The following is a 72,089-nucleotide window of genomic DNA, read 5'->3' on the forward strand; positions in this document are numbered from 1 at the left end:
TCGTTTTCTCTCACAGTGCGGTGTTCTCCTTGGTGGATGTTCCCAGCTGTCAGGAGGGGTGATGGCTTCAGGAAAGCATGTTCTCTGTACTGCTGCTGCCTACACACCGAAGGACCTGGCTAGACACACTCTGCCCCAGAGACAGGCTGCCATTTCCACAAGCCTGAGCACAGAAACAAAAAATTCCCATGAACGCACACCAACATATTGATGCAGTGTGGTAGGCTCTAAAGCCTAATTTATACTCTGTGGCAGACGGTGTCACACGTTGAGAAGTAGTATCTGGTATTTTCGGCAAGCTGCGCTCTTGTACAACGAAGTGTGAATCAAGCATAAGACCGTATATGTGATTATGCGATCACCCGCGGCAGGACCTTGGAGCATTGCGGAGGGTTTGATTTTCATCCGTGGCGGGACCAGAGCATCGCGGCAGGTTAGATATTCACCCGCGTTAGTTTTACTGAGGTTAGGGTTAGGGTTAAGGTTTGGTACTGTACCTCCCGGCGCTCCGTATCGTCGGCAGGTTAACATTTCACCTGCGTCACTTGAGGGGCCCCCCTCCATGGGGTCGCGGGGCGGGCCGGGGCCGTTTGAAGAAGCCGCTGTCCCTCTGTGCAGGCTTTGATGACGGGAGGTTAGCATTCAGGTTAACAGTCTACATGGAGAGTAAGGTCAGGAGAATATATCGTCATCTGAGGCTATACTGTAGTTTATTCGTTTGTTGTTCTGTATCTAAAAGGGGGGGATAAAATGGTAATTTCGTGCAAATCAGTCTAAAAGTGCCACATTTTGCACACATGTAGCCCAGGGCATGCTCTAATGATTTAGCTAGGCCAGCCGAGTCGACCCTATACTACAGGAAGAAAATACCCAGAAAATAAATCTTCTTTAAGTAGGATGTGAGGGGTCTAACTAATCTAACTGTGCATTTTTGCACAAAAAAACTTTCCTTGGGCTAAAAATTGCCCCACAAAATGATGGTTTAGTGATTTTTTATCCCCCTAAGGTCCCAGACTAAGAACATTTTCTCAAAATGTGTGCACGTCCAGATGTCCTGACTCTCTGGACTATAGTTCAGTAAGCATTTCCGAACCGGGAGATTTTCTGAGTATGTATTACATTGTCGTCAGATTGTGAGATTGTTGTACTATACAACGCACAGGCAAGCACACAAGTGCAAACACAGACGTGCGCACGCACGCACGCACAAACAAACAAAAACATTGTGATATACTGCCTTTATTTCACCATCATAGACCACATGAGACTGTCACAGTATGTTCATATATGGGCATAATATTGATTTCATCAGAGATCTCCATATATGGCCACTAATTTATTAGTGAATTCATTTTCCCCATTGACTTGGATGGGGAAATTCAAATGGTAAGACACAATTCATTTGCAAGTGTGACTCGCGTCACGGCAACCACACTTACAATTTCCATTGCATCTTTCTAGTTTTCCAGTTGGAATATTATGACAAACTTTGACTATGAAAATCCAAGTAAAACTAGGTTAGATCACTGTTGGATTACACTGCGCTATTGCACGTTTGCTCTCCGTCTTGATGAATAATACAACACCACCACCCTTACAAGTTGAGATGGATTCTTAGACTTTCTTGGACTTTTGGGTGATTGATATTGGACCTCAAATGAAAACCATGCTGGAGAAAACGAGTGAGCTTTTCATACTTCACCAGAGGTGCTGTAGAGGATTAGGAGAGAGAGAATATATCGCTGTTGTCGAACAGAAACCTCTTATCTCCATATTTAAACTTTTAGTTTTTTCCTTAACCAAATGTATGCTCTACTTCAGTGTTTCTCAAAGATGATTCCAGGGACTGTGGGTTTCTTTATGGGGGTCTAAATTGACCCATACAAGTCTGTTACTCTGTCAGTAACAGACTTCCCCTCTGTCAGACTTAACTCTGACTCTGTCAGAGTTAAGGGGAAACCTTGAAATGTAAACGTTTGAGAAACACTGATCTACTTGATCATATTACAGCGTCACACAAAGGTTTCAAAAGTAGCAGATTTACAAGCTTGCAGCGCGGCGCAAAGCGACACGTCTAGAGCTCGTAGATCAGCTACTTTTGATATTTCTGAATTTGAACGCTGAAAAGGCAACAGTTTTGGACATGTGAGGTTTCCTCCTGACGGAGACAGAATGTAATAGAGAGTGGGAGCAAGGAGAATGTCAAAGATGGAGAAGAGATTGTGAGAAAGAAATGAAGAGCATGTCTGTCAACAGGAGAGAATCTTGTAGGTTGGTAATGTGTAACACAAAGGAATCAGATTGACTTTTATGCTGATAATTGGATTCCACTCTCAGCAACTGTGTGTGTTTCAAAGCGAGCACAGAGTGCAGGCAAACCCACCGTTGTCTGACTGTGGAATTCTTCATTATTTTTAAAGGATCGGCGCAGACAGGTCTGATCTCTGTGTCTCCTTTTTGCTAACTGATCATTCACGGCGTCAAAACGGCACTGATCTCATCGTTATCGGGGCGACCTCCTTTTTTAGGGCACCATGAACATGAACGTGCAGTAGGCTACCGCTTTTTTCTGTCCATCAGTGTGGGACCATCAACCTGTCCTCAACCTCATGAAAAAGCACAGGTTGACTAGTCCTTTTTCTACTACCTGTAGCCCATGTAACGCTATAGCTAGGCTATATTTGTGGCAGGTAGCCTATATGCAGTACATGGCTTTTGTCATCCCACTGGTAGGCCTATGCCCTATATTCTTTATTCATATTTTTTACTTTAATATCTATCCACAACTTTCCAACGTTCAATTGTGCATTGCGCAGAAGGTGTACGTGCGGCAGCTTCCGGCGCCACAGCCGAGTGTGATCTACAAGCTCACAACGGTTGCATCTGCGACGCGACGTGAGCTTGTATGTCAGCTGTTCTCCGGAAGTGTCCCACAGATAATGCTACTGTAAATTCTTGCGGAAACAGGTGGATAATATACTTTTTTGTAAGTAACTATTTAAAACTATTAGATTATACTTTTTCTCGTATCTGCTTTGTAATATGATGTGCACAGTGTACATTTTATCCTTCTTCGTGCTTGACAGCAATGCAGCAAATCACATTCCTTGTGTGAACTTAACTTGGTCAATGAACTGAATCTCATTCCGTTTTCTTTTTTTTTTGGAAGTGCCTGTAATATAATTCGCCATACACAAGTTAATCCCCCTCCCCTTGTTTTCTTGCGTCGTCTTTAGCCTTCAGTTAACCATCTGTTGGGAGAGGGGGTGCAAGGCACAAGATGTGTTAATGATTTTATGGTTATATAATCCAGACCTGCGGTAGAGAGAGAGAGAGAGAGAGAGAGAGAGAGAGAGAGAGAGAGAGAGAGAGAGAGAGAGAGAGAGAGAGAGAGAGAGAGAGAGAGAGAGAGAGAGGGGTTGGGAGGTGCTCCAGATGCTCTGAAAGCTCTACTAGTATAGAGGAAACATTTGTTGTGTCACCAGTGCCCCCAAGTGGCTTGTGGGTGCATCTCCCATCTTTTCATCACCTCCCAGAAATGACATGAGAGCGCCTGCTACTCTCTCTCTCTCTCTCTCTCTCTCTCTCTCTCTCTCTCTCTCTCTCTCTCTCTCTCTCTCTCTCTCCCTTTTTCTGTGTGTGTGTGTGTGTGTATAAAACAAAAACACAGAGGACAGAAACGGACACATTGCATGCAGCAACCTGATTTATCGGGCGCGTTTAGTTTAGCCGACCGGGCCGCAATTACACAAGCTGACTGCTGACACAGTATAAACTTTGCGGCGAGGACGGGTTGCAGATCACACCAGCTCTACTGAAACCGACCCCCCCCCCACCACCACAACCTCCACCACAAACACAACCACAACCACCTTCCTCGTCCTAAAATGGCCTACCTGTCTGTGGCCAGCAGCCATCCCCTCCCCCCTTATGAATCAAACACATGGGGGGGAGAGACTGAGAGAGAGACAGAAAGAGGGAGGACTTATGAGCGCTTGACTCCGCCACCCCATTTTCTCTCTGTCTCATCCTGCTGCCTCTCTTTCTCAATCCATCTTGGCTGGGGTGATAAATTCTCACATGTGGGTCTAGCTGGGATGAAGCCACCCCTATAATTCACAATCACCTACTGTATACACAGTCCTGCACACAAACATCAGTGGCGTCAGTTCAGAAAAGGCTAAGGTATGGCAACATGACTGGTGTCTTGTACGCGCGCCTCCACGCGCGTGCAAGACACCAGTCATGTTGCCATACCTTAGCAACAGGCATGATAGATTTATTTTAAGAAGTACATTCTATTTTTCTCCCCCGTTTCTACGGTTTCTTGGGCTGTATATGGCATGGCAGCCTGGAATGGTTGTTCAAGTGCAACTAAACTTGGCATGTTAGTAAACGTGCCACAATTAACAATAATGAATTGCACCTGTGCAGCTGACCTGCGGAACCTGGGAATATACCAAGAAGAATAAATTAAAGTGACCATTTTGTTAAATTTTGCATTTGTAGTTATTTTACTGTGATTTAATAACATAATAACCAGCACAGATAGACACAGAGACATTCATGGATTTATATTTAAAAGCAACTTTTATTTGCCCCCTAACATTCTCCTCCTCTCTCTCTCTCTCTCTCTCTCTCTCTCTCTCTCTCTCTCTCTCCCCATCTCACACATTCCTCTCTTCATCTCTTGCCATCTGCCTACAAATAACCCAACTAATAAACGGGGACCGGGGGGGGGGGGGGGGGCGGGGGCAAGCGGTGTGGCGCTGGGCGGTCCAGCCCTCCCAGCCTGCGCTCCAGCGGACCGGAACACAACCACTCCAGTGGACCTGCCGCTGTTCACCTGAAAGTGGTCTTTATAAAACTCACTTTGATGGATTCACTCCTCTGGCCACTCCCAAGCCCCCCCCCCCCCCCCCCCCCCCCCCACCCGCTGTGATCCATCACCCGTCCCGCCCGTGGAGGTCGTAATAAACCTGTTTAGTGGCACTGTCGTCCCATACAACCACTGTGTGTGTGTGTGTGTGTGTGTGTGTGTGTGTGTGTGTGTGTGTGTGTGTGTGTGTAGGCAGGCATTTGTGTGTGTCTGGGTTTGTGGGGGGCATACCTACATGCTTGCGTGTGTGTGTGTGTGTGTGTGTGTGTGTGTGTGTGTGTGTGTGTGTGTGTGTGTGTGTGTGTGTGTGTGTGTGTGTGTGTGTGTGTGTGTGTGTGTGTGTGTGTGTGTGTGTGTGTGTGTGTGTGTGTGTGCGCGTGTGTGTGTGCGCGCGCTATGGAGGTATGGCACCTCCATACCTCCAAAGGGTGATCGACCCATACAACCCCACCCCGCTGTGGTCTGTACACTCAACTCTTCAGACTCCACCTCAGCCCATAGCACTAGTACCGTAGCCTACCCTCAATGACCATACATGCAAGTTAGATAGATTTTTTTGTTTTTTATAGAACGTTTTTTTTTTACTGAATAGGTACTTGGTCTATCGACATTATGTTTCTTTAATACAAATTTTGTGGATTTGATGTATTGATGTTGATGTATTGATGTATTACCTTGCTTATTGTAAGTCGCTCTGGATTAAGAGCGTCTGATAAATGCCTAAATATTGTGTGTGTGTGTGTGTGTGTGTGTGTGTGTGTGTGTGTGTGTGTGTGTGTGTGTGTGTGTGTGTGTGTGTGTGTGTGTGTGTGTGTAGGTGGGCACATGTGCCCATTTGTGCGTCTTGAGTTTGTGGGGGCATGCCTACAGTACAGTCATGCGTGCGTGTGTGTGTGTGTGTGTGTGTGTGTGTGTGTGTGTGTGTGTGTGTGTGTGTGTGTGTGTGTGTGTGTGTGTGTGTGTGTGTGTGTGTGTGTGTGTGTGCGCGTGCATGTATATATATGTATGTATGTATGTATAATTATTTGTAGTATGTGCTTTCCTGCATGATGAGGTTAAGAGCAGCATCTTCATTAGCCGTGGGCCTCTATGGTTGAACATATCCACAGCTCTGACTGGCCACGGATCAGGTATTGATGATCAGTGCAGTTTCCTCACAAATTCCACTGTGATTGCGTCGTATATTTATACATGAACATTTAATGGAGGTGTGAGATACGGCCAGGCAAGGTAACAGCGGTGTTATCTCTCTGAGTAGTTTTATTGTCTCAAGCAGCCCCTGCATATTCCCTAATAGAGTAGTAAATCACGGCCATATAGAGGAGGGAGGGAGAGCCGTTAGTGCTTTAGCAGTTCCAATGAAACCGTATACATAAAAAGACATTTTGTTTACAGAAATGACAGAAATGTGTCTGTTGTTATTTGAGTGTAAAAGTTTTATGGTTTAACCCAGTAGAGCAGTGGATTTGTTTTATTTTTTTACTCTCCCGTTGTGTAAAACAAGACAAGACCGATCAGCATGAAATCATCTAACACCGGTTTCCAACACAGTTTATGTTGATGTGAGTCATCGTTGAGCATCGCATGAGACAGCCCTAACGAGTGGAAGCATTTTGTCAAAAGCTGGAATGAGTCACCACAATAATTTGCAGACACTAAAGCTTTAGCCAGCTATTTGCATTTTATCTAAATTTACTGCGGCGGCTGCTGCACAGTGAAATGCTTAGGTAATTTACAAGTGTCGGTGGGACAAGTGGAATCAAACGGACCCTTTCGGGCCACTTACACTCTCAGAGCTAAATGAACACTAAGATTTTTACGCTGTGGTGTTTCCAGTGCATGGGGGCTTCCGTGCTCTAATGAGTACCATAGGGAACATTGCTATGGGATGATTCATCAAACTGATGGTACTAGACGCAGCTTCCATCTGACAGGTCTTGCCTTTGTTTTACCTTGTTGTGTATTGAACTAGGGATGGGACCATACGCGATTATCGTGATAAAAAAACACTCACGATAATCGTATCGTGTAGATTTAATTTATTGTGATATCGCCCTCTGTCATGCACTGGGATCAATTCACCTTTGATTTGCCAAGCTGCATATCTGGTTCTGGTACCACTTAAACCCTCTATGGTAAAAGGAACTTATAATAAATGTACTTGATACAGTCTTTTTTTCACTCTCTATAAAATGTCTTTGCCAAAAAATAGCCGATCTACAAGCTCACAACGCGTCGCAACGCGACGCGTTGTGAGCTTGTAGATCGGCAATTTTTTTGGCAAATGTTCCGCCCCAGGACAATGGATTTTGATTATCGCGATAATATCGTAAATCGCAATTTCTTTTGTCACAATAATCGTGATATGAAATCTTCATATCGTCCCATCCCTATATTGAACCTGCATGCAGAGAGTATCCAAACACCCCAATGCTTTTATTGCTTTTCCGAACCACAAACAAACAAAAAAAACTGGATTTCCCCAGCTGTTCCTTTTTTTTTGTGCGTTTCTGATTCCATTACAAATATTGCATTTTGGAGAGTAAATAAACTCGTTGAAAAGACAATTGTGAAAAATGCTGGAAGCACTTTTGTAAAATTGATCTCATACTCATTAAACTTTATTAAAGGTGCGGCTGCAAAGATTCCGGGAGGTTTTATAGAAGATTTCCTCCTAACACTTTAAAAGACGGAATGATCAATAATAGCACTAATTTGTCTGCCGTTGATGGTGTTATGGTTTCAGTAACGGTGGCAAACTTCAGACTGATTATTGTACAGTTTGCTGTTCATATACTGTACATGTGTACATAAAATAAAAGCCTAAATGTGTCTACACGTGTACTGTAGGTCTATTTACAGAAATAATTTTCACTGATAATAATCAAAACATTCTTCATTCATTCATCATTTACAAATAGCCAAAATCACATAAGATACAGGTCTCAGAAGTCTACAGTATGTAAAACAAATATCTTTGTAAACAAAAGATCTATGAAAACAAACACACTGGAAAACAAATAGAAGAGTAAACATAACCTTTTTCTTACTTCAATGCATGTGTGTTTACCACCTCATGAGTTATTTTATTTTTTTATTTTCATGAAGACTTTTTCATGAATAATGTTGTCCATATACTGCAGCGGAATTAATAGCAACATTAATTCCACCCAGCATCTCATCTGAAAAAAATATTCATATTAAAACTTAGTTCTAACTCTTTCTGAAGCATGGGAGTTTTACCAACTTTCAAGAAAACCCACAGTCGTTTTCTCAGACGAGTGTGTGCATTTGGCCCCTAGACATTATTAAAGCAACTTCATGAGAAAATATCCAGTAGCTGAAACCTTCCAAAGTTTGGTTTGAATCTTCCCTCAAGGCTTTCCGCTTATACATCAGTCATGAGGTGAGAGCCTACTCCACTCTGCCATGTGACATCATCAGCATGCCAGCCAATCAGGGACGTGCTGGCCATTGGGAAAAGTGGGACAACTCCCGAACGGCCGGTTCATTCCCGGCCGGTCCAGGCCGGCCATTAGGAAAAAATTCAAAATAAAATGTCGGCCTTCGTTCCTTTTTGGGGGCTGTGTGGCCAACAAAGTAAATCATCACTGTCGGGCAGAAACCTCGTTCCTCCAAGTTTCAAATGTATACATTTTTTCGCAAAGCAAAGCCCTGCTTCATCATACAAGGCCGTTGCACAAAAGTAGTGAAAACAGCAGATCTACAGTGTGCTTGTAGATCGGCTGTTTTCACTAGTTTAAATCATTTTTAAAATGATATATACAAAACAAACGGTTTTGAACATATAAGGTTTCCACCCGACAGCGACGAAATATAAAAAATGGAAAAAACAAGGGCCTCTCCAACTCTTTTTCCCGGGCTGAATCAGGGGCCCAGCACGTCCCTGCAGCCAATCAAAAACTCGCAGGGCGCACCATCATCGTTGCCACAGTAGCCATCAGACTCGGTCCCTTCCAGTAGTACCACTTGATGCCGTTGTAGCGAACCACGTTGGAAGAGGCAGGATAATACATGCCATTCAAATTGGACGGCCCGCAAGCTTCGAACCACCACCCTGGAGGTCAGGCACACAAAAAAAAGAAAACGGCTGTAACTCGGTAAAAGGAGACATTTACAAGGCTGAGGAAAAGAATATATAGCAGGGGTCTTCAACAGGTGGTCCGGGACCCCTAAGGGGTCCTCAGAGTTACTACAGGGGGGCCGCCAAATCTTTGTGTGATAGGATCATGTTTTTTTTACATTAACCACTTGAACCCTAGCATCCCTATTCTGAGTGAAACATTAGCCAAACATAGCAGATCTACAAGCTTACAATGCCTCACGCTGCGAGGCGTTGTAAGCTTGTAGATCGGCTATTTTTGGCAAAGAGGTTTGCAAAGTATTTGACGGTTCAAGTGGTTAAATGTCTGAAAATACACATTACTCCAACATGATGACAGTGCTGTCAAACAAGTCTAAGCTGTCTAAGAAATCTATGAACATTTCTAATCTGAGACACAATTTTTTACAATATGTAGTGGGGGTCCCTTCATCTCGCTCTCAACTAAGGGGTCCTTGGCCCTGAAAACGTTGAAGACCCCTGTTTTATAGATTGAGACCAGAAATAGCGTACTGTACCTCCAGATGCTATCTGAGCACACTTGCAGGTGCAGCGGTCGTTGTCTCTGTCCTTGGTGCTGAACTGGGTGCCAGTATGGGTGAGGCTACTGGTGCGGCCGGCTGTCCCACTGAAGCCATCGGCATGAAGGCTGGAATTAGCAAGGGAAAAAGGGAGCAATTCACCAAAAGAGTGTTGAACGTTGGCCTCTATCCTCCAGTAAAACAATTCACAAGAATTCCTTGTCTTCCCCTAATTAAAACCAAGCAAACTTCAAAGACAAGATTTGCCGCAGCCTACAGATCGCCAAGTATCAACAAGCAACAGCTCACAATGTAAACAGCCATACTGTTATATCCATTATCCATCATAAGGAAGCATCAGCTGGTTCAAAAACATTCTTACATTCTTAATAGTTGGGGAGCCACAGGCCCAAAAGCTCAAAGAATAGGGTTTTACCTGTGACGTCATGACATACTTTTTATTTTAGTTTTTTCTATTCCTTTGGTCATTAATTGCGCATTGCGAAAAAAAAGTTAGGGCCATTTGTATATTCACTGTCCCATCGACTTCACTATACAGGAAAATAAAAAATATTTAAAAAAAAAGAATACATCTGCTTTAAGTAGCATGTGAGGGGTCAAACTAGGGGTTCTTCATGACTCTGAATCCATTGCAAGCAGTATGACCCCTCACATGCTACTTAAAGCAGATTTTTTTCTCTTTTTTAAATAATTGTCTTTTCCTGTATAGTGAAGTCGATGGGACAGTGAATATACAAATGGCCATAACTTTGTTTTGCAATGTTTCCAGCAGAGCAGGCCTCTCATTCTGTGTACCTTATTCACCAAATTAATAGAAACAACAAAAATAAAACTTATTTCATGACATCACAGGTCCTCTCAAAGGCTCCCCGGCTATAAGCAGCCCAAGCCATCTTCTTGAAAGCATCCTTTTATTTGCCTAACCCCCGGAGCATGTGTGCCTCAGTGTTGGTTTGAAGTGCAGTGGATGAGAAGGTCAACCCTGCCTCCTGTCCTCTGCTGTCCTGTCAGCCGGTCTAGTTAATATTGGACTCTGCCCTGAGTTATGCGACCTCTTGATCACCCAGGGCATGCTTGTCCGCCGACGGGCGTATGAGGGATCACCAATCCTTCAAGTGAGTTCAGAGAGAGCAGGGCCTCACGGCAAAGGGGCAGCAAAGGGCAGTCTGGTTGACAGGGCAGGAATCACATTGGTTTGTTCAACTAATGCATTTGGGAGTAGGGCAATGATGATGTCTTTATTGGAAGCCTTTCTCCTCAGGAGTGATCTTAACTATGTATAACTGTTTGGTTATGTAGAATGTTGGCCCAGAGGTAGTTATTTTTATTTATTATGGCCAATTCCTGTCCCCTCATTCACTGCCAGAATATTTAACCAAACTATTGCCAAACTGCCAGCTTTTTTTTGGGGGGGGGGGAGAATATGAGTTAAAATGTTATCATTATGTCTGAATTCCCCACATACTCTTGTCCCAGCTGAACCCTACGGGTTGCTCTTGGGACTGGATGGTTCTAAAGGGATGGTAGTGAAACCACATGCCATCTCAGACACACATGGAATCACTCACCACCTCTTTTCACCTGCCAGTAACGAGCCTCACCCAAGCTGACCCTGAACGATCTGTAGAAGTTGCTGGTGCAGCGACAAAGACGACCCTCTCTGCCTGGCTTCTCTCCCGCGAAATTGTGCTCGCATGGATGCCGAGCATTCAAACCCCTTGTCCATATCCAATTACTAATAATAATGGCCATCATAGACTAACCTAAGGGATAAATCGGCTTGTCAGTGATGATAACAATGAATGGATGTAAAAATGCAAAGTGTTTTGTCAAAAGACCACCCGGGTGCGGCATTGGGAGTACGTCGGCAGCGGCTGAGGAAGCTGTTATTGTGACTTGATAGTTGTTTAACACCATAGGCCTCCATCCAGGAAACCCAAAAGGAACCTAGAGAACAGGCCAGCGTTCGCAGCGTGCTAATAAAACTAGCACATACTCAAATAGTTATGAAAATAAACCAGCACAGTGGTTGTTGGCTACAGGGTTGATGACACCCATGCAGGTGCTCTGCCACACACTGCATGCATAGCCCACAGGGATGTAGTGAAGCCAAAGTGCAGTTTTACATTACAGAGATCTTATTAAACAAGATGAAGGCCATCAGATATATTAACAGGGATCGGATCATGGAACAAATTAATATCATGTTGTTTCATCTCGTACTGTAATTGTATGGAACAAAAGCATTTCAGCTCATTGACAATAATCTAACTATTAGTTCTCAAAGTGGGGTTTGGGGACTGCCAGGGGTCCCGAAAGGGTTGGGGGTCTCCTGCAAAATAAGGAAGGGTTTATCCACTTTAAAACCACTTTTTTTACTAAGGCAATTCTTTGGTTTTACAATTAGAATAATTTTGATTTGTAACAGAAATCTTCTCTTCCCCGGCACATCGCGTCTGTAAATGGGTGTCTGCAGCCTACCGGTATATCGTCCTTATCCCCTTGACATATAAATGTTTGAGAACCATTGATTTAAACCATCCTACAGTACGGTATGTTTGTACAATTTTTTGAAGGCCATGGCTTCAGCTTGCACACCTAATCTTGTTAGCAATCGCAGCATTACTGTAGAGTTTTTGCTTGAGTTGTCAGTTTCCTGGCACGGCCAGGCGCTGCCAATTGCTCATGTTATCCACCAGTGGACGGGGCTACCCTTGGGGATTCGCAGGGGCAGAGGTAGCCGTGGTGACGGATTGAAAAAGTGGCAGCCTGCCCTCCCCTCCGCTGAGCTCATGATTTTGAGTGACATTCTTAACAATAAGCCTAGCGGGTACTTTACTTTTGTGTGTGCTGATAAGAAAGGATAGAAGGGGTTTTAAGTGTAGATAATGCTTTTTAATTTGCCATGGTACTTTGAATGTTATGCCCAAAGGGAAAACGGGAGAATCATTCATTGCAATTATGCCTTTCAAGGTACTTCCATGAAAATGTCTTGACTGAAGGAATGCTTCTTCAAAATGTTTCTAGACAGAATTCTGACATGTGAAAGGGTTTAACTTTCATTTGGAATGCAGGTTTTCAAATGCTTTAGGCAAATTTGTGAACTATTAGCTTCGCAGCTTTGTAGTGCACAGTACAAAAAGAAGTAATTCACAGAAATTAATATTGCTAGAATCAGTGATCGAGTTATGCCCACAGAGCTATGGGAGCCCTATTCTGGCGGCGCCGAAGGCGCCGCCAGAATAGGGCTCCCATTCGGCGGCGGATATAAAGCGGATATAAAGTCGCCTAAAACGGGTACTTTCCTATATTAAATCATATTAAATCGGGTATTTCGCGGATATAAAGTCGGCTAAAACGGGTATTTCCTATATTAAATCATATTTTTCCTTTCACAATATTAATTCGGGCTTCACATTGGCTATGTTGACAACTCCAGGCAGTCTTTTCTGTTCATATTAACTCACCATTATTGCTCAGCCTCCAGTTCCCAATTCCTCCATCTGATGATCTGAGCTCTGAGCCATCCAGCCAAAAGTTCCCGTTCTGGTAGCATAAAGTCGGCTAAAATGGGTATTTTTCTTTCTCAAAACAAGGCGGGTCGGGTTCATATTTATTTACTAAAAAAAACATTGTCACGGGCACAGGCACACTAAGGCTACAGTCTTGCTAAGACAGCGTTGTTTTGTTTGGTTGTTTGTTGCTGTCCGGCGTGTCCGCCTTCCTTTGCCGTCCGGGCCGTGGCTAGAACAAACACTCGAGGCAGTGGTTCCTAGCTTACCCCATGCCCAGGCCATGGCGAGACCACGCAGCTGGGTAGGTCTGCATCCAGGGCCTCCTCGGCCCTGGGGGAAAGGTAGGAACCATTGCAGCGAGTGTGTTATAACCCGGACGGTAAAGGAAGACTCACACCCCACATTAAATGCGCCTGATTTATAATAATAAAATGAATAGTAGGATTAAACGGTGTGATGTCATTGTTCAGTCTTACTGTCTAACATGTTTATTTAGTATATCTAGTTAACATAAATAATATAAATTCTTCCAATGGAACATAAAAAATAAAAAAAAACGAAAAAAAAAAGAAAAAAAAACACACTTAGAAAAAAAGAGACCCCAAAGGGGGTTGTTGACTATGGGGTCCCAGACTTTAACTATGGGAGCTAAGACCCCACTGGCACCCACGTAACTCGAACTCTGGCTAGAATCCTTTATGATATAACTGGGGTCTTTAGACTTTATGTGATTATTGAATACATTAGTGTAGACCAATTAATGCAGAAATATAACATAAAGCTGCAATCAGTCTGCTGTCAAGTTTTATGTCCTACTCGGGATTCAAACCTGGGTAGAGATTAAGGCTGGGCGATAATGAAAACCTTTAATATTCGATAACATTCTTGAATACCTCAATATCGATATTACTCACGATAGTAAAAACTATTTTTCTGCTTTAGGTCCACTGCCTGCCTAACCCAGATAAGGAATAGCATATCCATGGATGCAAATTGCACAGTACACATACTGTAGAATAAAGACATTAAATGCCTTATTTCCATTTTTCAACAATTGTTTTATTGAAATAACCACACCTGGTAACAGATGGACTGCTTTTTTGCATGTGCTACGTGCATGCATAGTGTGTCTGTTAATTAATTTGACAACATACACCAATACCTATACGGTATATATGTTACAGTATGTTTGGGTAACTCAGTACGTTCATTGTAAGAGCGCTTGTTTTGTCGTTCACCACACACCAATCACCACCAGATGGCGACGACAGCCATTCACTAGTGAAGGCGCTGACGTCACTCGTTTGCGACTCTCTTTCTTTATTTACTAGCCTAGCTCGGCAGTGTTTAGCCATTAGCTTACTATGAGCTAGGGAGCGCTCCATTGTAGTCACTTGGACAGGGCGTTTATCGTGGGCTTGCCGTTAAATATCGTTAAATATAACGATTGCATTCACCACGGCTTCGTAACTCTCTTCGCGGCCACTCGCGCCTGCGGCGCTCGGGGGCGAAGAGCAGGACCAAGGTCCGCTGGCCTTCGCGCCGCTTGCAATGTCGTGGACAATCGAGCGGCTCCGCCTGGAGGACGTTGTTTTGGCTCAAAGCGACCGCTTGTTCCGCCCCGTGCCGCACGACGAGTGCTCCGTTTCTCGACCGTACTGTTTCTCTATCAAACCGTGACATATACATTTCAAGCCGTCTTCGTCGATATGTATACCTTGCATGTTGATACCTCGATATAGGTACATTTTCGATATATTGCCCAGCCTTAGTAGAGATGTTGTGCCTATGAGTTTCGGACAGTACTCTGTCCTGCTTCAGGCAGTACTTACAATGGAAGAGTAGGGAGACCACATCCAGTCACTTCAGATGTGTTATAGACAACGCCTTTCGTTTTCATATCACAGAACTACCATACAGATTGGTTAAACGTTCTATTCATTCAAATATGTGTACACAGAACTGCAGCTTTAATTGCATAGTATGCATTAACTGGAAGCATTAATGCATGCTGACATGTTACCTGTAGTTCTTGTCCTCTCCGTCTATGTAGAAGCGATCGTAGTGGGAGTAGGCTTCGTTGCCTTCTCCATCTTTGAGCTGAACATGCAGGCTGTAATCCTGGGAGCTGGTCAGCGTGTGGATAATATCATTTCCCAGCCAGTGCTCCCCAGAGGGGTCTCCAAAGCCCTTGAATAGGTAAACAGAGTATAGAAACAAACGGGAATAAAGTTAGAAAAGGGGTAAGCGTTTTAGCAGGGATCTGCCAAGCTCATTTGGAAGTAACTATTGTTCTCAAAATACGTTGTCACGTTCAGAAAAATCTACGTGCTCAGACTTTATTACATGAAATACAGTTGCATATAGCAGAGCAGGAATTCAGTCATTGTAGACTAGGCAAGATATAAGCACACACTGAACTGTCCAAGGACATGCTAATAATACTATTATAGTACTGTATTTCAAAGCTGTAATTCAATGGTTTCCCCCTTTTAACATATGCTTTGTGGGAAAGTTAAACATAATAAAATGCGTAAGAAAAGAATTATGTCAAAGAGATGTATGATGTCCAAAGGGAAGGTTAAATTATATTTGCAGGTGGACGGCAGAGTAATATTAAAAATGATCTCACAAAGGTAACTTCAATGTTAGAATGAGAGTGGATAGAGTGTGCACAGGGTGTGATTACTTTGACAGACAGAGATCATAGTCGGAATGAATAATACACCCGGGGGGAGAATGACAATCAAATTAGATTTGATTCCTATTCAAGGAGATGGAGAAGGCACAAACTAAGTTATACTTTTCTGTCAGGTCCAAAATGTCCTATCAAGAACAAAATGACACATCCCGAGCGCAAGGGGACATGCGAGATGAAAGCAGATGAATATGAAAGAAGGGAGGGAAAAGTTATAGCTGCTAGTCATATCAATAATTTAAAAAAAAAACTTTCAAGGTCACCGCCAAATCAGCCAGTGAGGAAGAACAAGCTGGTCGTTCTCATGATGTGGGAATATTCAGTGCAAGCACTGCAGCACACAAAGTTCTGGAGCACATGAATGCATATTGTATCTAATTAATAAAGAATAACATGTTTCGACACGAATGCATCTTCATAAATCTGAAGTTACAGTGGCGTTGAACTGCGATATTCTTGTATTTGCGCCAATTAGGGACATCATTGCATCTGGCTGCTCCCAAACAATATCAATAAACATTTGGCCTCCTAGTGGCTGATTACTCCTAATCAAATATGTTAATAATTGAGAGAACACATTCACAGGATATTGTTGATGCCGTTTTGTTCTTAGCAGATGGGTAGATTCTCTCTGACCCTTTTCCTTTTTTTCTTTTTTACTCAGCAACGTACAGGGACCATGTTTGTTATTGCTTTTAAAGTGAAAGCAAATATACGAAAACACATATATATTTTCCTTTCTTTCTTTTTTTTTGCATTCATCACTGGGACACCAGTGGGTGGAACACATGATAAACAATGAACAAAGATTAGGAGAATATAAAGTGTGGTCGGGGTCAGTGAAGCACATCAGTACACACACTATCTGCCATCTACAGGGGCCCCCACACTCCCACGCTCCAGCAGGGGCCAAATATTTATCATTCTCTTGTGACAATATTGTTCTTGAGACAGTTAAAAAAAAGCTCTCTTTTTCCTTTGGTCTCTCCCTTACTCTCTTTCACTGTCACATTTTCTTTGTACAGTCACTGTCCTCTTGCACGTTTAACCAATTAAGCATTATTTTACACTACACAACGTATCTACAAGCTCACGTGTCGCATCGTGACACATAGTGAGCTTTTAGATCTGCTATTTTCGAAAGAATTGTGGAAAAAGTTTGAGATGTTGAACATAATTATTATTTGACTCATCTTGACAAATTGTAGAAAAAACACTGTGAAATGTTTTCACAGAAATACAGAGGGCAGGGTCAAAGCGGTTAGTGACCCAGCCCAGCATGCGGCAATGTGTTTGTTTCTAAACAGGGATTACGATTATAATGAGGACAAACGGTGATGTTATTTTAAAAAGGCCTTATCTATAATCAACACCAGAACAACAGGAAGGTGTGAAAACATAATTGTACGGCATTGGCACCAATTTCTAGTCTCCTGCGGCCAGCTGTATTATGTCCAGGCAGTGCTTGTTGCCCGCGGCGAGTCCTTGGAACGGTTTCTTAACCTCATCCACCCATTTTCCTGAGCAGAACTTTAATGACGGATTAGAAGAAGTGTTATGTGAGTGATTGAAATGTTTGGTGCGTGTGTGTGTGTGCAGGGGCGTCACAAGGGGAAGGAAAGTGGGACTGAGTTACTAGGGCCCAAGGTGGTGGAGGGGCCTTAATTATTTTATACTTTAGCTATTGAAAAATAGCAGATATACAAGCTCACAGAGCGGCACCGAGTGCCGCGCTGCGAGCTTGTAGATCTGCTATTTTTGAAAAGTCGTGAAAATGTGTGCAAATCTTTGAATATATGGATTTGTTAAGCGAACATTTGTAACTCAAATTTTGCTTCTGGGGGGTCCCTGGAACGAAATATTTTGAGATGGGGTTCCGTGGCCAAATACATACCATTTTGGGGGTCCTTCACATGAAAAGGTTTGAGCTCCACTGACATAGAAACAAAGGTTTTCCAAAAACCTCAAAAATAGCAGATCTACAAGCTCGCAGTTAAAGCACAGGGGCCCCGCAGTGAATCCTTGTACCCAGGGCCCAGAATTTGGTGTGACGCCCCCGTGTGTGTGTGTGTGTGTGTGTGTGTGTGTGTGTGTGTGTGTGTGTGTGTGTGTGTGTGTGTGTGTGTTTTATGGACATGCGGTATCGGTATGTGTGTGCTTGTGCGTGGGTGTGTTGGAGTAGAACACGGAGAGGGAGCAGGTGCAATAACACGGGGGGTAGCGGAGAACAAACGGGCGGTCCAAATTAAACAGCCGCAGGTCACCTGGGATCAGGGGCTGGCCACTCTCCCACGCCTCTCCGCGCCAAACCACCCGCGGACGGAGATTGAAACCGCCACTTACAGCGGTGCTTCTCATCCGTGTTCGGGTCAAGGACCCCTGTGTTTCGCCACGCCCCCTCTGAAAATATCTTGTGCCAGGAAACCCCTGGAACGCCCTCAAGGACCCCTGAGGGATCCCAGTCCCCACTTAAAGGATAACTTCTTTTTTTTACAACAAAGGGTTTATAATTTTAGCTTGTAATAGAGAAAAGAAAAGATGAGTCTCAAGATGTTTTCATTTTTGAGTCTTAAAATGTTTTCATTTACGGCTTTAAAGGGCCAGTTCACCAAAAGGGCTAGTTCACCTCTGGGGCAACCAGATCTTATTTTATTGTTGTTTGGGACACGATTTGTGTTCAATCTGTGTTTTCAGATATTTTAGTATTTCAGCATGAATGATGATGGATTTTGCATCATATGATGCAGCATGATGACTCATATGATGCAAAATGCATCATCATTCATGCTGAAATATCAAAATATCTCAAAACACAGATTGAACACAAAAAATAACTCAGGATTGTGTTGATCGTGTGTCCCAAACAACAATGAAATAAGATCTGGTTGTCCCATAGGTGAACTGGCCCTTTAATCGTTTTAGCGATTTGAATGAATTTTATTTCAGTGGGTGGGGCTGGGGGCATGCGTACAAGTGGCTAAATATATATTTTTAGACACAATAAGTTCCCAAGATGCACCGCAATCTTTCATGGGCAGCTGTGAGTTACGGGGGCTGGTATTACTAAGTAATAATGAAATTGCCGGCTTATTGTGTCTAAAAAGACATAGGCCTACTGTGCCACTTGAGAACTTCACACGTCATGCCATCGGCAAGACAGTGGATTGTCAGGAAATTGTTAGAACATTGGCAGTGAGAGAAAGGAGGGCATTTGTAAAGGTGTTGTTGTGAATGCTATACTCAGATTCGTATTGCCAATGAAAAGAAGTGTTGAAAAGTGCAGAATGAGCAAGGCTAAACAGTGAAAAGAATCTTGGAAAACAAGTATTTCCAGAAACAAATGCAGGAAAAGTACAGGAAATGCATTAGTTTTGAAATGGCACATCTGTATTTAGCCACTCGTACACATGCCCCCACCCTCTGAAATCAAAATCTCTAAATGGCTTAAATGATAGAAAGCAGTAAATGAAAACATTTTAACACTCATCTTTTCTTTTCTCAAATTACAATCTAATAAAATATGTTGTAAAAAAACAAAGTTGTCCTTTAAAGAATCCACTGCCTTACAGCAGCGTTCTCAAAGTGGATTTCAGGGACTCAGGGACTTACAAGTCTGTAACTTTGACAGTGCACAAATGGAACGAAATGGACCCAATGGGGTCCATTTGGTTCCATTTGTGCATTGTCAAAGTTAAGGGGAGACCTTCAGATGTCAAAGTTTGAGAACCACTGCCTTACAGACTAAGCATACACACACATGCCAATCCCCTAGGCTGCGATGCGCGTTCAGCTCAGCTTACCATCTTGTAGTCCCTCCAGCCACGGTGGAAGTCCACCGAGCCATTCCTGCGATGCTGTAGCACCGTCCAGCCCCCGCCTCTGGTTTTCATATCACAGAACACCTGTAGATGAACAAGTATTATTATTGTGCTGCTGCACTTCAGTCCCGGGAGTTGTTAAGTTTGTAATTGAAACCATTGTCAAAACCAAGTTGAGTTCTTGCACATGTAATGTATTCCAGTATTTGACATTTCTGACCAAAGATGAATTGGTGGTTTCATGCTTCGTTAACGCTGAATACGTTTCAGGAAGTCAAACCCATGTGGTCTACATACATACTAGGTACAAGGGATGGCAAATTAAAATCCTATGTGTTCATTTAAGACTGTAAAATGGACCCAAATTCACAATAAGGGGAAATGTCTTAGAAACTCCCCGGTAAGGAATCCATTCCAGGACTTTTTAAGATATCCCCTGACTAAGTGAAACGTATTCTCAGTTGCTTGGGTTAGATGACGTGGAGCTCTTGCAGTCCGTCTCAGAATCGGTCTCACTGCAACTGGTAGTTGGACTTTGAGGTCCTGGTCTGGACTTAGGAGACGTTTGAGTCGAGGCCTCTGTCCTTCCCGGACCACTGGATTCACACTGAAATGGCATCGGTTCACTCCCCAAAGGACCACTGCTTACCATGGACGGATTAACCCCCGCGAGGGCCCCTGGCCGATATTTTTTAGGGCCCCCCCACCCCCCACCATAACCCCTCCTCCCTCCCGATGCGCACTATCCAGCTTGGATTTTAAGCCATGATGATCATCTGTAGACCAAGAAAGCTCCTGTAGACAACAGAGGGGCCCACAATTTTGATTTTTTTTTTAAATATACATTTAATTTTTGTAAATTGCCAATGACCACGCGGGACAGTTCCCCCAAGGGCCCCTGAGAGCCAAGGGCCCCTGGCAATGGCCCCACCGGCCCAATGGTTAATACAGCCCTGCTGCTTACCAAGATAAGTGTGAGAGAATAACCAAGAGGTCCACACCCCACCATGTTGAGTCAAAGGCTGCCTCAGAACAGTGGTTTTCAACCTGTGGGTCGGGACCCTCACATGATTTTGGAGGGAGGTGACAATTTAAGAATATAATTTAATTTAAAAAATAATTCTATACAAAAAGTTAAAAAAAATTAAAAGACCATTACTGCATTAAAAGTAACCAACAAAATATACAATAAAAACTGGTCAAACATTGTCAAATAACATAAGAAAGAGGCACAATTTATGAAAATAGCCCATCTACAACTCCTTGCAAATTGAGGCATTGTAAGCTTGTGGATCTGCTATTTTCACTATATTTATCTGTGGAACCGAGTCAAATTAAATGTAATGCCTCAACTCCTACAATTCCAAGTGCTTATCAGGGAGAGGGGTCCCCGGTTCAAGTATGATTGTTTTGGGGGGGTCGCGGCCTGAAAAGGTTGAGAACCGCTGCCTTGGGAGGCCCAGAGAGATGGGGAGAGGGCAAGCCCACCATTTCAGGGTGTCACACAATGATATGACCCAGGTGGGGTGGAAAAACTAACATGTCACGACACAGAGCCGGGGAGGGAGAGGGAGACATGTCGTCTTTAGTTACAGGCAGTGTTTTTGTTCTTACTTGACCACGCATTTGCCAAACGTAGTCTACATCTTTGGAAGGACAAACAGTAATGAATTGCACCCACTCATCTCGTGACAGGAATTGAAATTTATACTCGTTAGGGGAATAGTCTCTCAGGATTCACATGCAACACTTAACTCCAGGGTGGATGAATGACTGGTTCCAGTGGGTGGTAAGATTAGATGGCTTTTTGTTACTCTGAGCCCCTATAATCTTGGAAACTCTATGTAGTCTTAACACTTGCTGGCCACAGAGTTAGTTTTTTATTGCTGTTTTAAATTCCTCTCATGCGGTGCGGGGCAGCTCAAATCAATCAGCTTTGGTGAGCTACAGTCCTTATTCGAAAGCAGTTGTTGCAAAACACTCCATTTATTCATTTATTCACTTTCGCTGTAAAATTGAAACTACAGGGGCTGACCATAAAGAAGACATTAGCATGATCAGTTGCCGATATTGCAGGGGTCGATTTGTGAAAACAGAGGGGTGAAATTTTCAGTTGATATTTGGACATATTGCCAGGGTTAAACATAAAATTATATATATATATATATATATATATATATATATATATATATATTTTTTTTTTTTTTTTTTTTTTTTTTTTTTTTTCAATTGTTATACTTTCAGTCTGTATACTGTTGTTAGTCTTGCGTTGCCAGACAACTATTCCACAATCTCCGAATGCTATAGAGTCTGGAACTACACCTCCTGAATGGCGAGTAATGGCAGCTGGCAATATATTTTAAAATACCATTTCTGCTAAGCAGAGCTAAATATGCTAGGGTGATTTATTTATTTATATTAGGATAAATGTGGACGATGCTAAAAACGAAACGGAAGTGGGGAGGAGGCTTCACTTCCGCTTTAAGCGGATACTCACCGTTCTTTTTACGTTATTCCAGACTGTATGACGGGAGCATTTCCAAATCGCAGAGTCAACAGTCAGGCGAGACTATACTGTTGTTATACTGTCAGTCTGCAGTCACATGGATATGTATCACAATAATAATAATACTATTATTATTGTGATAAATATCCATGCGACCGCTTACAGCGGTACGCCTGCATGTGAGACTATTCCCTCAAAAGTCTATGTTCTATATCTGTTGCTGCACCTCATACTGTACATCTGTCACTATATAGGCTGCAATTGTAACTGACTCATTCCATTGCCATTCTTCTAACCATACATCTCATCTACATATTATAACAGTAAGGGATCTCGCCCTCTCTCTATTATAATATCTGTAAAAAGAAGGTCTGCGCACCATTGCAAATGTTCCAAAAATAATTCATTACCAGAGCGTCAGAAAAAAATAAAATAAAAGAAAAGCAAAGGAAACGAAAAAAGAAACACTACACTTCGGCCTCTGTGGGCTTCGTCGTCAGGTATAGCCTACTATACATATTATAATATCTGACCTGTTTAACTTCTTTATTTCTAACTCTGTTATTTACCTTGAGAATTGCAAATGCTTGTACAATTTTACTCTTTGAATTATCAAACATAAATAACCTACCAGACAATACATTTCATTTTGGGAAATATAGACTGTTGTATCTGACTAGAAGCCAGGTTAAAACACAGCTCCTCCGGCATCATAAATTAATGAAAATATATCAAAGGCAGAGGAAGCATGTCGTCCTCCCTAGCAAATCCAACCCTGGATAACATTCTGACATCCAGCCCTTCTCAGTCTCGCTGTCTAACTCACATCCTGGATGGAGGCTCAGCAGTGAGACGATGCCTCATAGCTGACACATGCTGTAGGAGTGTAGGTGTTTGGTGGGTTTTTTAGGATTCCTCCTAAAGGGGACCAACTGACTGTGTTCTGCTGCAAAAGAGATGTTTTTCCAGCCACTTCCCAGAATAGGACTTCTAGGTCAACATGGCTCAATGTTTGTTTTTTTCCCCCCCCTCAGAACATTGAGACAAATCTTGTTATGCTATGATTATTTTCTGGCACATTCTCTCAATGTCAGTGTTCTTCTTGAAGGCAACAGACACTGTGAATGTATAAAAATAAGGGTCTCTCTGGAAGATCGTTTCCCCAAAAGTGTGATTTTGACCAGAACCATGTTTAATATTCCAAATCCTCACGTTATTTGGCAGCATTCTGGGGACAATTCTATTAGAGTGAAATGCAAGAACCCAGTCCTCCAGACCATTATTTAATTTGTCTTTGTGTGTGTGTGTGTGTGTGTGTGTGTGTGTGTGTGTGTGTGTGTGTGTGTGTGTGTGTGTGTGTGTGTGTGTGTGTGTGTGTGTGTGTGTGTGCGCCCGCGCGCATGTGCACGCGTGCACGCATGCGTGTATGTGTGTGCGTGTGTGCGTGCGTGCGACATGACATGACATGACCAGTAGTAGCGGAGTACTTGGACTAGTTTGTACTTTCTATCTGTAAAGATATAATAGATTCATTCCTAGATAGACATTGATAGACGTAAATACGGATAGACAGGCTAGCTACACGGACAAATGCTGTTTTCCAGTTCATTTCACTTGTGGAAATCATATGCATGCTTCTCTTTTGATCACGGATGCATGGCCACTGTGGGCAAATCTGCATCCCGCATAAATATGAGATTTTGTCCTCGCAAGTGCAAAACCACATTCTGCATAGAAAGCAGGGCAATGTAAAGCTGCCCCACTTGAATACTACCACCCAGTTTGCCAGCCACAATGGAATTACATGGCATAGATTGAAAGCACGGATGATGTGGGTAGTGGAAGACGCATGCGGCATGCATCTATGGAAACATGTATTGGCCCCAGCTGGCAGGAAACACATGGCACCAGCGCCAAACACCTGGCTGCTTTTGCCCACAGGAAATGAGGAGGAAGATGATGGGGAAAAATAGAGGGTTTGGGGGTTTTCAGCAGCAGCAGCAGCAGCTAGCAAATGAGTAATTAATAACAAAACTAAAAACATTGGAGGGTTTTTTCCCCCCCTCAGACCAGCAGTACCCATGCCAAGGTTGTTAGTTTTTAATCTAGTGTAGCCTGCTGGTGTGGGCTATGGTTGAGTTAGCATGGCTCAGCTACTTCAGGTCAGGGCAGGGGCCTCTCAAGCTGTTCTGATTTAACATTCAACGGCACACTCGCTCACCAGGCAGCAGGCCTGCGGGGCACACTGCTCCTGTTGCTTATTATTTCAGCTCTCCATACCCAAACATGACATTTCCATCAACCTCTACGCCATAAAAGACCAATAGAATGGCATTACGCGGAAACACTGTGTACTTTCCACAGTGTATTGTTGCCCATGAAAGTGATCGAACCCCTGCGTGACCGCATGTAGTTTGCTTAGTTTCTTAGTTCTTAGCAATACATTAACCGCTGACTCAAATAGTAGAGAAAATCAATCAACCAGTGCAGTACAACGGGATGAAATGCCTCACAATAAAAGTTCCCCATGTGAGGGTTGCCATGTCACGCTCGATTGCGTTTTATTTAGCAGAAAACGCTAATGGTTTCTGGAGACCTATTACCTTGACGGTCTGCGTGGAGTTGGCGAGTCGTATGCTATATATCCCGTTCTCTGTCATTCCTGATCTCAGAACCTCGGCGCAATCCCGGAAACTGGTTGGCTCCTCTCTGACAGCGATCTCTAGAAAACACATTCAGATGGAACGTTTTGGATAGTCACTCCATCGACTAAAAACGCTGACTGACACTAAAATCCCAGATTTATGAGGGAATTTATTTCCTTTTTGGCTTTCAAGTTCAAGTTCAAGCAGTTTTATTTGACATTCAGCTATATATAATACAGATTTAGAAAGAGGAAGGTGTAAATTCTTCCCACTTTTCCACAAGTCATATACCTTTGAAAATCACAGCTTGCAAAAACTATAACTGGCTAAATAATGAATACTCAAACTTACCGGTATCCTAATACATTGGCCACAACCTGATTTGTGTTTTTCACTTATCTTGTTATTTTGTGACACCGTGAAATGTGTTGCTCATTCAAAATCTGGTTGATATAGCCCTGTTGTGCCACCCACTTTGGGTGTCCCAATTCTGTGCATGCCATTGAAGGTGAAATTGTTCTTCCCTTCAAAATGGGCAAACATTCTAAGCAAATCTAATTCTGTGCAAACATTCTAAGCCAATCTAAGCTCACAACGCGTTGCATCACTATACATATTGTGAACGTGTAGATCGGCTATTCGTCACGAGGCAAAGTACACATATCACTGTCGGGCAGAAACTTTGTATCTCCAATTTTTTTTTTCCATTTGTACGTTTTTTAGTAAAGTAAGTAGTAAAGCAAAGCATCATACAAGACTGTCGCACAAATCTAGTGAAAATAGACGATCTCCAAGCACACAACGCCTCGCATCGCGAGGCGTTGTGTGCTTGTAGATCGGCTATTTTCACTCGTTTAAATAATTTTTAAAATGATAAATCCGAAACGAACGGTTTTGGACATACAAGGTTTCCACCCCGACGACGGCGACGTACACAGCACTCGTGTTGTTTACCGTTGCAGTGGTTGACCATGGAGAGCAGCCGCTGCACCGTGTCGGAGAGCGCGGCCTGCTGCCTCTGCAGCAGGCTGCTGTTGAGGGTGGAGCTGCCCAGCTCGCCCTGGAGCTGCCGGACCAGCTGGCTCTGCCTCTCCAGCACGTCCTGGAGCTGCTGCTTCTCCCGCTGCAGGCCCTGGAGCTCCCTGCCGTAGTGGCCCTCCAGCGCTAGCAGCCTCTGCTCCAGACCACTGGCAAAAACACACGGGGAGAGAGACCGGAGATGAGCTGTCTGTGGTGTAGTCTCGCGTCACCACCATACTGTTGACTCCCACAATTTGCAAATGCACGACACCCGCCATACAGTCTGGGAGACGCATGTTCCGATCATGAGTATCCGGCTTGAGAAGCGATAAAGCGGATGTGAAGCCTCCTCCCCACTTCCGTGGCACATTTATCCTAATATAAATAAAAATTGGCTAAGCATATGTTGTTGCTTTTCAGAAATTACATGAACGGAAATGGCAACTTCCGTTACTCTGATTTTAGGAGGTATAGTTCCAGACTCTATGTAGCAATCGGAGACTGTGGAATAGTTGTCTGGCTACGCGAGATTAGCTGTGGTATTATGGACACATTACTTGTAACAGAGTATTTAATTATTGCAGTATTGATACTTTTACTTAAGTAAAATATGTGAGTGGCCTACTTTTTCCACCAGATGTTTGGAGGTGGATAAAGAAAAGAGAAGAAGACCCCCTGATCCTTTTCATCTTCCTGTACCTTTAAGTCAAGTCAGGCAATCTTCAATCTTTTAATCTTCGAAAGTTAAAGAGATTCTAAACCTTCTGCATAGAAAGATGTAATATGTAATTTTTTCTCTGTTAAAATATATGTTTTTGAATGTCCATTTGTGCTAAGCAGCAATCTATAGGCTTTACTACTGATTTACAATAGGACTTATGAAACAAAAGTGTGGGGGGGTAGGATTACGGGTCATCTACTTTATTTTCTGCAGAATGTCAGCGCTGACGTACACACTGTTAGCCGGAAGCTTTTGAGAATATTGTGTGAGCCAGCAGTGTGTCTCCAGAGACCCCTCCCTCTGTGGCATTGCCCCGGCTGCGATGAGGGATGAGTTATAGACTTCAGGCTGAGAGTCTCGTTGGGCTAACATCACAGAAACACCTGTACAGCGGTGATGTTCACAGATGGGCCTGAAAGCTAGCGCTCTCAATCACAGCCATAGGGCCACAATCTGACTGTGTGTGTGTGTGTGTGTGTGTGTGTGTGTGCGTGCGTGCGTGCATGCGTGTGTGTGTGTGTGTGTGTGTGTGTGTGTGCGTGCACGTACGTTTGTGTGCGTGTGCGTGTGTGTGCATGCGTGTGAGTTGCCTGCAGTAAAGGTCTGCAGCTCCAAATGAACATCATAAATCCGTGCTGCATGATCGTTATGGCTCTGACTAATGAGTGCAATAGATATTTATTGAAACAATCCAACCATCCAGATTGAATGAGCAGCTTTTCCAGCCCCGCCCCTCCCCTCGTGCACGCACACACACACACACACACACACACACACACACACACACACACACACACAAGCGCGCACGAGCACACATTCACCGATGCTAGTCAATCTCTTGCTACGAGCATGCAGTCTTCATGAGCCCAGAGAGAGAAAGTGTATTGTCGATTCACATAGATTCCCAAAGGCACGCTTGATGAGAGTGTATTGTTGTTGTTGTTTTGTTTTTTTTGTATTTGTTTTTCTCACCTCGGGTACAGGGGAAAACTTGTCTATATACTCTCATGATACAGTTAAGGACTGTTTGATTTGTTAGGGCTAAGTTCAATAAAGAACATTTGGATTGCATTACATCATGGGTGCTCAAACTGACGCGCTAACAACCGTGTAATGTGGATCTATTGCAATTAGATGACTCTCCCTCTCACAGAGGAGCTGCTGCAGTTCCTCCCCACTGCTGTTTTATTTAGTCACTGTCAGACAGCAGTGGTGTAAAGCAACTACATTTACTCAAGTACTGCACCAAGGATTTTTTTTAACGGAGTGATTCCAATTTTCTGTACTTTTACTTCTACTCTACTACATCTCAGAGGCATCACTACAATTATCTAAGCATATAGTTACTAGTTACTTTAGATTTTTATTCTTAATACAGTTCATACTGTAGGCCTAACCCCTTCAGTCCTATGTATACTTACCCAAATTTTGAATACTGGACTTTTATTTGTAACAGAATATGTACACATTGTGGTATTGGTACTTTTACTTAAAGTTGTACCATGTAACTTTTTTTATAAAACAAATCTTAAAATTGTCCTAACTGTTAAATCGCTAAAGTTTTAGAACACCCACTCCGTTATTTTCAGCTTCTGAAGCCTTCTCTTTATATGTTTTCTATGATCCTGGCCGTGGACCGGATTTCGCGCCAAAATGACGTAATCTGCATCATCTGTATACGTTGTGTATACGTTGCCCAATCACATCGCCGATCATGCACACATGGTACACTACCGGCCAATCACAGCGCATCTTGAAGTGGGGTCGCCATATTTGTAGTCGTTTTACTCAAAAGGTAATCTCGCCTACCAGGCAGGGTGAAGTAGTCCGTTTCTCCGGAATGCCTGAACGCACAGGAACCAGGGACCCCTCTAAAGATAGCTCTCGGCGTTGTGGAGGCAGACGCGGGGGTGTGAAGGTACGAAAAACGGGCGAAAGACGCGAACGCGACCGCGGTTTGCTATAGGGCTACTGACCACTAGTTGAGCATCTTACACAGTATAGCTTTAAGCACAAAATGTCAGTACATAAAACTTTTCAGCTTTTTTTTATGTCCTATTTTATACTTTGATGTATGAATGTGTCGTACAAAGGTAGTTAGGCTGTCTACAAACTCATAATGTGTTGTATGGCATTGTTTACTATTTTTGAAATGTATTTTTGAAAATGTTTTTCACCCATTATGTACCAAATAGGGATGCCAGGTTGAAATAATGTCTGTAGATTGTACAGTATGCAGTAAATATTTAAACAATGAAATGAAACTAGCTTTTGACTGAATAACTACATTGGATCCATTGGAACACAAGTTATTTTTCCCAATTCTTATAAAATGTTACACAAATGTATTCGCCCTATACAGCAGCCGTATGCCATTTCTGTGAAAACAAACATTTCTATAGTTGGAAGCGTCTCACAGCCTTTACAGAATCATCAGCGGGATACACTCACAACATCCCCTTCAAAATGCTTATTTCTCTTGTGCCTGACCGTGGGTCCACGGTGACCTCCTTGATCGCATAACGTCCAAATCATGGCCGTTGCCCTTTATAAGACACATCCATTTATTTACACGTCAGGGTCCATGTCAGGAGCATGAAGGACGGAGGGCCGTAGGGCGGAAACGGGGCCAGATCTGTAACAGGTGTCGGCGGAGCTGTGCAGCCGTCAGACTTGGTACAGACGGATGGGATGAATAACAACCAGATAGGGAGGTATGGGGAGAGAAAACAAGTGCTTCCTTCACAACGCCTGCCTGCCTGTCCTTAACCCCCTGCATCTGCAGCTGGCCCCGGCTTGACCTTGCGTTCCTAGAGGGAAGAATGGCGAAACCACTCCATCACGCGTCCGCCCCTTCCCCTTCCTCCCACTCCCCCCCCGCACATGCATTTACAAGCACTCACACACACACACACACACACACACACACACACACACGCACACTCACATTCACACTCACACTCACACTCACACACACACACACACACACACACACTCACATTCACACTCACACTCACACACACACAAATCCTCACTGTCAGGCAGAAACCTCGTATCTCCAAGTTTCAAATGTGTATCTTTTTTTTTTTTTTTTGGCTTTGTGTGCTTGTAGATCGTCTATTTTCTCTGTTTTTTAAAATGATAAATACAAAACCAACGGTTTTGGACATACAAGGTTTCCACCCGACAACGACGAAATGCAGAATATATGACCATTAAGTGCACTCCTATGGTTCCTGTCTGTGGAGCACTGTAAGACATGTTATTACAGTTGGTGCCTCTAATTTACTGTATAAAGGACTATATTAATAACCGTAATAAAACTGTTCAATCTGAACATTTTGTATTTCACTCATAGGCACTTAAGAGACGTATATCTGGAGAATGGCAAATCACTTGGAATATAACTTTTCTATAGCCTACCAGGGTAGCGTATTTACCTGTTTTTGTCGTTGAGGCGTGAGATCTCCTGGGTCTGCTGGAGAATGTGTTTCTCCAGGCGGTTGGTGGACAGTGAGTACTCTAGAAGCTGGATTTCCAGGCGACTCGTTTGGTTCAGCACCTAAGGCACCGTATAGATTGGTACAAACAGGGAAATGGATTGACGGATGGAAGGGTGGTTAGTCAGTGTTTAAATAAAAAAAAAAGAAAATCAAATCATGTGAATCTCGGGATCCACAGGGGAATGGCGTGGCTCCAATATGTCTCTTTGTCTGTTGTTTAATATCAATCACAGTTTCTCTGTAGTGTTTTTCTTCCCCTTGTACATGTACTTCAAAAACACCACATAGCCAATCACGCCTCCACCTAGCACCGAGAGGACGGCCGCAAAGATGATGCCTACATGTACTGTATGTCACTGGCAACCCCTGGCGGTGGCACGGGCCCAGGAGTGGGCTTCCTTTTAGTGGGCAGAGGGACAACATGGGTGGTGAGTGGTAACCCAGGTGTACGGTATCAGTGATATCAGGCCCTGCTTTCGGCGCGATAACAGTGACGTCAAGGTTGACGTCAGGACCGGCTGTTTACGTGCTATCAGTAACGTCAGGGACTGTTGGACTTGAACTTGGACCAGCGGTAACTTTTAGCACAAAAAAGTCATCCTGGAAATGACTGTACCAGTGTCACCCTGCACAAAGCAGAGATAAGTCCCCTGTTGTTCGCCACCCCTGAGCTCATTCAGCACCATTGACGACTGGTTCAACACTTGAATGTCGCTCTAGGCACTGTTGTTCACTGTAGTGGCCCCTTCACTAGGCTGTGCCAAGATAGAGAACAATTTAACACAACCTTCCACAGCCTATACAAAGTACTGTCTGCGGTTCAGTTGGGGAGCATCAGAGAAACACTTGTATTTATCTTTCCCACAGTCCCAGTTTGTTCACCACATCTTGGCGCAGAATCCCACATTCAGCATTCACACATAAGCCATCGTCTGTGTTTGTGCGGAATGTCTCTGGTATTGTTCAACAACAAAAATATAATTCATTGTGTTCTAAATGTAGATTATCGCGGGTGTCACACACTGAAAATAGTCAATCTCCAAGCTCCAAACACAGCTTGACATGCTGTGAGCTTGTAAATCTTGATATTTCTACATCCCATTAGTTCGACTAAAGCACACAGGACAGTTGCGTTTTTTTCGTTTGCTGCATGAATAAAACGCATTGGATTTGGTGTGCAATGCTGTGCGGAATCGGCGCTGCGGATCCCAAAAGGAGTCATAAAAGGAGTGATGAGTTTTTTACCGCATGCGACAAGACGCACAAATCGAACTGGGTTCGATCGAGAAAAAAACGCATGGCCGCAGCCACTCGTCGCACGGCTAATTCGGATCCGGTGTGCATGAGGTCGTAGAGAATCATTGTTTTTTTTTTTTTGTTTTTTTAATTGTCCGTTTTATCCGTGCGGATAAACGCGCCTGTGTGCAAAGGGCTTAAGGGTTAGGGTTAGGTTTTAAGGTTAGGTTTAGGCATAGTTTTGCTGCGGTTAGTTAGACGTCGAACAAATGTTACGTCGCAATATCGACACGCTCCCGTATGCATTTTCATCCTGTCCTCCTCTCTTTGTACCGTTACCTGCTGTTCCTCCTGCCTGGCCCCCTGCTGTGCGTTCAAGGAATGTGAAGCGGATCAAAAGCTAAGCTAACAAATCTATAATGTTGCACACTTTCATACAAGGCCCATGATGTGCCTTCATCAAACTCACAATCAAAAGTAATTATCTCACTTTCCCCCAGGGTCATGTTTTGAAGCCGCAGATGAAAGAGGAGATTTGCTAAAAGCGGCAAAAAAAAAAGAAAAAGAAAAAACAATGTTTATGCAGGTTGTGTTATCCATCCATCACAGGGACGTTTATGCTCACAGAATGAAAGTATAGCGTGATCAAAACAGCCCAATCTGTAATAACAGCTTTGTGGCACGATTAGACATCTGTGTTGTGATACTGCCTTTCATGTTTTAATTGGCTTGTTGTTAGCCACCCTTTGTCAGCTCATTGTGTCAATCAGTGTCTGTAGAACCCAAAACACAGCCTGTTTCCAAGCAGCAGCGTGTCAGCACAGTACCTCTGGTGACATGTGATTTCATCCAATTAGCTACTAATCCACATCTTGACCACTGACGTGCGTGCGTGCGTGCGTGCGTGCATGCGTGCGTGTAACACATGTTGTGACCACATGTTGTGTAGTATCTCTAAAGGATTTAAAGTCCATTCATTCCAATCACTGGGCTTCCAAAGTAGTCTGAAAGACAGACTGTTGGCTCCCACAATTTTGAAATTGTCACTGTCGGGTGAAAAACTCATGTGCTATTTTCTAAAAAATTTAGTGACATTCTTGTTTAACCACATGAACCCCATATGGGTATCCGGAGTCCCTCAGGGCTCAATGCTAGTGTTGTTTCTGTTTTCTGTTATCTGCGTCGCATTGTGAGCTTGTCGGTCTGCTATTGTCAGTGGAAGTTTTCCTCACAATACCAATGCTGGGGTTCAAGTGGTTAATGAAGTAGAGCATTAATTTACGAAAAAATTTAAATTTTAAACCCGGAGATATGAGGTTTCCGCTCGACAGCAACCAAATCGTCACTGTCAGGAAGAAACCTCATAGCTCCAAGTTTCAAATCTGTATGTTAAATGTATGTTAAAAACAGTGTCGCACAAAAGTAGTGAAAATAGCAGATGTACAAGCACGCAGCGCCTCGCGATGCGAGTGCTTGTTGAAGTTTCCCTGATTAATTTACCTGTGTCTCGACATCCGTCAGCTTGCGAGTCTGTTCTGCTGACTGGCTGAGGAGGTTCGTCCCCATCTCCAACATGGCGGCCGTCTGGGTGTGGACGGCGTTCCTTGATATCTCCTCCATTCCGGAGCGCACGTTCTCCTGAATGTAGTTCTCCAGCTGTGGGTTATTTACAACACATGGATCGTAAGTCAAACGCCACACGTTGTAAGAATTAGTGGTTTTGCAAACACTTTAAACCTGGCATGAGTATAGTTTCGGCATGTCATTAGCGACAAACTCGCAGCGCATTTGTTTTTGATATTTCCGCACACGAGATCCCTGTCTGTGACCTCAACCACTGCTGTACAGTAGCTCGTGTCTATATTACATAATGGTAGCATTGCTAATCCAATAGGGGTTGCCCTGCCGTTCAGGAACCTGCTTCTGTGTTGAGTTCTGCACGGGCTGTGAAAAACCCCAGGCTGTGAAAAACCCCAGGCCGTGAAAAAACCCTATTTAAACAGTTTCACAGTGGATTTTAATTTTACCACCCTGTTTTTACTAAAGACTGTAAAAAATCTGCAGGACTTTGGACTACCTTTAAACATGTTTTATATGACATTGGAAAATGGGTCATTATTGGTGGGCAGCCCCTAATCTGGAATGACAATGATATAATGTGACTGACTCATGGAGCTACAGCGAAGGGGGAGGTAATGCATGGGGCTATGTATAAAAGAGGGCTTAAGTGGTTAATCTCTGCCGTGACAGACAGTCATGCTGATGATACGATGAAGTCTCAGGGTTTGACAACAGTTTGACAGTGCGTGAAGGAGGAAGTTGAGGTGATATTGAACTTGTCACCGCGTCGTTCTCAGGCAGGCACGTGCACACATAGACATCAAAGGGGGCTTGAGCCCCTGCCCTTTTATCCGTCTGTAAAAAGTGCCCTCTCCAGACCATGAATGCAGTTTTTACTATGGTGAAAGAAATGCAAATGCCTTCTTTCCATGCCATACCTGAAGGCAGCATTCAAGAGAAATGGCCTTGTCCAAACTCTCCTGAACTTGAATGCAGCATCTTATGTTGGAAGAATTGCCCTCTCTGTGTAGTATTGACTTGATTATGCTTAGTTCAGTGTGGTATCACACACCGAAAATAGCCGACCTCCTTGGAGGTCGGCTATTTTCAATATTTTCACCAAAAGGCCTTTTTAGAAATTTCATCCCCTGCCTTTCTAACATTCTCTGCACGTCCCTGTTCTCAGGTGCTCTGGTGGAAGTTGCGGCGGCCCAGTTATCCCTAAGGCAACTGTTAATATCTCTATCCATCAATTCATCCCTCTCTCTTCTGCGCTCCGTGGCTTTACCTCAGGCAAATGCCACGCTCGCATTAATGAAATGAACTAATATGTAATATGCACAATGGTGCAAGAGTAACTTTAATGGCATTTTAGAAATAGAGCGTGATTGCCCCTATACCTGAGTGGCTGCCGCGTGACATTTTGTGACCGGGACTTCGGGGACACTTGTTCACACAGTCGAATCAATCAACTGGCTCGGGGGCAAGAAGGGCAAACGGAAACTCGTTTTATTCCATAGCTGAGATAAAAATAGAGTGCCATCCATCTCGCGGCAATAAACAGATTATTTTATTAATGCGGCTGTTTTGAGTTAATGGCATATGGAAGACGAATTCAGCCAGCGCTTAGCGGCTTTAGTTGAAACGTTTGCCAGTCGTGAGCCATGGAATTTTGTTCGACGTTTAACGGGCGGCAGCCTGTGTGCCTCGTAATAAAGCGGAGTGGGTTACGCAAGGGAAGACATTAATATTTATGCTGTTCCGGGGAGAACAGGATCAGACTTTCACTCACCAAATCCCTTTGCTGGAAAATGAAGTCGCTAAAAGAGTGCATATTCACAATTATCCAGCTAATGAGTGGCTAATCACGAAAGAGGAGGCACATTTGAAAGGGACTCGATTGTTTGTTTTCTCAATAAAGAAAACGTACATTCGCCGGGAATATAATAAGGCGTGACCGTCACATTTATTTATTATTTATTATTCTTATTGTTATTTATTTCTGGGGAGCATAATAAGCTAATCGGAGCAGCCAATAGAGATGAAATGGCAAGTAAATCACTTGTGGTAATCTCTTTGTCTCACTCCTTTTCACTCTCTACATGAATCCATCTCACACATTTTTGTGTGTGGGCCTGTAGATCGGCTATTTTGGGGCTGCGTGACACCGTCGTTAAGACGGAGCATAAAATGGAGCGTGAGGAGGCATCAGTGGACCGGAGACGGATCCTTTCATAATGAATGCCATGCAGAGATTACCAGAGGATTAGAGTCATTTCCAAAGCAGGACAACTGGAGATCCATGTGACATAATGGGCCTCCATTATTGGAGCCGCTATCAGAAGCCAGTCCCTCATCAAAGTGTTCCTATTAAACCCTGCCGTGATAGAGCCTCGGTCCATGCTTCACTGGTGCTGCACGCTCTGCCAAGGCCCGATCCAAACTGTAGACGTGCTTTTTTCCCTTATTGTAGCTCTCTCCAGGGGTGTCGCACCAAATTCTATGGGCCCTGGGTACAAGGATTCACAGCGGCCCCCCCACGAACTGGGAATGCATTATTATGCACTATTTTGTGCTTTAACTATTGAAAAATGGCAGATATACAAGCTCACAGTGCGAGCTTGTAGATCTGCTATTTTTCAATAGTTAAATCATGCAAGTCTTTGAATATTTCAAATCCTAAGATTTTTTTTTTTTTTTTTTTGTTTTTGTTTTTTAAACATATGTTTCTATGTCAGGTGCTCAACCTTCTTCATGTGAAGGGCCCCCAAAATGATATGTATTTGGCCACGGATCCCCATCTCAAAATATTTAGTTCCACGGACCCCCCAGAAGCAAAATTTTAGTTACAAATGTTCGCTTAAAAAATACATTTATTCAAAGATTGGCACACATATTTTCACGACTTTTCAAAAGTAGCAGATCTACAAGCTCGCAGCGCGGCACTCGGTGCCGCGCTGCGGTCTTGTATATCTGCTATTTTTCAATAGCTAAAGTATGAAATAATTAGGGCCCCTCCACCTTGGGCCCTATAGTAACTCAGTTCCACTTCCCCCCCCTTGTGACGCCCCTGGCTCTCTCAGAAGTGGCATTATCTGGCCAGATAATCCACGGCGGGAATGTAGCAACATTCTGTCATCAGTGTGTCTAAGCAGCACAGCAGGGGGGCCCGGGCACCAAGGAAACAGGGGGAGGATTTGTATTAGGCTACTTGATATCATAATTGCTGAGTGAATGAACGGCTTTGTTCCTCGCTCTCAGTACATCGTCTGCGTCGGGTGAAAACCTTGTATGTCCAAAACTGTTCGTTTTGCATTTTTCATTTGAAAAATGATTTAAACTAGTGAAAACAAACGATCTACAAGAACACAACGCCTTGCACCGTGAGGCATTGTGTGCTTCTAGATCGGCTGTTTTCACTACTTTTGTGCGACCGCCTTGTACGATGAAGCAGGGCTTTACTTTGCGAAAGAACGTACAAATGAGAAACTTGGAGATACGAGGTTTCCACACGACAACGACGATTATGCATAATCTGTGGGATTATGCCTGCCAAATATTAATGACAGGTCAAGGCAGAGTATATAGGATCTGATTGGAGGGGATATCACACGAGTGATCTGACTGATCACTTCACGGAGACGCATCCTCACTGGGAAGGAATGGGGGTCATGAACTTAAAGGTTTATGGTCTTATGCACAATTAAAGGGCTTTTCTTACTGTGCTCCTCATGAGAATAGATTAGTTTCTGCATGCTGCGTAGGAAAATGTTTGAACACAATTCAACTCTTGACACGGGCGGTTGTGTGTGTGCACGAGACAAGCACGTGACAATTTCTCAATGGTGAAAAAAGCACATCTACAAGCTCAGGACGCATAATGAGTAAATCAGCTTTAGTTGCAGTAAAGGAGGGGGGCTCAATAATGCTGTAGAAGGGGAAGAGAACGTGCGGAAATTAAGGCGAGAGAAGAAATGGGACGGGGAAAAAAGGCAATTAGTGAATCAAATAATACAAAAACCCTTCAGAGGCAACTGCGTATACGAGGATGAAGGATGCAGCCTCGATGAAGCATAGCAGAGCGAGTGAACCAGGTCAGCAGCCACCTTGATCCCCTTGCAATATTACTGTGTTCGCATGATCTGACATGAGCCCTCCTAAAGCCAGTATAAAGGAAAACACACGCACGCACAACCCCTCTTTCAAAAGCCCCCGAGGACATCATCATCGCACAGTTAAATCCTCAGTGTTACTTTCACACAGAGTGAAGAAATGTAAACATGTTTGCACTCTCCGAGTTAAACTAACCGTTACTAGGCAGAGTGGAGGGGACTAGATGGGGGTGGGGGGTTGAATAGGGACATGTATTGTGCACGAAGAGAAGGAAACTTTGAAGAAACTATGAAAACACCAGCGAAGGAATCTGCAGCCCCCAACCACTTGCAGATCCCATTTCAGAATGCTGTGGATTCATTCGTGTATGTGTGTCTGTGTATTGTGTGTTGTGTGTGTGCGTGTGCGTGCATGCGCGCGGCCGCGCACGCTTGTCTTTTATTCTTTCAGTCTTTTATATCAGAGTGAGGTTCACTGGAAGGGCCGTAGCATCGTGGGGGTGCTTTGACAGCGAGTCAGCAAGTTTGGCATAAACACACAAATGCACACACGCATACACGCACGCAGTCCACAAACACACACACGCGCACACGCACACACACACGCACACACACAACACGTCCCTCCATAATACATAACCAAGTCTTCCTGAATGCTATAGCCACAATCAGTTAGGTGTTGAAAAGCTTTTTCCATGCGGGGTTAAAGGCCACTGTTCTAGGGCCTAAATAACGGAAACTTTGCACTCGCGGGTCCTGCTTTGTTTGTGTGGGAGTCTCACCAGCACAGCCATCAGTTATGCATGGCTTTGGCCTTGGGTGCTGAAGGGTGTCGAAAGGTTTCAGTCTCCACGTCCGGACGGCATCCTATAGAGACAGACTGCAGTAACAGACCCACAGACCTGTTTGGCTTGTGTCTCAGCTGAGCTTTCCTCTTTAGATGGAAGGCATAAAACTGGCTCTCGTCAGCCTCCTTGACAGGTCGTATCAGGGCTGTGGAGGAGAGAGAGAGAACGAAGCTGCCAGATGGAGCATTTCTTAGAAAGGGTGGTTCTTTAAGCTTTGTTTTATTTCAAGGACCCCCATGACTCTCGTTTCAGACCTGTAAGGGTCCATTTGGAACCATCTGAGGAACCCTGAGGGCCCCACATTCAAAACCACTTTCTTAGAGCACTGGTTTTTCAAAGTGGGGTCCGGGAACTAGGCCTAGCGGGTCCTTAAAGGGCCACTTCACCTCTGGTACAACCAGATCTTATTTTATTGTTGTTTGGGACACAATCCCAAACAACATGCATTTTGCATCATCATGCTGCATCATATGATGCAAAACGCATCACTAGCAAAGCTGAAATACTAAAATATCTCAAAACACAGATTGAATACAAAAAATAACTCAGGATTGTGTTGATTGTGTCCCAAACAACAATAAAATAAGATCTAGTTGTTCCAGAGGTGAAGTGGCCCTTTAAGGAGGGGAGACCTTTGTTAATCCCACAGGGGGAACTCAGCTGATGGCTGTTCAGGTTGTGATGAGCGTTCGGGTTAGTTGTTAAGAATATATTATTTATTTCCCCCACAGAAATCTAACCACACACGCGCACGCACACGCACACACACACACACACACGACACACACACACACACACACACACACACACACACACACACACACACACACACACACACACACACACACACACACACTCAAGCCATTCAACGTTTGAAACCCTCTCAGGAGAACCTACACGTGAGAGCCAGGTTTCCAGCTCATAGGGTGTGTGTGTGTGTGTGTGTGTGTGTGTGTGTGTGTGTGTGTGTGTGTGTGTGTGTGTGTGTGTGTGTGTGTGTGTGTGTGTGTGTGTGTGTGTGTGTGTGTGTGTGTGTGTGTGTGTGTGTGTGTGTGTGTGTGTGTGTGTACGCGCGCACGCACACTCAAGTGTGTATGGCTGCAGTGCACGCGACACGCGTATGAAGAGGAAGAGAGTGAGACAGACATTGTTGGGGAGTTCTGACACTAGACAAGTGAAGGTTTTGACAGGAGACACATTCATCATCAACTCGGTGAGAGATCCCATCCAGATAGATAGAACAAAATGAGATTTATAGAGATTACAGAGTGTGGAAAGAGAAGAGGAGGGCTAGGGAAGGAGTACAAAGGGAAGGGGAGTGTGGGGAGCACGCGTGATATGGAGGTGACAGAAAGGAAGAGAGAGAGATTTTCCATTATAAAGAAAGGCCCTGATTGTCAGACGTGGAAACTAAATAAATTGAATTCATTGAATTGGAGAGGGATTGGTTGGCAGGGCATATTCATATTGAAATGGTTACGGATGCCACGTTGTCCCTTTCATAGTGACCGTATGAAACTAACTATGCAGTCTTTAAAAGAGCTACTTTTTTACTTTTACTTCTATTAGAAAGTAAGCACACCTACAGTATTTGAACGATATTTGATAGTATTCAGCAGAATACGCTAGTATTCCCTTGCCAATTTCAACATAATGATACTGTATAATGACCAATACTGTTATTTCAAATTTTCAATTAACAATTTAAGCATTTAAGCAGACCCTCTTATCAGAATAAATGGCATGAACCTTAGTAAACAAATGACTGTGTTTTGAAGAAAGCATATGTCTGGCAACATGCTATCTAAATGACATAACTGAACAAGTAACCAACACACATCTGCATAGTACTGTTTGTATAACTAACATAGATCAAAAATAGTCAACAAGAAGTGATATAAGGCATGAGGAGTGCTAGGGGTTGAGGTAGAGTCTGAAGAGATGTCTTCAGACTTTTGAGACCCGTTCACACAGATCAGCTAACACAGGGAAGGAGAACCCTCGCTAACCCCTGACCTAGACACTTTGCCCATCTGGCCCCCAATCTGTGGAATAAATTCTCCATTGCTATTAGAACTGCAGACTCACTCCCTAGCTTCTGCTGTGGTCTGAAGACTCGCCTCTTCAGACTCGCCTCTTCAGACTCGCCTCTTCAGACTCACCTCTTCAGACTCCACCTTAACCCATAGCACTTTTGTTTGTTTTTTGATTTTAGTTTTTACTGAATAGGTGCTTAGTCTACCTATGTTTTTTCTTAGATTACTATTTCTATGCATTCAATGTATTGATGTTGATGCAGCGGATGTATTACCTTGCTTATTGTAAATCGCTCTAGATTAAGAGCGTCTGCTAAATGCCTAAATTGTAAGTGTAAATTGGCCGTGTCATTCCCACAGAGGGAGAAGAGTGTAGGAATCTGCTTGGAGTGATGACCTGAGTGCTTTTTAGGGACGGGATGAACAGACTAATCTGGCCCTTCACAAGTCCAACCACTACAGAAAGCAATGCCTAAAAATGGCTTTGAGGATTATTGTATAACATAAACACCCTGTGGACAGGAATAGAAACAGGGAGGAGATGCAGGGTGGACGTTCAGCCAGTCTTTTCACCAACAATAATGCAACGCTGATCCTGGAAGCTGATGACCTTAGCAGTGCAACTTGCAAGCCCTATTGTGAGGCCGCTCCGTATCGCACCACTTCAGTTGACTTGTTCCATAATAACCCATTAAAGACCTGGAAAATACCTAAAAATGTATTTTGTTTTCAATGTCAAGGACCCCTAGAATTATATGTATTTGACCGCGGACCCCCATCTCAAAATATTTTGTTCCAGGGACCCCCTCAGAAACAAAGATTTGAGTTAAAATGTTCACTTTAAAAAATATATATTTTCAAAGATTTGCGAGCTTGTAGATCTGCTATTTTTAAATAGTCAAAGTATAAAGAAATAACGGATGCGTTCCCGGTTTTGGCGGGATAAGGGCCAAATGGCACGGCAAAAGGCCAGTGGCCTGGAGACCAGACGTGCTAAAATGTGCTTCCAGCAGATAAACAAATGCTCCGTCGAGGAAACGTGTTATCTTTTTTTGGTGAAGTTTAGTGCAGAGCCCAGGTCAGGGGAGTGTCTGACTGCAGACTTTGCTTTATAAATGAAGCAAAGCATGTGGCTGAGCCTGCAAGACGTAAGAGAGAGTGTGTGTGTGCGCGTGCGCGTGTGCGTGTGCGCTGCCAGTGGGGGGAACACTACTTAAGCAGGTTTAACGGTCTGAGAAGCATTTGGCGCTCGCTGATATTACTGAACTTCTTTCGTTTTTTTGTCTTTTCTCTTCTCTCATGCAACAGGGATTTGAAGCTACCCAGTGGTCTTAAATACTGACACACAAACACACGCCACACACACGCACGCACGCACGCACGCACGCACGCACACACACACATACACACACACAACACACACACCAGATGTGCACAAATCAAGCATCAGGGCAAATCACTGAGCATAACGAAGGCGTGACAGACGCTGATATCAGAGAGTGAATTTTCATAGACATCATGAGCTTGCGTTTGACTCCTTGTGGTCTTTCCAGCCTAGCAATGGAACTGGTGAGAGCACAGATGACAGATGAGAGGATGAGGGCAAGCGGGAGAAGAGGAGAATGTGCAGCATACACTGGAGCAAGATTAACTAAGATAAGATAAGACTTTGTTCTGCGAGGAGAATTTGACCACCTCCCAGGGGCAAATTTGGTAGTTGTTTTGATGTCTGCAAAAACATTGAAAGCTGCCGAAATTGTCAACGATACAGTACAGTCATCTAAATGAGTGCAATTTGACACACAGTAAAATGCAAGATTTTACCTTAAATTAAATTAACATTTAAAATATTAAATCCTGTTAATTAAAGGAGTAGTTCAATCATAAACGGATTTTCTATCAATAACACACTCCATGAAGCCTTCTTTTTTTGTCGTATTCCTAAGCCAATTCATTTGATGACCACTGCGGTCTCCGGTAAGAGACTCAAGAGTCTCCGGTTGACGGATGACCCAGTCATCAATGATTGGCTCAGAATTGCAACAAAAACAACAAAAAAATCTCCATGAATTCAAGGCTTCGTGGGATGTGTAAGTCATAGTTTGTTTTTAAAGTTTTAGCCTCCGTTGTCGATCTCGACCTCCCTCACCTAGGGATGGGACGATAAGTGATATTATCGTTTATCGTGATAAAAAACACATAAGATAATCGTATCGTGGAGATTTCATTTATCGCGATATCGTCCTCCGTCATGCACTGGGATCAATTCACCTTTTATTTGCCGAGCTGCATATCCGGTACTACTTAAACTCTCTATAATTGGTAAAAGGTATACGTCGCAACGTGACGTGTTGTGAGCTTGTAGATCTGCTATTTTTTTTGCAAATATTCCACCCCGGGATAATGGCTTTTGATTAACACGATAATATCATAAATCACGATTTATTTTGTCACAATAATTGTGATATGAAATGTTCATAATCGTCCCATCCCTACCCTCACCGCCCGTCCAGCCTTACCTTCTGCAGCCACAGCGTGTTGTTCTCCGTGGCGCTCTCCAGGTTCTCCAGCTTCCTCTCCTGCCAGGAGGCTCTGGCGGCGCCGCCGTGGGCCTTGTTGGCCCCCTGCTGCTCGGGGCGGCCCACGGCAGGGTCGGCCGCCGGTAGAGGCTCCGTTAGCAGAGGAGGAGGAGGAGGAGGGGAGTCCCTCTGCAGGGAGTTGGTGACCTGGACTGCGGCGTCCTTGGCGGGACGGATGCAGTGCTCCACCTCTGGCAGCACGAAGGTGTAGCTGCAGGGGCCGTGCTGCACGTGGTGGCGCTGGCGCGAGGCGGCGCCCAGCGTGGCGGCAGCCCACAGGTAGCCCAGGTAGGTCAGGTGGACGAGGGCCGGCGGGCCGCCCATCTCAGGGAGAGAGGGAGTGAGAGAGAGAGGAGGGGAAGGGGGGGTGGGGGAGAGAGGGCTGTTCCACCTGGCTGAGTCAGAAAGTGTGTCGGGTGAGTTTCTCGCCCTCTCACCTTTTTGCTCTCTCTCTCTCTCTCTCTCTCTCTCTCTCTCTCTCTCTCTCTCTCTCTCACACTTTCTCGAAGTTGTCCCCCAAGACTTTTGAGTTCCTTCTGATCCTGGCTCCCGCAGACAAAAATCTGTTTTATCAATTTATCTCTCTCTATCTCTATCTCTCTCTCTGCCTCTCAGTTCCCTCTCTCTCTCTCTCTCTCTCTCCTTCTCTCTGTGCACGTCTCTGCGCCGTGACCGTCCTGCAAGAGCGAGTCGTCCTCTTCTGTGCACGTGCAGTTAGTTTCCTGACCCCTGCTTGCTCGCCGTTCCTCTCGAGGGCCCGGCAACAACGCGCCACGCCACACAACAACACACAACACAGGATAAAGCAGATTGTTTCCTATTGTAGTTCCAGCTGGGGCAGCTCAGTGCAGGATACTAACAGCTTCCACCCCTCCCAATATTCATCTCTCTCTCTCTCCTGAGGAGTCACTTTTTCTCGCTCTCTCTTCTCTTTGAGCTGCTGGCATTCCACACACGCTGGGGTCGGAGGAGTGGAGAGGAGAGGAGAGAGGAGAGGCGGGGAGGAGAGGACAGGAGCAGCAGGATTTGGGATGTTGGGTTAGAGTGGTAAAGCTCTTAAAGTAGTGAGTCTACGCACGCACACACCCACACACACACACACACACACACACACACACACACACACACACACACACACACACACACACACGCACGTGTGCACTCACAAACCTCCTTCAGCACATAATCACTCAACCACCCTTCTCTCTTTCTCTCGCTCCCTCCCTCGGCCTCTTATGTCTGATTTGTACTTTGTTGCACGCGGGGTGTCGCACGCCGAGAATAGCACCTCTAGGATACCAGATGTACGAGCTTGTAGATCGGCTATTTTCGGTGCGCGACACCCGCGCGCAACTAAATATAACTTGGGCTTCACTCTCTCTCCTGCATGCAGGAAGCCACAACAAAGCACACAGCTCACTGCCACAATGGAACAACTCTCTCTCTCGCACACGCGCGCGCGCGCGTGCACACACACACACACACACACACACACACACGCACCCTGTCTCTCTCTTTTTCCCTGCTAGTCCTATATGACCCACCTTTAAATTACATTTTTTTTAATCTAGCCAATTATGTTTTCATTCTCAGACCTTTTTTCCCTGTGATTCTGTCACTACTAATAAATCGCCCCACCCCCCCCCCCCCCATTGTTATCCCCCTGCTGTTTTTCTTCTTTTTTTTTTTTTACATGATATGACCCCCTGCCCCCCCTTTTAATAGTGGACCTAGTCAGTCGAATCAATCACAGTCTGGATGGACCCGGAGCTGCGTTGCTCGTAGCGGGTCAGGAGACGCCGCTTATACCCACATTGCTCGGTTTAATCCGCGGTGACATTAATTAAACGCCCCTTTTTGAAAGGGGAGAAGTGGGATTCTCATTGGCTAACGAGACAGGAAGCCACCCATGTCACAAATGTGACATGACATTTTGTTTATTGCTTTGGCTGTAATGTACTCCCCCGACAACAACAAAATCAGAAGTGGAAACATCTCTTTCTCTGTCTCCCTCCCTCTGTGTGTCCCTCTCTCTGTCTGTCTGTCTCTGTCTCATTATGTTTGGCCTTTCCCACATGAAGTCAGCCATTTCAAGGGCTACTGCTTGACGAGAGAAGTGCACAAGTCCTAATCCTCAGGGTCTAAAGGGGATCAAGTTCCAAAGACCAGTAGGAAGGACTTCATACTGTAGCGCTCATCTCCTGACAGAGGAAACCTCAACTCAGTGACGATTATCTTGTCTGTATTATGATGCCGATATAATGATCTCTCCTATAACTATAGTGCAATTCTGTCTTCTCATAGCTGGGGTTACCTTTTGTAGGTAGTAATTGAGCAACATTGCCCCCATAGATAAATACTTCATTAACAGTTTGCAAATAGTACAGTGGTACGATTTGTACAATGATGCTACAAGGATAACACAAAAAGCCCTAGGGGCTTGTTTCCATTGGGCTGGTTGGATTTGTTATTTTAGCTTTTTGTTGTTGTGCCCAACACGACTAAACCTAATTGCCGGGGCCTTGGGTACACATTCAGTGGCTGTCTGGGTGAGTAAATGCATCACCGGGAGGGTGGATGAGAGATCAAGGTTGATTTTCTTAGGCAGTTAGCCAGGGGAGAGGTACTCCAGTGGGTTAACAACAGAAATTACTGTGTGTGTGAGCTTCTCCTTTGTTACAAGATGAGCCACTTGTAGAGGTCTGTTAGAGGGGATGGAGCTCATGCTCTGAGGGGTGAGGAAGCCTGAAGTCTGTAGCACTGGCTTGAGGCAACCTTGAGGCATCATGTCTGGGAAACTCTCCTGTACACCATGTCCATGTTCTGTTACGTCAAACTCACCAAGGCAGCAGCACGGGGCCTCTGTGATTGCCCACAGAGATGGCAGAAAGCACACAGTGGAGAAGGAACGCTCTCCTCCTGACAAGAAGGAACACATGTCACTCAGATTATCCTTGCCACCCTGATCGGGGTTGGTTCACTCAGCGTCATGTACAGAGTACTGTATGTGCAGGTTTTTCAACAGATGCATGACTTTTAAAACCAGAAAGAAGCCAGGCACGCCGACAGCGAGGCCTTGAGGCTTGGAAAGTGTGCCAAAGCGAACTGTCAGTTGAGCGAATGCCCGCCAGAGCAGACGATGGCTTTGCACGTCGTCCTGAATGCTGTCCAAGTCTGCAAGCCACCGTGGATGGAATATCATAGGGGTCTTCAACAGGGGGTCCGGGACCCCTAGGCGGTACTCAGAGTTACTACAGGGGGTCCTGCAAATCTTTGTGTGATAGAAGCTTTTTTTCTCATTTTCAGTATTAACCACTTGAACCCTAGCGTCCATATTCTGAGAACTTTAGCCAACTTTAGCCAAAGAGGTTTCGTGTAGAGGGGAAAAAGAGCAGACTAAGTACAGAGTGAAAGGGTCAAGTTTATTAAGTATTAAGTATTCAAGTATTCAAGTACTCAAGTATTCAAGTATTAAGTATTCAAGTGGTTAAATATCTGGGAACACAAATTTAGATGAACCCAAAATACACTGATTGTGCTGTCAAACGATGAAACTAAACTATATGGTATCTATGGGTTGTGGCCGGGGGTCCCTGCTTCATCTCTCTCTCGAATAAGTGGTCCTTGGCCTGAAAAGGTTGAAGACCCCTGGGTTATCACAACGAGCAATGCGAGGACTGCCCCCGCGCGTTGGCCGCTCCCTCTGCGCGCCTCAGCCAATCGCACCAATTGTGGGCGCCGCTTCAGCTGGGGAATACAAGCATCTGCTCCTGCCATCACGACTACCCGCCCACCCCCACCCCCCATATCTGGCCTCATCTCCCGCACAGTCATGATGAGTGGAGGCATTCCCCAGACTGTCTTATGTGATGCTTAATGATCCAGCATGGCTTTAAACCCAGTGTGTGGCCACATCACTCCGTCATGCTAATGACTACCAATCTATGGAGTCACCACGCATCAACTCGTTGCGAACGTGTGCACACGCAGCTCAGTGCATGGCTGCCCACACACATCCGTGCACGCACAACAACCCCTCCGTTCCGTTCGATCCCCTGGAGAGTTGCAGTGAGCGTGCACAGCATGATTGATTCTCGTAAAAAAGAAAAGAAAAAACTGTAAATCCATACATGTTACATGGATGATTGTAGAATTTTAACAAGCAGGCCTGTTGTTTGATGCATGGGCACATGCTATTCCCTGCAGATGGACTGAGGCAAGGACAACAGAAGAGGATGTTTTAATACACGGCTTGGATCTTGGATGTACATGTATGTGTGACTCGCTTAATTCGGTGCCGTGCTTCCCAGTGGATCTAAGCTAGACATAGCATTGACTCGTCGGTTGATTAATTGATCTTCTTTGAACTACTGTTCACAGCAGCAAGAAATCCCTGCAGTGTTGTGTCTTGCCACAGATAGTAATGCAGCGCTTCTCTTGTATTCACTGTTACCGGAATTCCAGAGTCGCAAAAATGAATAATAATATACAAGCACGATACAAGCCATGAGATTTCGCCAAGACAATGAGACAAACATTGCGCGCAGCCGCGCACCGATCTGCTCCTGTGATCTCCCTATGGCAGAACCTTTGGGTTTTGTGCACACATGATAACATCTTTTATCAGTGTTCATTTAACACCAAGAGTGTGCAAATGCAACCAAATGGACCCAATTAACACTGAGGATTTTACCGTGTTTAAATGTAAGATGGATGTGCAGACCGTATGGGGTGACGACAGCCCATTCTCACCCTCTTTGTGTCACCCTCCCGACGCGTTCCCAACTCGCTTTCTGCTTCACCCGTGCGACGCTTTGGAACGTCTACTGCGTCTACGGTCTGACGAGAACGGAGAGTTTTAGGACGAGAACGGAGAGTCTTAGTACGCATGCGCCGACATGTGTTTACTGGAATATTTTCCACCACGGAGAATCGAATCCGGGTCTCTGGTTTAGCTGTCATCATGCTCTACTGACTGAGCTAACGAGACGACTGGGAAATTCCTTTTTTTTTGGTGCTTTTATCTTTGACAACGTGGATGATAACGTAGTCCCTTCTTTGAGCCGTATTCAGACGCGGAAGCAGTCCCCTGGTCAAAATTTACTATTCTGTCCATAACGGCACATAATTCGGTAACGCCGCTGAGTCGGCTCATGCGCCGTTCACACCGTTCGCCGCGGCGACTCGGTCGCTGCCGCTCCCTCGGCGGCGTCTCTCGGCGTTCATCGGCGCCTGAGACGGCAGGGCTCCGTCGTTTATAGTGGCGTGAGCGGTAGCGTCGGGTGGCTGGTAAACCGGTAAGCCCTTCATAGCGGTATCGAATCTCGCTTCGGGAACTACTTTTTTTTTCTTTCTTCTTATACCACCCAATGCGTCCAACCGTTGACACAGTAGGTAATCCCAAAGCGTCTATCGCCGACGCAGTACAGTACTTCACAACGCGTCGGACGTATGGCGCTTTAGAGGTGAGAATATGTTGGGGGTGAGTTTGAATATGTGACAGAGTAATGATTCCAACCAAAGTTCTTGACACCGTAATACCCACAGGGACACGTTTGAATTGTATTCCCCTCACACGGCTTATATCTGGAACAAAAAATAGCTCCTTTCACTTTTATTGCACTTACTTTTTCATAAAAATGAGACAGGCTGAAGGGGATTCGATATTTTGGCAGAGGACTGAAGAATATGCAGAAATAAACCCGGTGCAATCTAAACAAGCCAACGTCGGGAGATTATTCGGGAGATTATTTATGGATGTGTCTGAAAGGGCCCGAGCGCACCTCAGGTCCACACTGCACATCCTGGAATGTGCAATGCGCTATTGTATCACTTTACAGTATTCAATCACAAAGTTGGGGTAAATATTTAATCTCTGACTCTGACTTGCCTGCAATTACGCAATCGGATCACAAAGGAAGGCGGTAAATCCAGTCCTGTCCGCTGACAGCAGTCTGACTCATGTCCAGTACTTTCTCCCCAGAGAGCCCACATGCTCATAAAAACAAGCTTTTCTTTTTTTGTTTTAGTGCTACAGTTCATATCGTACACCAGTGGTTCTCAAAGTGGGGTCCAGGGACTTCCAGTAGTCCTTGAGGGCCTCCTGGGGGGTCCCATGCAGAAAGGTTTGGGTGAGATTTGTTAACATGGTCGATCTATAGGCCCAAAACGTGTCGCAATGTCACCATTATGCAACGAAATATAGCAGGGTTAAGTGGTTCATCAGATTTAGTCAATTATATAAATTATATTTTAATTGCTTTTTTTGTGGAATAGTTGATACTTGATACAGTAGAAAACATGAATCAATCAATAAAATAACTTGCTTCTCGACTTCTCGATTGGTTATAAGTCGGTTATTGGTTCTAAATAACTAACTTGGTTCTAAATCGTTTTCGATGCATTTTCAGTTAACTAGAAGCTCGGCCGCCCCGAGCGTCTAGTCGGCGGCCTGGCCAACTCGGGAATGATGTAAATAGGGAATGAATGATCCGCCCTTTAATGCAACCCCCATTATACCTGTTGTCATAGGACCTGTTTTGACCATCTGTTTGCATGTGTCCATTTATGCCCATATGGAGATCTCTGTATCTGTCTGTCGGGCGGCCGAGCGTCTAGTCGGTGACCTGGCCAACTCGGGAATTATGTAAATAGGGAATGAATGCTCCGCCCTTTAATGCAAACCCCATTATACCTGTTGTCATAGGACCTGTTTTGACCATCTATTTGCCTGTGTCCATTTATGCCCATATATGGAGATGTCTGTCTGTCTGCGTCCATTTTATGCCCATATATGGAGATCTCTGTAGCTGTAGCCGAGCGTCTAGTCGGGGACCGGCATACTCGGGAACGATGTAAATAGGGAATTAATGCTCCGCCCTTTAATGCAAACCCCATTATACCTGTTGTCATAGGACCTGTTTTGACCATCTATTTGCCTGTGTCCATTTATGCCCATATATGGAGATATCTGTCTGCATCCATTTTATGCCCATATGGAGATCTCTGCAGACACAGTGCCGGTTCCAGAAAACACTGATGTCAGACATCAGCTCCGCATACGGAGATTCCGAACCTTTCACGCAGGTTCCGGAAAACCGTGTATCAGGTCGGGTCGTGGTCAGGCACTGCACTCCCTGCAGCGTCGGGGAGCACGCGTGCCGAAGTCTGTGTAATGCAGACCCCATTATACCTGTTGTCATAGGACCCGTTTTGACCATCTGTTTGCCCGTGTCCATTTATGCCCATATATGGAGATATCTGATTCTGTCTGTCTGTGTCCATTTTATGTCCATATATGGAGATCTCTGTAGGACCCGTTTTGACCATCTGTTTGCCTGTGTCCATTTATGCCCATATATGGAGATATCTGATTCTGTCTGTCTGTGTCCATTTTATGCCCATATATGGAGATCTCTGCAGACACAGTGCCAGTTCCGGAAAACCCTGATGTCAGACATCAGCTCCACATACGGAGAATCCGAACCTTTCGCGCCGGGTTCCGGAAAATCGTGCATCGGGTCGAGTCGAGTCCTACCTGCGGTGGGGAACGAGTGTGTCGAATTTGAAGCCAGTATAGGACGAACGGTTCTCGAGATACGCGGATTACATACATATATACTACATACATACATACACACTCACAGAGATTTTTTGTTGACTCATGTGGCATACGGGATGTCAGAGCCTTTTATGAAGTGATGTCACAGTGAGTCAGCGCTTGCTCCGGTCCCTCTGGAACAGCCTGATGTCAGACATCCTCTCCGCATACGGAGATTCCGAACGTTTCGCGCCGGATCCGGAAAATCGTCGTGTCGAGTCCAAGCCTAGAACGTAGGCAAAGATCTGAGCTATCTGCATGTGAAATTTGGAGTCTGTAGAACCAACCATGTGCTGTCAGGGCTCTTTCATGCGATTCGGCCAATTCGGCCATTGGCTTCAATTAGTAGTCAGGATTGTGCAGCCTCACTCCCTCCCCATCCATCTGGCTTATTTGTCTGTCTGTCTGTCTGTCTCTCTCTCTCTCTCTCTCTCTCTCTCCTCTCTCTCTCTCTCTCTCTCTCTCTCTCTCTCTCTCTCTCTCTCTCTCTCTCTCTCACTCACTCACTCACTCACACTCACACACACACACACACACACACACACACACACACACACACACACACACACACACACACACACACACACACAGTCAATGGGGGAGCATTGGTGATGCGTCATCATTATTATGACTGCTTCTTATAAATTGCATGCACAGAGATTGTAGAGGAAAAGAATTACAAAATAATAGAGGCAGTAATTGCACCACAGGAACTGTTAAAGGCCCCGCCAAATACTTAAGCGGGAAGCCGTAAAAATGTCTAGGACATAATAAGACACTGAAACGTTAGACTTCATCATTTTTGTGGTGAGTTGCGTGTGACAAAACAAGCCTCCCTGGCTTGATTTGTCATATTATTTCATGACATATGGGTGATTGTAAATGGGCCAGTGTTATTTTTAGCTTCTTTTTTTTTTGGAATTTGTAGGGGAAATATTTTTTCTAAGAAAATTCTTATGCAACTTTGCCCAAAGTGGTGTACTCATTCAAAGGTACGTTTCAAAGCATTACTCTCTTTTAAAAAGTATGATTTATGTAAAAAAAATATATGTATATAATTGTAGCTATATTTCATTGCACGTTGCAGCTCAGAGCTCTCTCGTGGGAGTGCTGGTTTGTTTGGGTTTTACTGTCTCCTGTCAGGCTGAGGTATTTCCCGCCGTTCCCAGCAGGCCCTGAGGCAAACCGCCTGCTAGATTTTGACAGTGACACCCAGCCACCCCTCCCTCAGGCCCGGGTATGAGGGCTGGGTTTCCTCCCACTTGTCACCAAACCCCATCCCTGAGGAAACACTCTATAAGAGTGGACAGGGAGTCTGTTAGCTGTCCACCGGCTGACAACGACCTAGCTGGTTCAAGGTTTGTATTGTCAAGTTGTGCACTTGCTGTACAACGCAGCTGTGGCAACAGTGCAGGCAGTTAAATTATTACTCATTAATATTCTCTGACAACAATGAAAGTAAGTAGAGTTAAGCCTCTATCAGAGTCCAGGGTGAAGAGCTATTCACCGCAAATTTTAGGTGTAAAGCTATCCACCTAAAGTGAGAAAACAAGACAGTGGAGGCCATCATAGTCAGTCATGGTGAAGTCCTATCACTGTGACTGACTGGTCTAGATCGACCAATCAGTGAACGGGGTGATGGGCCGATCTGTCTGATAGTAAAAACAGAGAGATGTGTCGGGGTTCGCGGTGGATAGCTCTTCACTGCGAGTAATGACGCAATGTTGTAGTTTTATGACTTAAAAAGACTTAAAAAGACTACACCGCGGTGGATAGCTTATCACCACGGTGTTACTATGATAGGGGCTTAAGAAGATCCAAATAGTAAAAGTAACGTATACAAAAAAGTTGGAATACCAAACCGTTGTTGTCGGGTGGAAACCTTCTATGTCCAAAACCATTCATTTTGTGTTTATCACTATAAAAATGATTTAAACTATTGAACAAATTTGAAACTTGGATATACGAAGTGTCTGTCCTGGCAGTGACGATATGTTGCAAAATAGAATAAATAAATAATGCATCTGCACAAGCATAGATTGTGAGGTTGTAGTCCTGTACACGGTATGTGGCTGCCCACAGAAACATGATAGTTTGGTCTCATATTAAGGAATGCTATATACAGATAATTTACAGCAGTAGATGTATTATGTTAGAAAGGAAAACCTTTTTTTCTATGTGTTTTCTTTCAGAACACAGCTCAACAAGATTATAGGCATGAAATTACACTTTTCATAAAGCCACATGTTAAATAGTGACTATGTTGTTATTAGAGTGGTGTACTGGTGTATACATATTATATGAACATCAACCTTGCGATAGCGCTCGCTCATCCCAGTGGGGCCCGTCACTCCGCACGACAATCTGGGCCTTCCTTCCAGGCAGGGTGGGGGGACACAGGAAATAGAACAGAACTGCCCCTCCCCCCTCTTAAAACAAGTAATGCTCTTATTCACTCTGGACACGGGCATCTGTTTAAGATCGATTTGTTGGCTGGTGTCACTATACTTCGGTCGGTTTAGCAGATGAGAGGTGCTGAAGCCCTGTTAAAGTCAAAATGGATGTATTCATGATGATGGTGATGCTTTCACTTCGTAAGTCACTCTGTATGAGAGTGTCAGCTAAATGCCTAAATTGTAAATTGCTAGCTTAGCTCTTTTGCCTTTTTATGCCGTTTCCGAGAAAGGAAGACATTCAGGCAAGTGAGACCCCGGAGGAGCAGCTTAGCAGAGAAAACAAAGATTAGTTCCACTCATTTGAACTGGAATTGAGGTGAACTTGGATGAACCGGCATCCGACAAACACAGGAGGAAAGGAAAGTCTTGTTAGTCGAAGTTTGCTGAAAAACTCAGAGGCTCCCACTGTAACGCGCGTCAGAGTTGGATTGTTTGAGCAAAAAACTGCTTGGAGACGATATAATCACAACCTTGACAGATCCAGAACAAACAAATTTAGAATTTCAGATTCCGAAGGGAGTCGCTGAAATGATGCAAAAATGATCCTCAGAGAGCGTTTGACCCTGGCACCTTTGCCTTTGTGTACACCATGATACACATGTATTGCCATGGCAATTGGGGAGAGAAGAATGCATAGAAACGGGACTTCTCTGTTCTGATACAGGCTTTTGAGATGTTTTACCTCTGCTCACAACTGCATGCATGCTATCCCAAGGAGGAAATGCCTAAACTGGCTCGACAGCTTCATTATAGACCTTAAGAATCGAGCCACACCGCAGAGAAAAGCCACTCAAATAAAGACACAGGAAAAGGAGAGAAGGCAGAGGAAATGACGGACGAGCTCTACTCCTCAAATACAAATTTCATTGGTAGACGGGTAGAGAGTTCTTCATATCGTCGCTGTCGGGCGGAAACCTCGTATCTCCAAGTTTCAAAGTTGTATGTTTTTCCGCGAGGTAAAGCCCTGCTTCATCAGACAAGGCCGTCGCACAAAATTAGTGAAAACAGCAGATCTACAAGCACACAACGAGTCATTGAATCATTTTAAAAATGATAAATGAAAACGAACGGTTTTGGACATACAAGGTTTTCACCCGACAACGACGATATGCTGATTAACTGGTCTAGTTAAAAGTCTAAAAGTTTAATTACTGTCATTAAAACTGTTAAATTACCTAAAACAGATCCAGACCCTATCTCGTGCTCTCTCCATCACCCAACTCTGCTGAACCCCCCTCCCCAATAAATGTATCCATTAATTATTATCACTCTGTGACACGTACAGCGTTGGCTATGCCAGAGTGGCCGTTGCAGACACCCAGACACCATCGTTCATCTGCCTGCGGTCTCCTGTATAACTGCAAGGAAGCGTTTCCTTCTTCTCTGAGCTTGGGTGCAATCAATTAGAGCAATGAGCAGATGATGTGTGTGTGTGTTCATTCCACCGGTTAACCGCCTGCCCATTAGTTTTTACTGCGAGAACATCTGAAGCACTTTCACACACTGTTGTGGCGCTTGCTTGTGTCATTGTGGGTAGTGGCTGATAGCTTGGGAATGGTTACTATGGAGACTTCCAAACCCGTTGGTGGGAAATATAATTACGCATGATGATGCCGCGCCTTATAAAATATATTGATTTAAGAAGATCCCAGTGCTCCCTCCATTCCTCGGTGATATATTTTTGAATGCTCGCTCTCGACGCAACGTGTTTTCTGCCAGCGCTCTTATTGAGCTGGCTGTGATCAAACTGCAGTGAGCCGCGAGGGACATGGTCTGTTTCATGCAATCACAGTTCGTGTCCTTTTAGCATGCCGTTCTCCCATAGTCCTTATGGGTTTCAGGCCTTCAGGCATGAGGCATTCGGTGGCTATCCACACGGTTCATCTGTAAAGACCTGTAATGTGCTGCATATGTGATATGCATGTTCTGTTGACCAGGATCGCCAGCGTGCATGTTCTCATCTACTTTCATAAGCGTGTGTGTGTGTCTGTGTGTGTGTGTGTGTGTGTGTGTGTGTGTGTGTGTGTGTGTGTGTGTGTGTGTGTGTGTGCGAGCGTGCGTGTTTCGCAGAGCACCTCTCATGTTGTGTGAGTGAGATTAGGTAATCCAGAGTATTTTACGGGTGAACCGCATATTGGAGCCAGCTGTTTTCTTGTTCTCTTTGTTGTGTGCTATATAGAACCAGGAAATTCACTCTGCCTCCTTCCCTAAAACACCCGCACCAACCTAATGACACACATACAGTACAGGCCTGGGCACCAGGTCTGCACTAACTTGTGTTCCTTTCACTGAAAGTGTCAGTATAGGCTCTTAACCACATGGACCCTAATGTTCCTATTCTGGGTTGGACCATTTGCCGAAAATGACATACTGTATCTAAAAGCTCACAACGTGTTGATACAAACCCGTCAAAATACTGTACGTGACAAAATGTCCCAAATAACCAGTAGTTTGAACTTTGAAGTGAAACTGACTTTTGCAGATCACGATTGCCTAAGTAGACTGGCTACTTAAATGCGAGTACTGTGGCAACCATAGGGCCATGAGACGCTAGTAATGATGCAGACCTGATCGAAAGATCAGCAGGCTATTCTGTTGATTCTAAAATTAGACCAAGTGGTTCACTCTTTGGTCGTCATTTTGCATTGTTCTTGGTTTCTAAGACCCTTGAAACTGGCATCAACAATGTCGGAGCATTCTGTAATGGTAGGGTTTTTAAAGTGTATGCGTGCGGTGCGTGAGTGAGTGTATGCGTGCGTGCGTGCGTGAAGCTATGCATGTGGCTGTTCTTACATTAGCCTTACATGTGAAACATATGTGACATGACCTCTGACCCCGCATACACTCAGTAGTCGGTTTCCCCTTCCTGATACCAGCACCTGGGTGTAGTTTCCCACTTAGCACTTTCACGCCCTGGGGGGTATACTCTCAGTGTGTGTGTGTGTGTGTGTGTGTGAGGCCCCTAGCATCCGGCTGTAGAGGCGGTGACATGGCCTCTGATTGGAGCTCATTAGCGTCTGGTCTTTCACTATACTTTAGTGCATTGATATACAGAGTGGGTGTTAGTGAGTGGTTTGTATGCATAGCATGTGTGGTTACATTAGTGTGTTTGTAATGTGTGTACGTGTGTGGGCAGGTGTAATGACACCGCTAGTACAATCGTAGTGCAAACATGCATATTAATGCGTATTTGTACCGTGTGTGTATGTGTGTGTGCGCGCATCGGTTTGGGTTCCTAAGTTCGCGTGTTTCTTTTTACGTTGCTAGGCCAGGTTCATAACAGTGCGTTTCCAACACATACCAAATCCATCATGCAAAATTGATAGTAGATGCAGGAACGCAATGGAAAGCATGACATGTGGGATGCAAACATGGAGCCTATTGGATTAAATGGTTCACTTATCTAAATGCGGTCAGTCCAAAGAAGGGAGGCTCCTTCCATTCAGAGACAGACCATTATGATTTCTGGACGTCTGATTCTCAAAAGGATTAGCCTCAGTATCATTTTGTTTTTCGACAGTGGCGTCAGTTCAGAAAAAGCTTAGGTATGGCAACATGACTGGTGTCTTGCACGTGCGCCTTCGCGTGCGTGCAAGACACCAGTCATGTTGCCATACCTTAGCAACAGGTATGATACATTTATTTTAAGAAGTACATTTTTCCCCCCGTTTCTATGGTTTCTTGGGCTGGATATGGCAGCCTGGAACGGTTGTTCAAGTGCATTTCACCTGTGCAGCTGACCTGCAGAACCTGGGAATATACCATTTTGTCAAAATGGGGAGAATAAAAGTGTGGGAAATATAATTATGATACCTTGTTAAAGTGACCATTTTGTTACATTTTGCATTTGTAGTTATTTTACTGTAATTTAACAACATTAGCAACATCAACAACAGCCCAGATAGACAAAGAGACATTCATGGATTTATATATAGTAACTTTTATTTCCCCCCCCTGGATCCAGGGTATGACAGCTGCATACCCCTGCCATACCCAATTGAAGCATGGTGAACTGCACTTTGCAATGAGTTGTGGTTTTATCTCAGCAAGGTGCCTGGAATATTAACTCTCCCCACGCTTTGAACGTTAACGTTCGCCCCATTTTTTACAGAACCTCGATGCCAATACGGCGCTCGTTCGGTTCGTTCGTCTGATGACTGTAAGCTGATGAGGGGTCGCGCGCCCGTGTACTGTAAACACATTTTCCGCGGTGATGGTGTAAAAAATCCATTATGCGTTAGATCAACGGAGAACAATTCACTTCCTTGTTGATTCCCTCTGGCTGTAAGGCTCTGTGGCCAGTGACTGGTCTTCTTCTTCTTCAACACATAACAGGCAAATTCACATTCATTCTCGCATGACGCCGCCCTCTGCTGCCTGGCAGACCAAAGTGCACTATTGCACAATAAAAAAAAATAAAAAAAATAAAAAAAATAAATGTCTGTCTATCTACTATAACGTCGCAAAGGTAAGCCGCTTTTTGATGGCACCAGACCCAATAAATAAATAAATAATCTGGCAGTAGGAGAGTTAAGATATGTGGAGGCCCTGAACACACATGTACACACGCACACGCGCACGGACACACACACACACACACACACACACACACACACACACACACACACACACAAACACACAAACACACAAACACACACACACACACACACACACACCTGACATAGAGAGACGCAGGCGTGTGCACACATGCATGAACAATTCATCTGTGCAGACACAAAACTGTACAACTTACAGATAAACATGCATGTCCATGTGAGTCACCCCACGGCTCACGCATACATAGACTCACACACGCGGGTGCGCGCGCGCACACACACCATCTCGAGTGAATCCCACTGAAAGCTTTGGAACATTACGTCCCTGTGAATTATGGTTTTAATGTTCCGTCCGCTCTCCCATTAGACCATCCGTCACCGCGGCCTCAGTTAGTCATGGAGCAGTTTCATCAAGGAGAGAGGGATGGGCCCTGATAGAGAGACATCGGACGTGAATGAGCGTGAATGAGCGGGCGAGACAACGTAGAGAGAGTGAAAAAGTTGAGAGAGAGAGAGAGAGAGAGAGAGAGAGAGAGAGAGAGAGAGAGAGAGAGAGAGAGAGAGAGAGAGAGTGGGGCGGGGTGGAAACGAGAGAGCAGATCCAGCAAATGAGAGGTTGCATGAGAAGGAATTAGAGAGAGAAAGATGGTGATATGAGCTGAAGGGAGATACAAATGTGTGGATGAAATGGAAGAGCAAGAGAAGAGGTGGAGAGACGGAGGAGAGACGAGTCATTTAGACAGATTGATGGTGATGAGGGAGGGTCTGATGTCCCTCCAATGCTGATAACTACTCGCCTCCGACTGTGGAAATGTGCTGTGATGTGCGTGTGTGCGTGTGTGTGTGTGTGTGTGTGTGTGTGTGTGTGTTTGTTTGTGTGTGTGTGTGTGTGCGCACGCGCGCGCGCGCATGTGTGTGAATATGAGAGAGAGAGAGACAGAGATACAGAGAGACAAAGAGACAGAGAGAGAGAGAATTATGCTATGTGGTGTGTGCAGAAGGGTCTATGTTCTATATCAGTTGATATTATATGTTGCCCCTGACTATGAAAACCGTCAAATCCTGTCCACGTATCTCTGTCACACCTGACACTGTGGTCCTATGGGTTTGTCTGTGGTTCTATGGGTTTGTCTGTGGTTCTATGGGTTTGTCTGTGGTTCTATGGGTTCTGATGTCACTGTGATGTCAGGGGAAACCACTCTTAACAGAATGGGTTTGCCGCTCAGACATCACGCTCTGGCTTGATGTCCCTTTAATGCCCATATATGGAGATCGCTGATGTCATCACGAGTCACACTTGCAAATTAATTACGTCCTTGTCCGTTTTATGCCCATGTATGGAGATCCCTGTCTCGATGTCATCAATATTAAGGGCATTTGGGAATGCCCATATTTGGTAATGCCCATATATGGGCATGTTCTGAAATCACATTGTTGACTATCATGCAGGGGTCTCCATATATGGGCAACTGGTCCAATATACATCACTGGCCAGATGGCCAGAATTGGCCGAGGTTGCATGTCGCCCTGAGGCGTCTTACTATCTATTATTGTATCTATGCTATTTTAAATGCCTCCTTGACATTTCTTGTAACCGTGCCTTATGTATGTATATATTTTAGCTACTAATATATATCAGGAATATTTGTAATATTTGACCTGTTTTCTTTCTTTCTTTCTATCACTGTTCTCCTTTTCCTGAAAACTACAAATAACGGTATCTTGTACAAAAGAAATTCTGCCACTTTTTTCACCTGTGTGTGTGCGTGCGTGTGTGCGAGAGAGAGAGAGTGTGTGTGCGTGCCCGTGCATGCATGCATGCATGCGTCTGAGACAAGAAAGAGATTGAAGGAGAGCGGAAGAGAGACAGGGAGATACATTTCCCAAACCAAATTAGTTTATTTCTCGTTGTATCTTCCGAGCGTATGACGATATTCTCTTTAACTGTGGGTAACCAAGATGTAAAAATAATAAAACACAGACCCTTGGACTTGAAAAACAACCAGAATTGTCATTCTTGTTGCTTCAGTTCCAGCTCGCCGGGTGTTTAAGAGTCAGATTGCATTAGCATGGAAGGATGGAGGGCGGATGGAACCAGCAGACACACCACATTGATGTTTAATGAAACACTCCTGGGTACTCTATCAAATAAAATAAAAAAAACACGTTTCCCCGTAGATTATCTGAGAAAATTGCGTATTGATTTGAATGAGCATTTCTCCATCATATCTCGGTCACCCAGCGGCACCGCATGCCGCCCATGACCAATGCTGTTCCTGCAGAGGTCCAAGATAAATGAAATTCTTGTGGCGACCACCGCTGACATGCGTTGTACATACTGGAACAAGTCTAATTTCTAAACAACCTTGAGGGGTAGACTTTATAAAGTCAAAACACAAGCTGACAGTTGTGCCTCCGGCGGTTTGGCTTTCAACACAAAATGTTTTTAATTTGTCTTGTTTTTTGGCTACTGTCCTTTGCCTTATTTTTTTTAATCCAAGTGAAAAGAAAAATCATAAGCATTTTTGTGAGTGTTACTGGTGGTATTGACATTTGATCATTGGAACATGGTGAGTCATGTGGAATAATGATTATGATGACAAGGATAGGATGAGCCAGGGCTTTTTTTCTTTTACTTACATTTCAGCCACTCACTCACTATGGAGTGTATCCCCAAACAACTTGAGCATTTTACCAGTCAGCTAGAAAGTTCACAATAAAACAGAATTGTTTGCCTGAAACAAGTGGAGACTACACACTGTTTGGACCCTGAATGCTGTATACTTAGGAATATCCATCCGTTTGCATGGAGGGTGCATCATTTCCGACAGGCCTGTTAATGTTAAACCCTGTCAGTGAAATGGAACACTGACCACAGAGGGATTTACTCACCCAGCGCCACGGTAACACTGCCCAATATGTCTCTGACAAACCCGGCGAGGGTGCATATTTCGGGGGAGAAACGGAAACACAATGGCTGGGCATGAAAGAGAGGAAGATTAAGAGATGGATGAAGGAGAGAGAAAGGGGGATGAGACGCGCAGAGATGTAGCAAATGAAGACATGTAGCAAGCAGATACGGAGAGACGGAGCGAGAGCGAAAGAGTTCAGCAGAGTGCAAAGAGGGATGAGGCAGAACAGGAAGAGGGGGATCACAGAACTCGGAGCCATAGAGTGGGGGTATGGTTTGAAAATGTCTTATCGTGTAAGTCCTGCCTGAGGGATCACAGTGGATCGGAGGAGAATATGACAGCCTAACAGCTGGTCCGTTTCAAAGAGAACTGAGGAGAGAGGAGAAGACGCACACAGTACGGCAAAACAGAGGAGAGAGGATGCTTCGTATTCGTACCACACACTAGAAGACTTTAAAAATACTTTTAAATAGACTAAAGTCTGCCACGCTGGCATGCTCTCATATCTGCCATACACTAGAAGACTTTGAAAAGACTTTGGAAAGAAATTGAAAATTGAAAAATAATTTTAATCACAGACTATATAATATTTGGCATAATGCCGAGGGTGTTAAATTATCTTTGTAGGAAATAGTTATCTGGCAGTGGTTTTATGAGAAGTAACCTCAGAGTAAAGTCAGTTCATAAGCGAAATTCATATTTGCCAAATACCTGTAAACTTTGCGGAGGACACAAAACATATCCCCTGTGTTCGACCTCCTAGACATCTGCTCAGGGTTCACTTTGGGTCTGCACAGATACAGTAACAGAACCTGAGCAGACTTCTGCCTATACTGTAGGAGGTCCGAGCAGCCATCATGTTCTGTATCAGTGCATTCCTGTCTTCCTGTGACCTGTTCTTCTAATAATGGTTCATGTCTTTAAAATGGTGCTGGTACAATATGCTTCCAGTACAGTGGACTGTGGAAGACAAGAGTCTGTGTGCAGAGTCCACTGTCCTCTCAATGTATGTCTGTTGCCACTGTGTTTGCTTCCTGTTTTAAACACTTAGCACCTGTTGGTTCTTGACACGGTTCACATTGAACATGTACCAAGATTAAAGACTTCTGATAATATTAAACAGGTTTGTCATCAGAATATTAAGAAAAACTGTCTGAAGACAGCTCGGACTGAGTTTGATGACCACCTTACGTGAAATGGTCGAGATGGCTCCGACATTGCAGATTTGTTTGCAACTCGCTTGAAAAGTCATAATGGTTTAAAGCTGGCGTTATTTATGAAATGTAGGCCTCTAGTTTGAAGTTGTTACACTGGTGCACTCGGCCTGAGCCATAACAGTTCAGGGTTTTTCTCTAAGTTCCACGTATAGTACTAACAAATCAAATGATCCCGTCAGCACCCCGATTCCCAAGAGGCGTGAGCTGAAACTATTCCTCATCTGGGTGTGTCAGCAATATTCTGCTGACAATGTGCAAGGTTGTCCAATGCATTAGTGCCCATGACAGAGACATAACCATTAACTAGGCTCTGTGTTGCTATACTTTTATGTTTTACGGCTATATTATATTTAAAATGTTTTAACTTTGTGATCTGCTATGTATACAGTTTTTTTTATCAAAATGGCATGGGTGGTGTAGTTGTAGATAGTGTAGTACCCATCATTATGTGTCATTTTGAGTCCATTTTGCTGTCCCCTCCAAAGGCTTGTGTCCCACACTGTCACGGCAGCATGGCGGTCTCTCTTTGGCCCTTTCCACTACAACATTTCCCTCTCCAGAACCATGGATAAAATTGCATTCATCGAACTCTTGCTTGTAAACTAATGGGAGCCTATTGTGTGCTGCTACCACATCTAATGGTTGATGCACAAACACCTCCAATCCATAGACCTGGCGGGTGTTGTTGGCCAATCAAGCAAGCTGATGGCCCCCTATTTGGCTAATTGGCAACCCCAGCCAGGCAGGTTCTGGACATCCCCCACACAACACAGCAGGCAGTCTCTTCAGCAGTGTCGCCAAATCCTTTTCAGGGGTGTATTTTGTTGCTAAAGGTTGATAAACTACGTTTTATTTATAATGTCAAAGCACACGTTAATGACAACGTTGTGATGTCGTTGCCTGATGATGACATTGATCGATATTCGACACACACATCTGTGCGTCTCTCTTTCAATTGGCTTTGTTGATTGGTTGAAACGTGACATTTAACCCATTAAAATCGGGAAAGGAACTGTGTCACTTTAGATTTTGAAGTTGGCTATTCAAAACTAGACCAGGTCAACCTGGTTGTGCCAGACCCCCTGTCTGTCATCATCATTTATGACATCATGCCTTTTGTAGGCATGTCATCATCATGTCATCATCATATATACCCTTTATATAGAAAAGGGACAGACCGACATTTGCTTATGTAGGCCTACCCATTTCATGGGTCTGGCAAATAGCAGATGTACAAGCTCACAGTGCGCTGCAAGCTTGTACATCTGCTTTTTTGAAGCGGTGAATGCCGCTTCCAAGGAGTGGCTTTGTGTGTCCCATGTGTGTCCCCCACGTCCATATATGGTCATTTCAGTCCAGAATGAACAGGTTTTATCTGTCCGTAAATGTGTGTCCCATGTGTGTCCCCCACGTCCATATATGGTCATTTCAGTGGAGAATGAACAGGTTTTATCTGTCCCGTACGTCCAGAATATGTGTGTAGTGTCCGTCCCGGTCTGATGATTGGATGATTAAAAATGTCCAATACTTTGAGGATTGGTCAAGCTTCACATGACAATTCGGCCCTCCAGATAAAATCATTAATTCATTCAGAATTCAGAATTCTGAAGCTCTAGAACACATACCACTTCACTTCGAACCGAATGTATATACAGAGTTCATAGCTCTAGAACACATAGAATAAAAGTTCACCGCTTCACTTCGAACCGAGGTTTGATTTTTAGAACATTTTTGAAATATTTCAAAAAGTTTGAGAACTATTGATTTAGAAGGCATTTGAATCGAGTCTTACTGGGTTAAGCTATGTGTGATGTTTGTTTCTCTGTTACAGTACTCACAGATGACTGACATAGACTTTCTCCAATTAAGTACAAAGGGTACTGACATCATGATACTGTACATAGTACCGGCCAGGCCAGGGTTTTCTTGGCCGATCTGGCCTGTGAGTTTGTTTGTAGGCAGGGACGTGCTGGGCCCCTGATTCAGCCCGGGAAAAAGAGTTGGAGTGGCCCTCATTTTTTATTTATTTTTTTGTTATATTTCGTCCTTGTCGGGTGGAAACCTTGTATGTCCAAAACTGTTAGTTTTGTATTTATCATTTTAAAAATGATTTAAACTAGTGAAAACAGCCGATCTACAAGCACACAACGCCTCGCCCCGCGAGGCGTTGTGTGCTTGTAGATCTGCTGTTTCCACTACTTTTGTGCAACAGCCTTGTATGATGAAGCAAAGTAAATTTGAAACTTGGAGATACAAGGTTTCTGCCCGACAGTGACGAAGGCCGACATTTGATTTTTATTTTTTCCTAATGGCCGGCCTGGACCAGCCGTGAATGAACCGGCCGTTCGGGAGTTGTCCCGCTTTTCCCAATGGCCAGCACGTTCCTGTTTGTAGGCCTATGCCCAACAATAATGGATGAAAGTAATCATTTGCAGCCATAATCATAATCATAATTATAAGTGTAACGTTGTCATACAGTATATGTCTGCACTTGATTGTTGTTTTTAAGAGCATTATTAACATGCCATGTGAACTATGTCCCATGGCACGTTAATAATACTTTTAAGAGTTTTACTATTGAACACAACAACACCTGTACTCAACTGCACTTTAGACCCTGATGAAAGGCTCTCCCAGTTGAAATGCATAGGTAAATCCACAACAGGTACACTGTGAAGAAGAAAGTAAATAAGACTAGTTGGCAACTATGTTGTTGCATAGTAGGTATAATTATTGTTGTAGATAATTTAGCCATTAATTACACCATTAAAGCGTGAACAACACATGCATATGTTCAACAGGGGTCCGGGTCCCCTAGTTACTACAGGGGGTCCTCCAAATCTTTGTGTGATAGAAACTTTTTTTATATTAACCACTTGAACCCTAGCGTCCATATTCGGAGCGCGAGGCGTTGCGAGCTTGTAGATCGGCTTATTTGCAAAGAGGTTTGGTGTAGAGGTGGAAAAAGAGCAGACCAAGTACAGAGTGAAAGGTCAAGTTTATTAAGTGTTGATGGTTCAAGTGGTTAAATATTTGAAAACACAAATTGACATGAATCCAAAATACACTCATAATTGTGCGGTCAAACAATGAAACAATAATGGAAAAGGCTTGTGGGGGTCCCTGCTTTATCTCTGCTTTATCTCTCTCTCAACAACTCTCCTTGGCCTGAAAACGTTGAAGACCCCTGATGTAGACATTAAGAAAACAGTTTACAAAAGAGTATCTTTACTTGATATCTTTATCCTTGAAGAGCACCTGCTTTTTTAACTTAAAATAGTTAAAAACAATAACAAAACACATCGCTATTGTTCTTGACAGCGTGCAGTACTCCCTATTCTTTTCTTCATTTATACTAGCACTTTGGGCCGACCAGCAGCCTTGTCTGGGAACAAATACACAAACATATTGAAATGTGATTTGCTAGTGTGGCTGGTTCCCAAGCTGTGGAATGACTGGCTCCCTGAACACTAGCCTCCAGACCCCACCTCCGCTCCCACCACCCCTTATTTATTTGTATCAGTACATGTTGCCTATCCAGATTCGTAGGTGTTTAGACAGTACCGTTGTTTTGAAAATAGAATGGTTGATCCACACTACACTGGTGTTTATGATAACATCTAGCTGGCCAAGTGGCCATAGCAGCAATTCTGCGCGCTCTTGTGGCCGTGTGCAATATATGCACCTCCGCTTGCATGGGGGTTGTGCATACTTGTGCGTGTGCGTCTTTTCCTGGCATGGCTTTTGTGTCTGAATTCTTAATGTTTTCATATTAAATAAACGTCTGTCGGATTGAGCTGTGACAGCCGCATTATTGTTCACGGATTGTACTTAAAAAAAAGTGTTGGCTGGGGATAGTATAATGTATCTAACTGTGCCTGGTACTGTACCTGTTGCTTTTAAAATGAATCATGCTTCACTTTGAGATTTGCTTGATGAAATGCAGAGCTGATGTTGGTATGTACCTTTTGATATAGCACAGATATCACCTCTACAGTATGTTGGGTTTGATTAGAATCTGGTTTGTAATTCCTCTTGTGTGTGCCGTTCAAATGCAGTAATATCACATTTTACAATCTCAATGTGAACCGCCAGGGGAGCGGATACACAATTAACGCATGCACAGAATGACCCGCTCCATACAGCCCTGAAGTATTTTCATATTTGTATTCCTATGATTATTGTGCCAGTTTAGCTGGTTTTAAACCTGGCATCCATATTTTGGGCATATTATTTTCACTGAAGCATTATGAGATTGTACAGCAGATTTGTTCTTTTCTCCACTTTTAAGCTATTTCACAATAGGGGACTTCAGCCAATTTGGGGATCCTTGGCATGGAGAGGTTTGGGAACCCCTCTTTTAAAATACATCTCTGTCTGTATTCCCTGTGTAGGCCTAAACCTGTAACGATATACTTAACTGTTCAGTGAGATAACATTGACCCAACAATTTATGTGAAATGGCTGAACAATAAAGACGGCAGAGTTTAAATCTTGATAAATCATTGTGATATTCCGACAGTAAACAGCCAGGAAGAACATTTGGTTTCACTACAGTGAACATGACGTTTATTTTGTTTTAGGTGAAAGTATTTATTCCATGTTTGTTTGCGCGTTGCGCACATATTTAGCTTTGCTTGGTTCTGCCTTGTGAAGTACATTAGAACAAGGACATTTTCCTTGAGTACACAGATACTGTGTACTCACACAGCAAACCATATGTGACCTCTGCGATGGCCTCTAGACATCTGTAAGGAAACATATGGTGCTACTTTATAGGACATCTCGTAAGGCACTCTGACAGTAGTTTGAGTCTGCTCCCTCTCTCCCTCTCTCTCTCTCTCTCTCCCTCTCTCTCTCTCTCTCTCGCTTTCCCTTTTGTCCATCAGCTTTCTTTTTTTCCCCTTCTCAATATTCCTCCCCCTCTCTCATTCTTTATACCTGTCTCTCGGTCTCCCTCACCTCACTCTTGTTCGCTCTCTCTCCACTGTCTATCGCTCGCTCTCTGATTTCATCGATTAGATATGTTGGTGAGAGGACCACTGCATGGATCATCAAACCACACAGATGGAGATTTTCCCATTCCTATGATGGTCTGTGTGTGTGTGTGTGTGTGTGTGTGTGTGTGTGTGTGTGTGTGTGTGTGTGTGTGTGTGTGTGTGCGTGTGCGTGTGCCTGTGTGTGTGTGTGTGTGTGTGTGCGTGCGTGCGTGCGCTTGTGTGCGTGTGTGTGTGTGTGTGTGTGGAGGACCCCCTCAAAGTCTAAATGCAGGAAGTGTGCATGATTGCAACATACCTGCGTGAAATTGGCCTGCCTCCAGTAATGTCATGCCACCATTTCTGCTCGGCAGCATTTAATTACCATCCAAATGGTTGTGACACCAAACTACTCATACTGTATGTAAGCTAGGTGGGAAGTAGACCAAAGGTTATAGTGTTTACAATAAGGCTGCATTATTTTGCGATTGATGCCTTTTTTTTCTTCTTTTTTTTTTTTTGCATGAACCCTAGCGTTCCTATTCTGAGCTTGTCATGAAAGGCAAACTGGCTATTAGGGGGGGGAGATATAAAGGGAAAATTGGCTTGATTTTGAGAAGAAAGAGGGGAAGTGCATATCGTCATGTCGGGCAGAAACCTCGTATCTCCAAGTTTCAAATGTGTACGTTTTTTCGCTAAGTAAAGCCTTGCTTCATCAGACAAGGCCGTCGCACAAAAGTAGTGAAAACAGCAGATCTACAATCTACAAGATCTGTGTGCTTGTAGATCAGCTGTTTTCACTGGTTCATTTCTTTAAATGATAGAAACGAACGGTTTTGGACATACAAGGTTTCCATCCGACAACGACGATATAGGGGTTATAAATGGTTAAACCAAATAATGCTGAAACACTGTCCTGCTTGGAACTACAGTACAGCAATAAAGGTGCATAAAGATAAGAACACAACCTTACCTGCTCCCTGAAGGTAAATAAAGTTTATTCCTTCATTCATCGTTCATGGAGTGGAGATAAAGACATATCACACTACATTTATATGGGCTCCCACAGACAGGGTTATGATTCATTTTCCCTGAATGGTTGTTATCACTGCTTGTGGACAATGATCAAGAGAACGCTGCAAGTGATGCCATTTTTAAGGCCATATTTACAGTGTTTTGTGGCGCTTTTCGATTCACAACAAATAACATATTGTGCATTTTTATAATGGCATTATTTAGTTTGACGTATTAATCCCTTCAGGGGTATAGTAGTCTCTCGTGCCCCTCTTCCTCGCCAAGGCTCCTTTTAGGGCAGATGCATACTTCACTTTTAAAGCCAAATGTATTTTGGTTCGGGGAGTCACAAAATCTCGGCAGCACCGAATAACCAAATTAATGACGATCCCCCCGAACCTCTGAATGACGTGATATTGTAGTTTAGACAGAAATGAATTTGGCTAGCGTTCGGGTGGCACAGTGGTAAAGTCCCTGCCCACCACCACGGAAGGTTGTCAGTGGAACCAGCTATGTCGGGCGAACACAATTGGTTCGTGTTCGGGGGAGGGAAGCCGGACGGGGAGGGTGCATGTATTCCTACGCGCTGGGGCGGCACCTAGGCTGTCAGCAGGGAGTGTTGGGCGGGAGGAGTAGGACGAAGGCTCTACGTCCTCCTGGTAGGGGCTCCTCACTGGCAGGTGAGCCAGTAGGATACAACAGCAGTAACAACACAGAAATGTGTGTGGGGAGGAATCAATTGGTCTAAATTGGTGCAAAAAAGGGGTCAAAATAATTGGCTAAAAACCCTCTGGGGTTTAAAAAAAAAAAAAGAAGAAGAAAAAAAGAAATTTGTCTCTAAAAGTGGAGAATGCATTGCATCTGCCCTAAGGCCTCCCTCTGCCACTCCAGCCAGACAGGGTCAGGTTGGAGCTGAGGTGTCATGGGTTTCCTCTGCCTTTTATGGCCAGGAATGAAAACCAAGGATTCATATTTTTCAAATCTTGTCACATTTTCCTGAATTTTCAAATAGTGAAGGCATATAAAAAGAACAATATTTGCCTATGAGATGTAGTGAAGTAGAAGTATAAAACATAATAATAATTGAAATACCCCCCCAAATAAATAATAACAATAATAATAATAATACACATTAAAACCAAGAAAGCATCTGTGTCATCTTAGATTTTAGTGTGTTGGCAACTCAAAAATAGCAGATCTACAAGCTCACGGCGCATCACTTTGTGCCGCGCTGCAAGCTTGTATACATTTGGAAAAAAGAGAAAAGAACTACTAGTTTAGTAGGCATTTGAGGAATTGGCCTCAGGTCTTAATACATGTTGAATAAATAATATACTTGGTTACTCTCCTCCTCTGCCTCAGAGCTGAGGTCTTCATCTCCTCTCTGTTCCTCAGACTGGAGACCAGCATGCCTCCCTCTGAGTGGCCTCAGTAGCCTCATGGCCCTGGCTGAGACACGACCAGGTAACAACCATCATTACAATTTACAATACAATTTACAATTTAGGCATTTAGCAGACGCTTTTAATCCAAAGCGACCAATAAGCAGGTAATACATCGATATAATAAGCAAGATAATATGTCAGTACATCAACAACAATATAACAATGCATAGGAATATCAATCTAGAAAAACAATAACATAGGTAGACCACGCACCTAATCAGTAGCTTCATGTATGGTCATTGAGGGAAGGGGAATTACAGGCCAGGGTTCTCAAACTTTTAATACCAGGGCCGTGTTTTATGGGGGACTTTGTTTTGGGACCCCACACAATTGATTTATAGTGCAATTTCAAAGTTGAAATAAAGCCTACATTGGTAGCCTTGAGCAAGAATATTTGTTAGAAAATACATTTACAACGCTGTGATTCTTCTTGATTTGTGTCTTATCAAATCCCTTTCAAAAGCTACAGAAAGGCATTTCTGTACACATTTGTAAATGGAAGTCTATATCTCTTGCCAGAACCTTAATAAATAAAATAAAAACAAAGAAAATGCATCCACAGGAAATGCTTTTCGACACCAGATTCATGAAAGGGCTCATGCAAGTGGCTCAGGGGTAGAGTGGCCGGTAAAGCAGCCGGATGGGAACTGTGAGGTTCCCAGTTCGATCCCCCAGAGTGTTGAAGTGTCCTTGAGCAAGACTCTGAACCCCTAATTGCTTATTATGTGCAGGTTGATTCCTTGCATGGTTTCCTCCGCCATCGGTGTGTGAATGTGTGTGTGAAACTGTGAATGGATGAATGTAATGCACAATCTATGTAAAATGCTTTGGATAAAAGCACATTCATGAATGACTTGCAATGTGCGACCCCACCACCACCTTTCTGCAACCCCACTTTGGGTCCCAAGTTCCAACCCACAGTGACGTAGCCAGGAATTAATTAGTGGGTAGGCCTGGCACCAAATGGTGAAGTGCGCGTATGGGGGCTCCTTGACATGAAAATGTTTGACAACCATATTGACTGGTGGAGCCAAAGCCCTGCACTGTCCATGAGCCTGGGTGATAGATGTCATAGGTAAAGAGAATTTTTTTGCAGAATGCAAGGGGGAAAAGTGAGTGGATGGCAAAACTGTGAATTCAAGCCAAACCCTTTTATGAAAATTAATTGTAAACGGTGCATTTATATAGCACCTTTATTTACAATTTGTAAAGTGCTTTGGATAAAGTTGCTATATTAATGCAGTATTTACAATTCACATCGTAAATTACAATGTGCATTACATAAACCCATTCACACACCGATGGCAGAGGCAAGCAAACGTACAATGCACCAACCTGCATGCTGGGAGCAGTTAAGTCTTAACTGTTAAAGGTTCAGTGTCTTGCTCAAGGACACTTTGACGCTAACTCAGAGGAGCCAGGGGTCAAACCGTATTACAGTATAAATGTAATATAAAGTGCTAAAATAAAGTAATATTAAATATTCAGTTGGACATTACACACCCTCTTACGGACTGTGTTGTGCTTTCAAATGGAATGATACTGTATGCTTTCATATTGAAGCATTTCTTTGGGATAGCCATGAGTATTTTCTCTCCAGACAAAGAGACAGAGAACATTAAGCAAACACATTTTAGATAGCTGCGTTTTGTTGTATCCCTAGAAGTGACATTTGAGATAACGCAGAGGATGCAAATTCCTGAGTGTTCATTTAACTTCTTAACTTTTCAAGTTAATTCTTGATGTGTGGACTACTGCAGGGTTGCTGGACCATGCGTCTCTCCTGGCTTGTTTTTGGATGCAGTCATCAAGACCTTGAGACTGTTTTGGCCAGCCTCTGCTTGTATGTCCTGCGTGATTTATATTTGACTTACATTAGAGCACTGTGCTTTCCTGCATCTGTACATTGTTGTCAAACTATCACCATATTTTTCACATTTGTGGGGGTTTAGTCCAAAAGATCCCTGACAACTAACCATTCTTTGGCTTGGGTCCGGCCTTGCCTTTGGAAACGACAAAGACATCACACAGCAGGGTGCTATAATAGCACAGTGCTATTCTAGACAACAGAAATGAGCCATGTTTGGCTTGCTGTTACTATGCCTGGCTCCTGCAAAAGCAAACTAAGAATATGCATAGCCTGTGTAAGACACAAACAGACTGACAGACCCACACATAAACCGATGATTCATAACAAGAACCATGAGCATCTCCAAAAAGTGTCCAGTTACTGTATTTCACAACCACCATTCTGGTTCTTCTGTCTCATGGGAATAGGCTTGGCGACAGTTGTAGATGTTGCACAGATGCATGGGGATCTGTTTTAATGGTTAATCTGTCTTGTAAAAAGAGTGCAAGCTTTTTACCAAACGACAAAGCCATAGCAATATAATTTGTCTCGCAAGTTTTTATGAATGCAAAGCCAAAGATTACTCTTATTACAAAGCCTTCAGCTTGGAACACAAACAAGCGTTCAATGGACCACATGTGTCAGGACAATAACAAAACGTGTGATATCTTCACTCAGCCTGTTCTCGATTTATATCCGTAATACAATAATGGAGATTGAATGGATTTACTGTTGCTTGTTTTATGACATTTGGAAGAGTGGAAACATCTCGCTAAGGGCTCATGGAGGATTTAAAGATCAACTCTTTCCCCTTGCCAGACCACCTCCGATAGCAAATACAACTCTCCAATTATGATCAGTGAAAACAGCACTTCATCACCCTGAGACCTTAGTGAGTCAAATGGAGGAGGAGGCTGGGAGAACTGTCTTTTTAGCACTGAGGATGCTTTCATGATATCTGGCTACCATAACGTTGTTGTCGGGTGGAAACCTTGTATGTCCAAAACCGTTTGTTTTGTATTTATCATTTTAAAATGATTTAAACTATGCAGTAATATCACATGATGTGATTTAAACAACGCCTCGCGATGCAAGGCGCTGTTTGCTTGTAGATCGGCTGTTTTCACTACTTTTGTGTGATGAAGCAGCTTTGCCAAAAAAATTACAAATTTGAAACTTGGAGATACGAGGTTTCTACCTGACATTGACGATAATAATGTCAAAAGATAAAATACCTTTATGTGACTCACAGCCAAAGCAAACAGCATTAGCGAGGATTGTTTGTTGTTTGGTTGAGGAGGTGTGTTTATAGCTTTGTGTGAAATATCTGGTCGCTCTTTGTGGTCTTTAACAGCACCTCGTCCCATCTTTTTCTTTGACCTCTAGTATAGCATAAAAGCATCACTGGCTGCTAATGTGTTATCTTTTTCTTTTCTTTTCTATTGCAGCCTTCACTGTCAGTGAATGAGTCACCGTTCACCATCCACCTGACTCTCTGTAAGTACTCACAGTACTTGAGCAATGTTGAAAGGCCGAAAATAGCCAACCTCCAAGCTCACAACGCATCGCAGCGCGACGCGGTGTGAGCTTGGAGGTCTGCTATTTTCAATATTTTCACCAAAAGGCCCTTTTAGAAATTTCAGCCCCTGCCTCTCTAACATTCTCTGCACGTCCCTCATCTCCTGTCACTGTTGCTCCGTGGTGTGATTATTATTGGTGTTGT

General features: G+C 44.0%; 1 protein-coding gene across 1 annotated transcript; it reads right to left on the minus strand.

The window, feature by feature from the left end:
• Nucleotides 1-8,796: 8,796 nt before the first annotated feature.
• angpt2b (angiopoietin 2b) lies at nucleotides 8,797-42,665 on the minus strand (the record flags this gene model as incomplete). The annotated part of the gene is made up of 9 exons (XM_080735515.1): nucleotides 8,797-8,957; nucleotides 9,521-9,651; nucleotides 15,083-15,249; nucleotides 19,558-19,659; nucleotides 24,685-24,803; nucleotides 25,681-25,913; nucleotides 29,908-30,029; nucleotides 32,707-32,862; nucleotides 42,282-42,665. The coding sequence occupies 9 exons, from the start codon at nucleotides 42,663-42,665 to the stop codon at nucleotides 8,797-8,799; spliced, it is 1,575 nt and encodes a 524-aa protein (XP_080591641.1).
• Nucleotides 42,666-72,089: the final 29,424 nt, after the last annotated feature.

The sequence above is a fragment of the Nannobrachium achirus genome (genome assembly GCF_963921795.1).
Source record: "Nannobrachium achirus genome assembly, chromosome: 10".
Taxonomy (NCBI): domain Eukaryota; kingdom Metazoa; phylum Chordata; class Actinopteri; order Myctophiformes; family Myctophidae; genus Nannobrachium; species Nannobrachium achirus.